General features: G+C 43.9%; 2 long non-coding RNA genes and 1 pseudogene across 3 annotated transcripts in view; all 3 read left to right on the top strand.

Annotated features, from left to right (window-relative positions):
• Positions 1–8,484: 8,484 nt before the first annotated feature.
• On the top strand, positions 8,485–19,436 carry LOC126994597 (cleavage stimulation factor subunit 1-like; annotated as a pseudogene).
• A 12,276-nt stretch (positions 19,437–31,712) lies between these two features.
• Positions 31,713–40,007, top strand: LOC126994596 (uncharacterized). Its single transcript, XR_007749333.1, has 4 exons — positions 31,713–32,075; positions 33,937–34,988; positions 36,085–36,194; positions 36,940–40,007. It is a non-coding gene; the product is annotated as an uncharacterized LOC126994596 (long non-coding RNA).
• Positions 40,008–52,068: 12,061 nt separating this feature from the next.
• LOC126994598 (uncharacterized) overlaps positions 52,069–52,500 on the top strand; it is a 2,705-nt gene continuing 2,273 nt past the window's right edge. Inside the window, exon 1 of one of the 2 annotated variants that reach the window (XR_007749335.1) lies at positions 52,069–52,289. This is a non-coding gene — a long non-coding RNA (uncharacterized LOC126994598). Of the gene's footprint in view, positions 52,290–52,354 lie in introns of those variants that run through there. The other variant, XR_007749334.1, reaches the window with a different exon arrangement.

Below are 52,500 nucleotides of genomic sequence, written 5' to 3'. Positions count from 1 at the left end.
GACTGACTCACTTCTTGTTCTTCTTCTTCTTCTTCTTTTTCTGCGCATTTTTATTTATTTTTTTTCTTGTTCATCTACTTGTTTTTCTCGTTGTTTTCCGTGTTTATTTTCTTTTTTTTCTTCTTTTTTTTCCTCTTTTTATGTTTTCATAAACCTTTTTTCCTCTCTCTCTCTCTCTCTCTCTCTCTCTCTCTCTCTCTCTCTCTCTCTCTCTCTCTCTCTCTCTCTCTCTCTCTCTCTCTCTCTCTCTCTCTCTCTCTCTCTCTCTCTCTCTCTCTCTCTCTCTCTCTTGTGCGTTACTGTATACCTGTGATTGTCTGATATGTAATTCTATGTAATTCTATGTAATTCTCTCTCTCTCTCTCTCTCTCTCTCTCTCTCTCTCTCTCTCTCTCTCTCTCTCTCTCTCTCTCTCTCTCTGTCTCTCTATCTCTTGTGCGTTACCTATACCTGTGATTGTCTGATATGTAATTCTATGTAATTCTATGTAATTCTCTCTCTCTCTCTCTCTCTCTCTCTCTCTCTCTCTCTCTCTCTCTCTCTCTCTCTCTCTCTCTCTCTCTCTCTCTCTCTCTCTCTCTCTCTCTCTCTCTCTCTCTCTCTCTCTCTCTCTCTCAAACCTCAAATTCTCACAGCAATGCATCGATGCAGCAAATAAAGCGAACAGAATGTTGGGCTTCATTAAAAGAAACTTTTTATTTAAGAATAAAGATGTAATACTCCCGCTCTACAACAGTTTAGTCAGACCCCACTTGGAATATGCGGTACAGTTTGGTCTCCCCACCATGCAAAGGATATTGCTAAATTAGAGGTGTTCAGCGTCAGGCAACGAAAATTATCCTTCCTTGCACCAAAATCCTACGAAGAAGGCTTTCTACCCTAACATGTTCTCTCTTGAGAAACGTCGCCTCCGAGGAAAACTGATCGAATGTTTTAAATACTTAATGGTTTCACGAATGTAGACAGATCAACATTGTTTATGATCGATGACACTTTGCACGAGGAACAATGGCGTAAAACTCAGATGTGAACAAGTAAATTCAGACTGCACCAAATTTTTCTTCACCAACGTTGTAGTGCGAGAATGGAATAAGCTCCCATCATCAGTGGTCAGTGTAACACGATTGACTCCTTCAAAATAAGCTCGACCGTCACTTCCTTCAACTTAATATCAACTAGAGTAGAAATGCAACGTTTTGGAGTCTTCTGATTAATGTAAAATCACTTAGGTTTAAGGACAGACCACCAAGTCTGGACCATGGGGTCTGTGTGGTCTGATTTTCTATGTAAATCTATGTAAATCTCTCTCTCTCTCTCTCTCTCTAGACATGGGGGAACTAATATATTTTGACTGTGGGATCTCTCTCTCTCTCTCTCTCTCTCTCTCTCTCTCTCTCTCTCTCTCTCTCTCTCTCTCTCTCTCTCTCTCTCTCTAGACATGGGGGAACTAATATATTTTGACTGTGGGATCTCTCTCTCTCTCTCTCTCTCTCTCTCTCTCTCTCTCTCTCTCTCTCTCTCTCTCTCTCTCTCTCTCTCTCTCTCTCTCTCTCTCTCTCTCTCTCTCTCTCTCTCTCTCTCTCTCTGTCTCTAAAAAAAATATTTTGACTCTGTGGGATATCTCTCTCTCTCTCTCTCTCTCTCTCTCTCTCTCTCTCTCTCTCTCTCTCTCTCTCTCTCTCTCTCTCTCTCTCTCTCTCTCTCTCTCTCTCTCTCTCTCTCTCTCTCTCTCTCTCTCTCTCTAGACATTGGGGAACTAATATATTTTAACTCTGTGGGATCTCTCTCTCTCTCTCTCTCTCTCTCTCTCTCTCTCTCTCTCTCTCTCTCTCTCTCTCTCTCTCTCTCTCTCTCTCTCTCTCTCTCTCTCTCTAGACATGGGGGAACTAATATATTTTGACTCTGGGATCTCTCTCTCTCTCTCTCTCTCTCTCTCTCTCTCTCTCTCTCTCTCTCTCTCTCTCTCTCTCTCTCTCTCTCTCTCTCTCTCTCTCTCTCTCTCTCTCTCTCTCTCTCTCTCTCTCTAAAAAATAAACACGTACCAGATCTATTAAAAATTGAGGAGGAAAACGTAGAGAGAGTAAGCCAGTATAAGTATCTGGGTTTTATGATCGATGACCAGTTAAAGGGCAGGTTTAATACAGATATGGTGCCAAGAAAATACAACCAAAGATTACACTTTGTACGTATTTTGAGCAATCTACGTGTGGATAAAGTGACAATTAGCCTATTTTATAAATCAACACTAGAATCAGTTTTAAACTTTTCAATCACTGCCTGGTATGGAAAGCTTACCTGTAACCTACACATGTATTAATAATTGTATAATCACACTCTGTCCTACCTGGGGGTTGGGATGGCATGTTCCTCCCTTCTCCCTTGTTGTTTACCTGCAACAATAAACTATCAATCAAGATAAAAACAAGCTAGGAAGGATTGTTAAAAAGGCAGGAAAACTAGGTGCATAGACCATATCACTAGATAATCTTTATCAGACAGGTACAATGAAACAAGTAGACGGGATTATGAAAGATATAACTCATCCGCTACATAATTACTATACATATCTAAGATCTGGTAGAAGGTTAGCTCTGCCCATGCAGCGTACTGACAGGTACAGAAAGTCATTTGTACCTAAAAGCATTGTTCTCTTAACCACCCATCATCACTATAACTTTTAGGTGTAAGTAGTCATAATAACTGTATATGATAGTTTGTGATAAAGGTAGAAATAACTTATTACTGCATGTATACAATTTTTATATGAATAGCCCAAGTAACGTTTTTAGTAATGTTTTTAATGTTTTTAAATGCTTTTTTTGCTTCATTGATTTTATTTATTTTTAATGTACAAATAACTACTAGGGAGCTCTTAAGCCAAAATGAATTTCATTTTGTATACAAAATTTAATGTATCACAATTTGACGAATAAAGTATCTATCTATCTATCTATCTATCTATCTATCTATTTGCACCTAGTGGTCATCAAGGTATCGTACTCGGCGCCTTGAACTGTATCAGCATTGCTCTAAATACCGATTCCGGCCCTCCAATGACAGGATTTATCTTTTTATTACCCTTACGATCCTAAAAAATAATTACTCATAGCTTCATGGCGCCAGGGAAGCATAAATCATTTTTTTGTTAAAGAAAGTGTCGTACGCTGGACATGACTACGTGTTTACAAATACTTATATGACCCTAATAAGCCATTAACACACCCGCCATTAGGTCACGGCAGGGATAAAAGTGCCTTAAAAGTGTCTAGATAAGTGTATTTACCTGAAATATGATGGGGGATGAGCCGTCATGACGGTGACGTTATGAGGGACAGCGAGGAGATGGATATGGAAATAAAAGTTGTCTGTTTTGTGTTTTATTCTCCCTGTTTCCTGCTCTGGGTTATTTAGATGTTTATTTATTATTGAAATATAAATAAACGTTATGTTAGGGGTATCTCCAATGCGCAGGGCGATGCCCACCTATTTCAAGACCAAAAATATTCAATAAGACATTAAATTCTAGCTATTTACGCATATTTACAAGCTAGTGGGCCTCACAGAAGGTTCAATAACTATCCCCATATATAATTACCCCCATACAGGCCTTACAATAGGTCTAAAAAAGTAATTATGGGGCTAAATAATGTAATTCCCTAGCTGGCATACGACCCCAAGGGCTAACTCTAAATGCGTTTACCTAATAATTAACACGTCTAGAGGCTTCTAATGACTATTTTTCGTCTCTAATTATTTTCTTTGTAATGTTTGAACGTTTATTAGGCGTTTGAAGACGTCTGAAAAAAGGGGTGAAAAATAGGCGTTTAGGTAACTGTCCCCAGACAACATGGCGGGGCACTGGGTCGAGGTAAGAAAAAAATGCTCTCGTATTTTTCTTATTTTCTCCTATTCTAAGGAATCTAGACGCCTACTGGGCCTACGTAAAGTTAGCTAGAAGATTAATTCACCCTTCCAAGTGGCTCAAGTGGAATGTAGTTGCGTCAAACACCGTCAAAATTGATATATAAAAAGGATCCATTTTGAGTTTGAAGTGGTCTGAGTAATGGCTCAAAAAAATGTTCTTGTATATTCCCTATTTTCTCCTATTCTAGGGCCTCTAGACGCCTACTGGGCCTTCGTAAAGTTAGCTAGAAGATTAATTCACCCTTCCAAGTGGCTCAAGTGGAATGTAGTTAAGTAGAAGACTTCCCTCTCCGGCATATGGCCACAGATGTTGTCCCGTCTCCTGGGGTCTGTTCCCTTCTATAATTCCTTCCCCTTCTGTCTCTCTCCGGCATATGACCACAGATGTTGTGTCCCGTCTCCAGGGGTCTGTTCCCTTCTCCTATAATTCCTTCCCCTTCTGTCTCTCTCCGGCATATGACCACAGATGTTGTGTCCCGTCTCCCGGGGTCTGTTCCCTTTTCCTATAGTTCCTTCCCCTTCTGTCTCTCTCCGGCATATGACCACAGATGTTGTGTCCCGTCTCCTGGGGTCTGTTCCCTTCTCTTATAATTCCTTCCCCTTCTGTCTGTCTCCGGCATATGACCACAGATGTTGTGTCCCGTCTCCTGGGGTCTGTTCCTTCTCCTATAATTCCTTCCCTTCTGTCTGTCTCCGGCATATGACCACAGATGTTGTGTCCCGTCTCCTGGGGTCTGTTCCCTTCTCTTATAATTCCTTCCCCTTCTGTCTGTCTCCGGCATATGACCACAGATGTTGTGTCCCGTCTCCTGGGGTCTGTTCCCTTCTCCTATAATTCCTTCCCCTTCTGTCTGTCTCCGGCATATGACCACAGATGTTGTGTCCCGTCTCCTGGGGTCTGTTTCCTTCTCTTATAATTCCTTCCCCTTCTGTCTGTCTCCGGCATATGACCACAGATGTTGTGTCCCGTCTCCTGGGGTCTGTTCCCTTCTCCTATAATTCCTTCCCCTTCTGTCTGTCTCCGGCATATGACCACAGATGTTGTGTCCCGTCTCCTGGGGTCTGTTCCCTTCTCCTATATTTCCTTCCCCTTCTGTCTGTCTCCGGCATATGACCACAGATGTTGTGTCCCGTCTCCTGGGGTCTGTTCCCTTCTCTTATAATTCCTTCCCCTTCTGTCTCTCTCCGGCATATGACCACAGATGTTGTGTCCCGTCTCCTGGGGTCTGTTTCCTTCTCATATAATTCCTTCCCCTTCTGTCTGTCTCCGGCATATGACCACAGATGTTGTGTCCCGTCTCCTGGGGTCTGTTCCCTTCTCTTATAATTCCTTCCCCTTCTGTCTTTCTCCGGCATATGACCACAGATGTTGTGTCCCGTCTCCTGGGGTCTGTTCCCTTCTATAATTCCTTCCCCTTCTGTCTCTCTCCAGCATATAACCACAGATGTTGTGTCCTGTCTCCTGGGGTCTGTTCCCTTCTCCTATGATTCCTTCCCCTCCTGTCCCTCTCCGGCATATGATCACAGATGTTGTGTCCCGTCTCCTGGGGTCTGTTCCCTTCTCTTATAATTCCTTCCCCTCCTGTCTCTCTCCGGCATATGACCACAGATGTTGTGTCCCATCTCCTGGGGTCTGTTCCCTTCTATAGTTCCTTCCCCTTCTGTCTCTCTCCGGCATATGACCACAGATGTTGTGTCCCGTCTCCTGGGGTCTGTTTCCTTCTCTTATAATTCCTTCCCCTTCTGTCTGTCTCCGGCATATGACCACAGATGTTGTGTCCTGTCTCCTGGGGTCTGTTCCCTTCTCCTATAATTCCTTCCCCTCCTGTCTCTCTCTGGCATGTGACCACAGATGTTGCGCCGACTAAACCAAACTTTCCAACTGTTCCCTTCTCCTATAATTCCTTCCCCTCCTGTCTCTCTCTGGCATGTGACCACAGATGTTGCGCCGACTAAACCAAACTTTCCAACTGTTCCCTTCTCCTATAATTCCTTCCCCTCCTGTCTCTCTCTGGCATGTGACCACAGATGTTGCGCCGACTAAACCAAACTTTCCAACTGTTCCCTTCTCCTATAATTCCTTCCCCTCCTGTCTCTCTCCGGCATATGACCACAGATGTTGCGCCGACTAAACAAAACTTTCCAACTGTTCCCTTCTCCTATAATTCCTTCCCCTTCTCTCTCTCTCCAGCATATGACCACAGATGTTGCGCCCACTAAACCAAACTTTCCAACTGTTCCCTTCTCCTATAATTCCTTCCCCTCCTGTCTCTCTCCGGCACATAGACTAGATAAATTCATGGACAGCGATGTTAGGTGGGGTTAGATACACGGGAGCTTAGGGTCAAAGGAGATGCTTTGTACAGGCCTACCGGCCTCTTGCAGACTCCTGCGTTCTTATGTTCTTATGTTCTTATGACCACAGATGTTGCACTGCCCACTAAACCAAACTTTCCAACTCTTTTCCCTCCTCCTCTTCCTTATCTCTCTTCCTCTTCCTCCTCCTCCTCCCTTCCTCTTCCTCTTCCTGTAGTATGTTGATTTGCCTGCATGAATCTTGCTATATGTATACTGTAAGACCTGCATGTAAGATTTGGTTTGGCATGTTGCTAAATAGTCTGATGTCCTTCCTCTGTACCACACCTTCTCCCTCACTATGTTGGGTGGACTCCTATCCTCCTCTCTCTCTCTATCTCTATCTCTCTCTCTCTCTCTCTCTCTCTCTCTCTCTCTCTCTCTCTCTCTCTCTCTCTCTCTCTCTCTCTCTCTCTCTCTCTCTCTCTCTCTCTCTCTCTCTCTCTCTCTTTTTTTATTTACTAAGCATGATTACATAAAGTGGTACGTGACAACTAAAAGTTACCAGTAAGGTTCCGAATAACTATCTGTAGTTGTGTTACAAGATAATGGACAGTACAGTGTTAAAGTTAGTGGTGTACATTAGACAATAGCCAGGTGTTCACTTCTTTTTTAAAAGTGTGGAGTGTAGTGGATGTGTGAATGTGAGTGTGTCTTGTCAGGCAGTTCCAGAGTCTAGTATATCGGGGCACGAATGAGCGGAGGAAAGTCTCCGTTCTGGCGAAGGGCACGGTGAGCTGGTGTTCCCTCGACAGAGCGACCCTGGTGGCGTGGGGGTGTGGTGTTGCCCACTTTTGCCGGAGAGTTGCGAGGTGCGGAGCAGCCTGCATGTGTACCTTGTAGATGGTACACAGGCCAGCCACGTCTCGCCTCTGCTGAAGAGGATGTAGTGGAGTGGGTTGCTGCTGGTTTGGGGCGGCCCTTTGAGAGATGAGCCGTTGGGCGCGGTTTTGTACCTTGTCGAGAAGACCCAGGTATGATGGAGGGCAGGATGACCATGTCAGGGGGGCGTATTCCATGAGGGAGCGAACCTGGGCAGCATAAAGGTTCGACACTCCCTTCGCATCAAGGAGGTGGGAGACGTCTGACACAGTTCGGCCGTCCTGCTGCCTTGGATGCAGTCTTCCTGACGTGGCTGGTGAAGGACAGGCTGTTGTTTGCCTCCACACCGAGGACAGTGATAGACTGTTGCAAGGGCAGCACCTTCCCTTGTAGGATTATGGGGGGAGTGGGGATGGCTGGGGGGCAGCGTCGCCTTGAGACCAGCATGACCTGTGTCTTGTCGTGTGCCAGGTCAACCTGCCAACGATGTCCCCACGATGAGACGGTCTGTAAAACCTGGTTGATAAGGGCGATGGGTGCACAGTGATCTGTACCGTCGCAAGGGAATGTGAGGGTACAGTCATCCGCGTAGGTGTTTGCTTCAGGTATGAGGTGGAGAAGATCATTGAAATACACATTCACAAAAAGTGGTCCAAGGACACTACCTGTGGGACGCCAGCATTTATAGGATACTCCCCGAGGTGTGACCATTCACCATTACACTGTCTGTCCTGTCCTAGGTTGTGAAGGAGATGGAGAGGCCACACACACACCCACGCTCTGGAGTTTGGAGATGAGTCCGGAGTGCCACACACACACACACACACACACACACACTCTCTCTCTCTCTCTCTCTCTCTCTCTCTCTCTCTCTCTCTCTCTCTCTCTCTCTCTCTCTCTCTCTCTCTCTCTCTCTCTCTCTCTCTCTCTCTCTCTCTCCTCTCTCTCTCTCTCTCTCTCTCTCTCTCTCTCTCTCTCTCTCTCTCTCTCTCTCTCTCTCTCTCTCTCTCTCTCTCTCTCTCTCTACCCTGGTGGTAGTGTGCCCCTTCCTCTGTACCATGACCCAACGAAAACACATATTTGACAAGGCTTTCCTAGGAGTTTTAGGCATTTCCAGGGGTAGTTTAATGACCCTGATGGTAGTGTGACCCTTCCTCTGTACCATGACCCTAAGAAAACATATATTTGATAAGGCTTTCATAGAAGTTGTGGGCATTTCCAGGGGTAGTTTAATGACCCTGATGGTAGTGTGACCCTTCCTCTGTACCGTGAACCTAAAAACATATATTTGACAAGGCTTTCATAGGAGTTGTGGGCATTTCCTGGGATAGTTGAATGACCCTGGTGGTAGTGTGACCCTTCCTCTGTACCTTGATGGTACAGAAGCACTCATTAGAACCAAATTGATCTCTTTTTTTAGCCTTTGCAAGTAGTTAATGTTAGAGTTGGAAGCATCTGACAATCCCATATCTTCTTACAGGCCAACCAGTGCAGAGGAGGAGGAGGAGGAGAAGAAGAAGGAAGAAGAAGAGGAGGATGTGAGTTCTATACATAAAGGCAGATCAATATATAGAAGCTTATGGAGTAGAGGAAATATGTCATTCTATGTTCTTACTTTACTGTTTTAAATCAACAACAAAATCACATGATAAAACCTAAAACAATAATAATAATAATGTAGAGTATTGAAAATACAGATAAAGCACTCAAACTAAAAGCAAACTAAACAGCAAACTAAATAAATTAGGTGGTTGGTCCGCTCAGTCTGGAGCAAGCTCTCAGCAATTGGTCAGTTGTAACCCTATGTTGGTCGTACTTTTTCTAACCTTGCACCTTGCATAGAACGATATTTCCATCGCTGATAGCATGACAGCTTGCCGTCCTGGACCAGCCACACCTGAATATGTACGTTCTTGGCTTCTTTGCACAGCAGGGATATAGAGAGGAATGTGTGCGTTGCCTGCACTAACAGACTAGCGGGTATGGTCACAGGTCCCACGCAGTTGCCATTCTTCAATTATCGTAAATTACCAGTGTTTCTCCGGGGCTTATAACAATTACACTTCAATACAATACAATACAATATTTTCTCTCATTTACCAATAAATAAAACAACGAGAATGATCAGCTACATTTTTATTAACAAGAGTGTCTTTTATTATATTGAAGTGTAGTTGTTGCAAGTCTCAGAGAAACACAGGTAATTTACGATAATTGAAAAAAATTAGCTCAAGCTGCGTAGGCTGTGACCCTATCGCAGGTGACACCTGCTAAGAATGAATAAAAAACATCCATACAAACTCCCGCTCATACCCGCGCACGCACCCAAGGGGGATGGAGTGGCTTGGGTCGAACGTGGGGCAGGCCGGAGTGACCAGGGCTGGAGTGATTTGTTTCCCACTTTGGCTTCCCACATCAGCTATTTCTAAAGGTCAAAGATTGGGTCAGTCGGGTTCTAATGAGTGTTTCTTTAGGTTCATGGTACAGAAGAAGGGTCAAACTGCCACCAGGGTCATAAAGCTACTGTGGGAAATTCCCAAAACTCCAACATAAGCCTTGTCAAATAGGTGAATTTGGACAACAAAATGTTTAGTAATACTGCCCAAGGGTCTTCAGGCCACTCCTGAGCCAGCTTGGAGACAGTTTGGGATACTTTTTGCTTGTCTGTGGCATTGTTACCACAGCTACCACTAACTACTTGCCTCACACTCACAAAACACACAAACTGGAGTTCAAATTCACCGCAGAGATGCAAAACAAACTCCCTGCTCCAAGAGAAACGAGGATGAACGGGAAGCTGATTATGCTTGGTTTTATTCTTTTCTTTTAGTCTTTTCACAAGTTTTTTGTCTTTAGTTTCTTCTGGTGCCAGTCACCAATACATTGGCAAATGTATTTCCTCAGTCTCTGTTTTCAGAATATATTTTTTTTAGTGCCAAAGGCAGTATTGATATTATTATATTTACATCCCCTGTTTGCCGCAGCCAGCTGTTCTACGATGGCCATCAGAACTTCGCACAGGAGCTGGCCGTCATTGTGGACTAAGAAGCCACGGCCGTCTCCCCTTCAGACCGGCTCATGAACATAATCACCATTGGACTGCAGCACGAACATGGTACAGTGGCTTGTGATTATCAAGTCTAGCACTGATGCATTAGGGAGCCAAATACTGCAAGATAACATAGCAGAGAGAGAGAGAGAGAGAGAGAGAGAATGTGTGTTTGAGTTTCTTCATGTAAAATAAATGTTTGAAAGGATACATTTTATTGAGGCTTATGCATATGTATGATATATCACTCTGAACTACTCCATTATGCAAGCACTTATACTAATTGAACATAGATTAGATTAGCTCTAATAAATAAGTCTGTGCACTATAATGGTATCTAAACATCATACTAGGTACAATACAGTCGAGGCCAATCCTTTGACATTGTAGGACTGACACCCTGAAACAGTGATCCAAAAAATACAAACTCAGTCTGCACATCTGTTATCTGCATCACCTGGCCTCTGAGCTTCCCTCTGCCCCCTGTCCATGGCATTGAGCAAGGGCCTGAAAGTGTATTAAGGCCACTGCCCATTTCCTTGAGCTGGTGAAAGACATTTTCTTACATATATTTTGTTCCTGAATTGTGTAGTTGATTGATTTTATATTTTCTTCCCTCTTTTTTTTTTTTTTTTTTTTTATCAGTTTTTTTTTCAGTGTTTTTCATTTCAGTTCAGGATTTCAGTTTGTGTGTATCACCAAGTATCTTACTGTACAAAGCTACTGGAAAGGTGCAAACAAACTGACAAAAACACCCTTATTACATCACCCCTTTTATACTCACATACTCACAGATACTCACAGATGACTTCTGGAAGAGGCCCCTTCAGGCCTGTGACTCCAGTTCCAAACTTACTATATCCTGGTCTGGGTGCCGGACGCGCTGGCCAGCTTCAATACTTGCTCTGTAATCGTATTTTATACTTTGTCCTTTCCATATTTTATCCAGTTTCTTTTCAAAACTTATAACAGACTCTGCATTCACCACTTCTTCCGGCAGACTATTCCAAGTATTTACCACTCTGTTACAGAAAGCATATTTCCTCTTGTCCAACCTTGACCTGCTCTTGTACAACTTTTTACTGTGTCCTCTTGTTCCTGCATCTACACTCATGGTAAATAAGTCCCCACATACTTCTCCATCATATATTCTGCTTAATATTTTGTAAGTTTCAATCATATCTCCTCGTACTCTTCTATATGCCAGTGTTGGTAAATCAAGTTTAATCAGTCTTTCCTCATATGTCATGTTCTTAAGTGTTGGGATTTGTTTGGTGGCTCTTCTCTGGACATTTTCAATAGTTTCGATGTCTTTCTTTTTAAAAGGGCACCATAGTACTTGATTTGCGTATTCAAGGTGAGGGCGTACCATTGCAGTAAACAAGGCCTTGAACTTTGACTCATCCAAAGTTATAAATGTTCTAATAATTCCCACAATCTTGTTTGCCTTGTTTACTTTTTCAGCCAGGTGTTCATCAAAACTCAAATTATTGTCAATTATTACTCCTAAATCCTTTTCATGTTTAACCTCCCGTAATTCTTCTTCCATTTTGTATATAAAACTCTCTTCCTGAGCACTTCCGATTCTCATGACACAACACTTTTGGGGGTGAAACCTTAACAACCATTTCTTAGACCAACTTTCCATTCTCAGTAAGTCTTCTTGCAATGCCTCACAGTCTTCCTTATTCTTAATTTCCTTAAACAATTTGGTGTCATCTGCGTACAAAAATACACTGCTGTTATGGATTTCTTCTACCAGGTCATTCACATATATCACGAACAAGAGTGGACCCAAAACTGATCCCTGAGGCACGCCACTTATAACTTCTTTCATTTCTGACCTCTCACCATTCACAATGACCCGTTGTTTCCTACCACAAAAATGATTTCATCCAGTCAAGTAGTTCTCCAGTAATATTATAACTCCTGAGTTTTTCAAGCAACTGTCTATGGGGGACTGTATCGAAGGCTTTCCTTAAATCACAATAAGCCACATCCACTGCACATCCTTTATCAACAGACTCGGTCCACATATCCAACACTTGAATCAGCTGTAGTACGGTAGACCTCCCTGGTAAGAAGCCATACTGTCTTTTGCTAAATAATTTATTACTCTCCATGTGTTTCATAATGTTTTCCCTCACGATGGTTTCCATAACCTTACTTAATACACTTGTAAGACTCACAGGTCTGTAATTGCTTGGATCACTCTTATCCCCTTTCTTAAATATTGCTGTAATATTAGCAGTTTTCCACTCCCAGGGAACTTGACGCATTTTCATGGAATTTGTGAAGATAATCCATAATGGTTCCACAAGCACGTCAGCAACCTCCAATATAACCCTAGGGTGTAGTCCATCTGGTCCGGGGGATTTATTTCTTTAACTTTTTCAATGTTTTTAGTACATCATTCCTTGATATCTCCATAGTTGACAACTGTGGGGTTTGTCTCACTTCCAATTCTGGCACTGCTCCTGGTGGTTCAATTGTAAATACTGATGAAAAAAATTCTCCCAACTCATTGGCTTTCTCCTTGTCACTTTCTGTCTTTTTATTTTGGTCACCTCCCTTATATAATTCTGTAATCCCAGATACTGTCTTTGTCTTGGAGTTAACATACTTCCAGAAAATTTTTGGATTGTGTTTTTACATTTTGTGCTATTGTTTGTTCCTTCAATTTAACTCCTTTCCTTGTTTCTTTCCTAACCTGATTATTTAAATGTCTGTACTCACTTAAAACTCTCTGATATTCCTCATTTCCACTGTTATTTCTTTCTGACAATTTCTTCAATCTTTCCCATAGCCTTTGCTTTTTCTTAATCTTCGCCCTAAGTTTTCTGTTCATGGGTAAATCACTGTTTACGTTTTTCCTTGTTTCCCTTTCTTTAAACACTCTGCATGGTATGCATTCTCTGATAACTTCTTGCATTTTAGTTGTAAATCTATTCCACATGTCATCTATACTTCCAGTATTCAAGTATACTTTCCAGTCTATACTTAGCTTCTCCTTCATTCTTAAGTAATTTCCCCTTTCATATAAGTACACATTCTTCTTTGTCTTCCTTATCTGTGGTTCTATATCACAATGAAAAATTATACTACTATGGTCACTTTTGCCGAGTGGGCTGGTTACCTCAATCTCCTCTACTCTCAGGTCATCATCAGTAAACACAAGGTCAAGCACATTCCCTTTGTTGTTTCCTCTACATCTTGTTATGTCTTATACATGTTGCACTAAGAAACAATCTCTTATTCTTTCTATAAAACTGTGACTATACTGATCTCCATTTGATACTGTGCAAGTTGTCCAGTTTATATTAGGCAAGTTAAAATCCCCTATAACTATTTTATGATTCGTTCGTTGGTCAGCAATTTCTTGTAACAGATCCAATAATCTATTGTCGTTCACACTGGTGCTGTTTGGACTCCTGTATACAGCCGTGAGCAATATGTCCTCTTTACCTTTTATATTAATTTTTATATATTCACAAAAATCACCACCCTTCTCAATACTGTAGCACACCCCATGCCTCACATATAACAGCAAACCTCTCCCACAGCTTTCTTCGGATATATTTTCCCCTGACACCTCATATCCCTCAATGTTGAACTCCACAATACTCCTTTCATATCCAGAGGTGGAGCGCCTGGAGTACACGCTGGGGCCCGGCCTCGACTTGGAATACGAAACGGAACCCCAGACCAGCGCCCCCGAGCCAGCCATGTATGAGACCGCCTATGTCACCTCCCACAAGGACAAGTGTCGTGCTGCAGCCTTCTCCATGGACGGGAGTTTAGTGGCCACGGGGAGTGTGGACGCCTCTATAAAGGTAGTGTGCTGAGTTTGAGTAGTCATTTCAAACACACCACTTCATATAGTGGGCCATATTACTAAACATTTCGTCGCCAAAGTTCACATATTTGACAAGGCTTTCATAGGAATTTTGGGCATTTCCAGAAGTAGTTTTATGACCCTTGTGGTTGTTTGACCCTCTTCTTTTGAACCTAAAGAAACACTCATTAGATCTCGATTGATCCCCTCTTTGACCTTTAGAAATAGTTGGTGTGAAAAGTGAAAGTGTCATAATAGCGACCAGTATATATATATATATAAAAAGTCAATCCCGTCAAAGCTAGTAGGTTCAGCTGAGGCATAAATTCAACCCCTAGTAAGACATGTAAGGTATGTCAACACTTTATCATCTCCGTCAGTCATTACTAATCCACTGCCTTTCCCAACAGTCTCCACCACTTGTCTCCCTCCTGCTCTGGTTGATGCTGTGACTTATCTCTTGGCCAGGGATGGAGTAGTTATTATTATGCCTAGGAAATGCCAAGTCCAGAGGAATTACAGCAAGTGTTAATGGAGCCGACTTTTTAGAAGGGGATCTGTCTCATAAGCAAAGGGGGTGGACTAAGTGAACTATAATAACACATACGAAACTGCTGCTCCTGAAGAAAGATGCCAAAATGAGACTATCAAATCCAGTTCTTGAGGTGTCTTGATGCTAACTTTTATTCTTTCTGTTGTTAATTGCTATGCCACTCTGTTTCTTTTTTATTGATATTTCTCTGTTTTCTTCAGGAGCAGCATTTTTGCATGGATTATTTTCACTTAGTCCATCTCTGCTACTTATAAAAAGATCCCCTTCTAAAGTCAGCCACAACAACACTATGTAGAAATTGCACTTACTCTAATTCCCCTGGACTGTGATCTCCCTAGGCATAGTTAGTAATAATAATGATAACAAACATAACAGTAACAGCTCTACCCTCTCCTTTCATTCTTTCAGATCTTGGATGTGACCCTGATGCAGTGGAGGTCCATCCAGATGCTGTGGTTGGTCACCCAGTCATCCGCACGCTGTATGACCACCTGGATGAGATCACTTGCCTTGAGTTCCACCCGAGGGAGCAGATCCTGATATCTGGCAGCTGGGACACCAATATCAAAATGTTTGACTTTAGTAAGACATCCGCCAAGAAGGCCTTCAAGACTCTTAATGGTAAGATTTTGTGTGTTATCAACAGATTTCTTTATAAAAACTACATGGGAAACATTTCAGCCTCTCATGGCCTCCTCCTCCTCCTCCTCCTCCTCCTCCTCCTCCTCCTCCTCCTCTTCATCATCATCATTATTAGGCACTTCAGTCCACTGCAGGATTTTTCTTCCATCTTTCCTATTTTTACATCCATTCATCCATTCAATAAACTTCCCATTCATCCATTCACCCATTCATATATCCATCCATGTACCTATTCATTCATCCTTCCACCTTTCCACATATCCATCCACCCATTCATTCATACATTTTTCCATTCTTCCTTGTTTTCATACATACATCCATTCAAAGAGACATCTATCCAATCAGTAAATTTTCCATTCACTCATTCATTCGTACATCCATCTAGTTTAACATCAACCATTCACCCATCCACCCATCCATCACAGTCCTCTCCACCACAGGACGCAGTACAGGTGACCAGCATGTCAATCCACCCCAGTGGAGAGACTTCTTGGCCGTCACCACCGAGGGGCCAGTGGTGAGGTTTTACGACATCAACACATGCCAGTGCTACGTGTGTCCCTACCCCCGGGAGCACCATGCTGGGCCCCTCACCAGCGTGCGCTACTCTGGACGCCTCCAAGGACGGGGACATCAAAATCTGGGATGGGGTGTCGGGCCGCTGTGTGCAAACCTTCACCAAGTGCCACGACGGGGCTGAGGTCTGCTCCGTGCTCTACTCTCGGAATGGCAAGGTGAGGGCTGTTGTGATGCGAGGTGCTGGGAAGGAGAGTGGTACTGTTGGTGTGTGCAAGAGTGTACACAAATGTTGAGGCATATGGCTGAGATCTTGTGGACAGATGGGATGTCCAGTGAGGAGGCGGCAAGATGTGGATTGGAGGAGTTGAGTGTTGTGCTGAGAGTAAGGAGATGGAAGCAATTTGGGCACATGAAAAGGAGGGAGGATGGTAAGGCACTGGGGTGAGTGTCAGGTCATGGCCCACCAGGCAGGCCAAGGAAGACATGGAGGCAGTGTGTTTAAGAACATTTGGCAGCATTAGGCACTGGAGAGGCTGAGGCAATGGATAGTAATAGTTGGAAGTGTATGTTGACCGTCTAACTTCATGAGAGATTATGGAAAAACCTGACATTAAACAGATGATGATGATGATACAGGACTGTGGAGGTAATATATCAGCCTCCTAGTGATTCAGCATTTGGTTTAGTTTGTTAAGTTGTGGACACCCTACTTTGAACTTATGGCTCAGTAGCCTCTTCTTGCTTGCCAAGTCGCATGCTGCAGAAGGGGAATGGAGGCTGAGGAAGGCAAAGACGGGAGTGGGAGACGAACTGGTGAGGGAGAAGACTTGCATTGCATAGAGGGGCTGCTGCCATGTTAAGAGTTTGGAGTAAGGTAGACTGATGATTTTGACAGTAACTGTTGACTCTGAGGCAAGTGCATTGTGAGTCTTTGATGTTCTTCCCTAACAATACTTATTATCCTTGGGGCTGGACTTCATAGTGATCAAGTTTACCGTTGTTTTAAAGTTTTCAGTGGTTCAGTTATGGTCACTAGTTTTCTTCCAGTGACTTCAAGGCTTTCATGAATGAATGATCAAGATACCTCATGTTTAAATCATTTCTTTTGGTGAGGGTCCTGCAAATTTCTCGTCTTTGTGGGAATGACATTTTGCAGATTAGTTTCTTTGTCAAGCCCTTGGTTTCACTGCCTATTTGTAGAAATGCCATGAATAATGAAAAATTAATAAGAAAAATACTGATAGTCATCCCTTTTTCCCAGTACATCCTGTCGTCGGGTCTGGACAGCATTGTCAAGTTGTGGGAGCTGTCAACAGGCCGATGCCTCATTGCCTACACTGATGCCAGCTCAGTGGGTGAGTGTGGACCACCAACCACCTGCTTATCTAGTCCAGGCCAACCTTCAGTAAACCCTCTGTTTGCCTCCACCAGATATTTTGCTCCTCGGGGGACCACAAACTTGGTGGTCCCCCAGTTAGCACCCCACCTGGAGCACAGTCCATGCCATAGTCAATCATTTTTTTGATGCAGCAACACCTTGTTCAACACAGTTTGCATACCACATAATAAAAGTCCAATTCTTCATCATCATCATTTCATCGACACCTGCTTCTAGGAGCTCCCACCAGGGGATGGCCACGGCAGAAGAGCTTCCAACTTTCTCTATCCAGACACTCCCTCCTTGCCTGCTCAAAGTTTCTCAAAGATCTTTCCCTCCTCTCCCTAACATACTCTTGCACCCTATCCCTCCATTTCACTGGAGGTCATCCTCTAGCATTCCCTCCCTCTATCTCACTCACATACACCCTTCTGGTCATCTTACTCTCCTCCATTCGCTCCATGTGGCCAAACCACTTAAAAGTCTGTCGCTTCACTTCTTCCACCACTCCACACTTCTTCCCTTCACTCCTGTGACACATTCCAAAAGACTTGTACACACTTTCATTACTCATTCCATCCATTCTACTCACACCACAAGCACTCCTCAAATGACTCATTTCCACTGCCTGCACTCTAGACCTCAGACTTTCATTCCAGGCCCACGTTTCACTTGCATATGTGAGGGTTGGTACTATTATTGTATTTCTCAAATCCCTCTTTACCTACATGCTCACACTTCTGCCATTCATGATTCGTCCCGAAGACCCTATCACCCTTCTTCCTTGCAATGCCCTTTCTCTTTTCTCTCCCTCTGTACCACCATGCTTACACATAACTGATCCAAGGTACTTAAACTCATTGATCTCCTCCATTTCTTCACCATTCAAAATTATTTTGCATTCTTTTTCACATTCAATTCCCACTCTATATGGGCATACAAAATCTACAACCTCACTTCTACTTCGCTCACAAACCATCACTTTACTTTTGTTGACATTTACTTTCAGCTTTCTCCTGTTACAGACACTATCAAAAACACTGACTAAATTTTGTAGGTCACTTTAATTGTCTGCAATGAGCACCGTGTCATCAGCAAACAGTATCAAATTCAGCACCCACTTCCTTCCCTCATCAAACATTCTTACTCCAACTTCTCCAACTCTGCCCTCTATTTCTCTAATAACATCATCCACATAAATATTGAATAACCATCTTAGGCTCAAGTTTAGGGGATTGACTTTCACATGCATTCTTTTCTAGAATGGTAAATGTATTGCCCAACTAAACATATAACTTTGTGGGATTGATTTTAAGATAAGATAAAGTTTTGCATGCAAGAAGCCATTTTTTCTTACCCCTTGTTCCTCAGGCCGGCAGGAGCACAGCGCACACGCCATGTTCAACCACACCGAAGACTTTGTCATGTTCCCGGACGAGGCCACCACCTCCCTCTGTGCCTGGGACGCTCGCAACGCCCAGAGGAAGAACCTGCTGTCCCTCGGTGAGTCATGGGTGTTTGAGGGTCAGGTAGGGAGCTGACGGGGACGGGTCTCACTTTCACCTGGGCACTCAGGGTTGATAAGCTTAACATCATCCTTCTTCCTATGTAAGTGTTCTGACCATGGGCCATTATACCTTTATTTAAGCTTTTGAGTGTGTAAGATTAGTTGTAGTATTGCATAAGTTGCCATAATGGTGGAGGAATGCTGTGCAGAGGCCTCTTCTTTTCAAAGTTAGGAAGCAGGCAAGGGTAATTTTAAAGAGCATGCTCATTGAATTGAATTTCAGGAAGTTGGATAACACTAAAATCAGTTTTAGTAGAATATCTCCAGTTAGTTCCCCGATGATGGAATATATCAGCAGCTAAGGTGTACAAGGTAGGGTTAGGTCTTGAGGGGTCTCATAGTCCATTGTCTCACTGTCTTACCCTCTCCCCAGGTCACAATGGCCCTGTGCGACACATGGTCCACTCACCCTGCTCGCCGGCCTTCATCACCTGCTCAGATGACTACCGGGCAAGGTTCTGGTACCGCAGGAATGTCCACTGAAACCCTTCAACAAGACTTTGCTGAGGGTCAAGGGAAGGGCCTTTTATCCAATTTTTGTTTTATAACAATACAGTTGGGTGTTTCAGTTTGTACGCACCTTGTAATTAGTACTCATGTCAAGAATAAAAGTACCTTGGAAAAGTAAGCGGAATTAAAAATAGGAATGTTTGTCAAAGTGAAGAATGATTATCAGTATGTATTTTGACAGCATTAGATACTCAATCTTTCTTATGCTTGTCTAGTGAAAAATAAGAAGAAGAAGAGAGAGAATGTTATGAGCTATGATTAAGTATCTGGAGGTGTGAGAACTTCAATTCTTTCTTTAATTCCTACTAGATATATTATTAAGTCCGTCTTAGAAAATTAAGTAAGAAGTCAAGATAAAAGATATGGGTAAGGATGAGAGAGCCATATCCTCCACAGGAATAAGTCAAAATATATTAGTTCCCCCATGTTTAAAGAGAGAGAGAGAGAGAGAGAGAGAGAGAGAGTGTGTGTGTGTGTGTGTGTGTGTGTGTGTGTGAGAGAGAGAGAGAGAGAGAGATTTACATAGAAAATCAGACCACACAGACCCCATGGTCCAGACTAGGTGGTCTGTCCTTAAACTTAAATGATTCTACATTAATCAGAAGGCTCCAAAACGAAGAGTAACATTGAATTGAATTGAAATATTTATTGTTGTAAAATACAACAAAGGGGAATGGCTGGGCTTGCAGACAAAGCCCTGACTATATAGGCTAGTTGCAAAAAATAAAAATCTCCATTGTACAAAAATAAAACTTGTTGAGGTTAGTTAACAGAAAAAGAAATTAGAATGTAAATACTTATAATATTCCTGAGGAGGTACACACACAATTACCACCATGCACATGAGTCGGGACACTATCACCTGTAAGCATAATTGCATCAGTAGAGTCAAAAAGCGCCTTCCATCTAATACCATTCACATTTGAGGTCTGATGGCTACCAAGTTCTTTACATCTAGCATTGAAATCACCCATGAGTACAGTCTTTTCTTCCAAAATACGGTCAGGGAGATGTTGGAACATGGAAAGCACCTGAGTGAATATATGAATTAGCAAAGAAAATTTGATCATTAGGGATGTGCAAAGTAACAACGGCATATTCAACACCTTGACGAGAACCCTTTTCCCCTCATACGTTTTACAAGGCCTACATAGGGGTCATGGGCCTTTCCTAGAGTTTTATTTTATTTTCTCTTACATAAACGTGAAAAAAACTTCTTAGGTGCATTTGACCTCATTTCTTGTCCTGTAGACATAACTGATATGAGAATCGTAGGCGTTTTTCAAGAATGCCGACCCAGAAATTATGAAAAAAGGCAAAATTGTGCCCGATCAGGTATTTTTGGCCAAAGTGAATTGATTTAGGCCAAACGCTTGACAAAAAGCCAAAATTGAGGTTTCATTTAGCCTCAAAAAGGTCAACTCGGTGGTTGGCTCTTTAGAGTATTCGTATATTTTGAATGTCCTTTAGCTTTACGGTTATGAGCTATATTATTGTATTTTTATAGTCATTAACTCATAGTTCGTCCGTGCGTAAGACCATTAATACGCTTGGGGGAGGCACTATGGTAAATTTGGCGGGGTCAGCGCGTCGGTTCTTTCCTGGAATATTCGTGTATTTAAAATGTCCTTCAGCTTTACGGCTATGAGCTATATTATTGTGTTTTTATAGTCATTAATTCATAGTTCGTCCCTGCGTAAGATCATTAATACACTTGGGGGAGGCACTATGGTAAATTTGGCGGGGTCAGCGCGTTGGTTCTTCTCTGAAATATTCGTGTATTTTAAATGTCCTTCAGCTTTACGGTTATGAGCTATATTATTGTATTTTTATAGTCATTAATTCATAGTTCGTCCTGCGTAAGACCATTAATACGCTTGGGGGAGGCACTATGGTAAATTTGGCGGGGTCAGCGCGTCGGTTCTTTCCTGGAATATTCGTGTATTTAAAATGTCCTTCAGCTTTACGGTTATGAGCTATATTATTGTATTTTTATAGTCATTAATTCATAGTTCGTCCGTCCGTAAGACCATTAATACACTTGGGGGAGGCACTATGGTAAATTTGGCGGGGTCAGCGCGTCGGTTCTTTCCTGGAATATTCGTGTATTTAAAATGTCCTTTAGCTTTACGGTTATGAGCTCTATTATTGTGTCTTTATAGTCATTAATTCATAGTTCGTCCCTGCGTAAGACCATTAATAAGCGTGTTTGAGATACAAATTTTGGCGGGGGTGCGAGTTGGCGCCATTCCCGGTTGGTTCTTCTCTGGAATATTCGTGTATTTCAAGTGTCCTTTAGCTTTACGGTTATGAGCTATATTATTGTATTTTTATAGTCATTAATTCATAGTTCGTCCCTGCGTAAGATCATTAATACGCTTGGGGGAGGCACTATGGTAAATTTGGCGGGGTCAGCGCGTCGGTTCTTTCCTGGAATATTCGTAAAATGTCCTTCAGCTTTACGGTTATTAGCTATATTATTGTGTTTTTATAGTCATTAATTCATAGCTCGTCCCTGCGTAAGATCATTAATACGCTTGGGGGAGGCACTATGGTAAATTTGGCGGGGTCAGACCGTCGGTTCTTTCCTGGAATATTCGTGTATTTAAAATGTTCTTTAGCTTTACGGTAATGAGCTCTATTATTGTGTTTTTATAGTCATTAATACTTAGTTCCTCCCTGCGTAAGACCATTAATAAGCGTGGTTGAGATACAAAGTTTGGCGGGGGTGCGAGTTGGCGCCATTCCCGGTTGGTTCTTCTCTGGAATATTCGTGTATTTCAATTGTCCTTTAGCTTTACGGTTATGAGCTATATTATTGTGTTTTTATAGTCATTAATTCATAGTTCGTCCCTGCGTAAGATCATTAATACACTTGGGGGAGGCACTATGGTAAATTTGGCGGGGTCAGCGCGTCGACGGTTCTTTCCTGGAATATTCGTGTATTTAAAATGTCCTTCAGCTTTACGGTAATGAGCTATATTATTGTATTTTTATAGTCATTAATTTATAGTTCGTCCCTGCGTAAGATCATTAATAAGCGTGTTTGAGATACTAAGCTTGGCGGGGAAGCGAGCCTTGGCGCCATTCCCGGGCCGACCTCCATTCCGAGCAGACGCACGGCAAGACGCTCCTTACGATGGCGCCAAATATTCACGATTATAACGCCGCAGCCCGGTTATTAGGCAATAGCACTACTTAATTAAGGTAAGATAATAGCTGGGGGGCAGAAAGGGGGCGAGGCGGTCACGTTATAAGGTTGAAGTGTGTGAGAGCGAGTGTGTGTTGCGAGGGTAAACTTAGATATTCCTGTGATAGTTTCTTTTTATTAATTTATTTCATATTTTCGAAGTCATTTATGGTTTGCAGTGTTTTTTTAATGCTTTATCGAGATTCTGGTTAACTTATTTATTTCCCTTATCACTTATTCCTTCAGTATTACCTTCATTATTACATTAATTATCCATATCTGTTACATTTTATCAGTAATTTATGGTTTTTAGTGTGATTTTATATTCCTGTAAGACAAACTAATTCTGACTGGCTTCGTTACTCATATTTCCCTTATTACTATACGGACCAAGCAAGTTTCAGGTAAGTTTTAATTTAATTTTATCCATATTATATTTCCACGCCGGTAAGTTTTGGTTTTATTAATAATTCGACGAGGTATGAAGACGCCCACCGCTTTCTCCCTCTTAGACACGTTAATTCACCTTCACAGCTCCCGGAAAGCCATAATTAATGTGTGAAAATATCAAAACTAGTCTCCAGGAAAGCCATAATTAAGTTTAAGCCTCTAAAAATGCTTGAAAATGGCTATAATATATCTGTGTGTAGCTTTCTTGAGTGATTTTGAGCGGGAAATGGGGGGCGTCCCTATTCTCTGCTCTGATTGGCTGTCCTGGGGGCCTTGCTGTGCGCTGATTGGCTGTGAGCTCCCCGCCTTTTTTTCCTGCTCTGTGATTGGTCGCGGCACCAGGTCAGCAGCTTCCCCCTCATTGCAACTTTGGCGCCAAAATCTTGCTCCCTCACACACACGCCTCTTAACCTTCAAGACTCGTAGAAAACCATAATTAAAGTGTGCAAAGACTAAAAGTAACCTCTTGGAAAGCCATAGTAAGAGTGTAAGGCTTAAACAGGCTTGGTCGCGGTGCAAAGGACGGCTTCCCTCATAAGAATCTTTGCCGCCAATTTCTCGCACCTTCACACACACGCCTCTTAACCTTCAAGACTCGTAGAAAACCATAATTAAAGTGTGCAAATACTAAAACTGACATCCCGGAAAGCCATAGTAACATTGTAAGGCTTAAAACAGGCTTGGAAATAACTATATATGCGTGTACGGACCCGACAGTTTCTCGCTCCTTCACACTCACGCCTCTAAACCTTCAAAGCTCCAAGGAAACCATAATTAAAGTGTGCAAATACTAATTCTAACCTCCCGGAAAGCCATAGTAACATTGTAAGGCTTAAAACAGGCTTGGAAATAACTATAATATATATTTGGCTTTGGCGGGAGAGGGCAGCGTCCCTATTCTGTGCCCTGATTGGCTGCCCGGAGCTTCCTGTGCGCTGATTGGCTGGGAGTCTTCGCGTCCACACAGTCATGGCCACCTGTCAACCCCACACCATGGCCCCGCTGGCTCCCACAATTTCTTGCCTCCACGAGCTTGCCAGGGACTTGTGGAGTGTAATTTGAGGTGAGACAGTGCTGTGAGTCATTATATTATTGCTGGGTCAATGATATAAGTGCGTAATAGGGCTGTGTGGCGTCCAGTGTTGAGGTGACCGCCGGGCAGTCTTGGCAGCGCCGTGATTAATATATATTTTGAGGTGAGAGACTTACACGTTGTTATTTGCATGCGTGACTAACTCTACAGCTGTGTTACTGTGCTCCTGTGTGCTGTGTTACGGCTACGTCTTGAGGTGATGGTCAGGGAGGCGTGTGACGGGTTGCAAGTGTTACGCAGTGCCAATGACTGTTTGGGTACCCTAGACTAGTGTTACGTTATTATATCGTTACCTGCAACACTATACAGCTTCGTCACGGTGATGTATGGTACTGTGTTACGTCTACGCATTAAGGTGACGGTCAGGGAGGCGTGTGACGGGTTGAAAGTGTTACGCATTGCCAGACAGTGTTTGGGTACCCTAGACGAGTGTTACGTTATCATTTCGTTACCTGCCACACTATATAGCTTCGTCACGGTGATGTATGGTACTGTGTTACGTCTACGCATTAAGGTGACGGTCAGGGAGGCGTGTGACGGGTTGAAGGTGTTACGCAGTGCCAGAAACAGTGATTTCATATCCTAGACTAGTGTTACGTTATCATTTCGTAACCTGCCACACTATATAGCTTCGTCACGGTGCTGTATGGTACTGTGTTACGTCTACGCATTGTGACGGGCGGGGAAGGCATGTGACGTGTGTTCAGGGACAGTGTTACGTATTGTGTTACCTGGCAAGCCATCTGCGTGATGGGACCGTGTCTGGGTCGCATTACAAGACATTTCCCCGCCCAAGAACACTCACAGATACTCACAGATACAGAAGATTCCCTGGAAGAGGCCTTAAGTGGCCTGTGGCTCCAGTTCAGCAGCCTGAACACTGTGTGGGCTGCGCGTGGTGACTTTGTGCTCTATATGAAAATTTTTGTTCTTGATTTTTCCAAAATTTATCGAGTTTTGCCTCAAAACTCTCTACTGAGTCAGCGTTCACTACCCACTCTGGCAAACTGTTCCAGGTATTAACCACCCGGTTGGGGAATGAAAACTTCCGAACATTCAGCCTAGCTCTTGGTTTAAAGATTTTCTTAGAGTTTCCCCGTGTGGTGCTATCTTCCCTTAAATCAAAAAGTCCCTCTGTACAATCTATATCATATTTCCTGGTTACAATTTTAAAAGTTTCAATTTGGTCTCCCCGGGATCTTCTATATGCCAGTGTGGGCAACTCAAGCTGTCTCAGTCTCTCTCCATATGGCAGCATAGGCGGATCTAGGGAGGTTTCCTGGGGGGGGCCAAAGAGGATAGGGGCGCTTTGAATTTTTGGTGAGAGAGATAGGCGAGCGAAGCGAGCCCAATCAGCTGGTTTTTGAGATTTTGAAGTATTTTATGTGCTTTTTAAAGCACCATGAGCAAGGCCTTTCAGAAAAAATCCTGTGTTTTAACAATAAGTGTTTTGCTATTTAGAAAGTTCATTTGATATTTTTTTCACAAGAAGATTGAAATAGGTAAAAAAAAAATACTTGCTAATCAAAAATATTTATAGAAGTAAACATCAATAATAGTTAATGAAAATTTAAAACATAAATAATTTTACTTGCAAGTTTTCATACTTTCAATGAGTAATTATTCCATGGATTTTACTAGTACCTGAATCCATTTGAAAATGTTATAGGATGAATGATTATGATAGTTAAACGTACAATCAATCGGTAAAATCAAAATATACTGTAGTAGTAACTAAGAATATAATGCAGGGCACCTGGCACCAAATCCCTACAGTTGGCAGCTTATATACAAATCATTCATGTACAGTTGCCCAAGGAAATTCTTCTAATCAAAGAAATATACCTTTCAATCTGGCTTTAATATACTCTTTCAAATCTGAATAAAATGATCTAATAATGGTCAGAAAAGAGATGACGAAGATTTTAGTGCTTGAAGGGGATAATAGTAGTATTCGTATTTTTTTTGTAAAATTTGCATTGAAAAATGGATAGGGTTTTGTTAAATTGTAGACTGACTAGAACTAACTTAAGGTTTCTCCTAATCAATACAACCGAACTGAGATTAAATTAAAAGCTATTCTGGACTTCTGAGCAAATGAATGTAATGAATCTCGTAACTCAACTCATAAGCAACCAGTGTTACCATGCAGTCTGCAATGAATTGGGGTCTCATGAAGACTCTACAAGGTAAATGATAATTTCCTTAAAGCAGACATGGAAAACCTACCTATTACAGCTTCTGTAGAAGGAAGACGATTGCGATGTGTTTGGAGCAGAACAAGGGCCTCCAATCTCTCTTCGGACATTGTGCTCCTGATAGCAGAGCACGTACGGTCAACCTTGCTGAACATCCTCTCTGCCTCACAAGTTGACACAGGGAGTGTGGCTAAGAGAGTTAGTAGAGTCAGCATATTGGGAAATACAGCTTCCATACCCTTACACTCATTGATTGTTGCCACTGCTGTTGTAGGTTTTTTCTCACATGATGACCAATGCCTCTGCCAAATCTTGAACTCGTCTCTTACAGAAGATTCTATTGGGTTATCTTTCATCGGTGGGCCATATTTGACAAATGCAGGTTGTACATCCTCCCATGACTTGTCACTCACAATACTAGGAATGAGAGAGCTCAGTCCAGCAGACAGTTCAGTGTGCTTACCGAACCTTTCACGAAAATCTCTGAGCACTGCATCAAGTGCTGGAATGTAGACATTAATTATGTAATATGATTTAGTGTCTACTGTGTCTTCACTGGATGCTCCTGTGCTTCGGTAAATGCATCTAGATGGAAGACGAGGTTTCTTCACTTCAACTCCCAATTTCTCTGCTGTGGCCTCAATATCTTTGAAAATCTCTGCAAACGATGTCTCACTGCTTTCACGCATAGATTGTAGCTCAGATTTTGTGGCATTCAGTAGTTTTAATGCTTGGGTGATATCACCTCCCTTTGCTTGCAGTGCGGCACATAATGGTTTCATAACTGATGATATAGCTTGGAGGCAAGCCAATGAGACTAATGTTTCTGTTCTTTCTAAGGAAGCTAGAAGACTGCTGGCTTTTGAACTGGCTTCTCTGTCTGCCCATGTCATCATCTCATGAAGTGCAGAAACTATAGTAGGTAGGCATTTCCAGAAGCGTGATACTGCAGTGTGTCTTTCAACAAATCGAGTGGTACACAGAGTTAAGAGATTGATGTTGTCACATTCACTTTCTTCTCCATGTTTCTTGAGCAAAGCAACACGTTTGGCACTGCTGTTAAAATGGTTAATCACAGCTGCCATTATGCCATGTGCATTTCTGATTGTGGTAACTGTTAAACACTTTGAGCAAGAGAGGTTGGTTGCATGGGAGACACAGTGAAAATAATCGGCGTACGGGGCTGATTCCTTCACAATCATAGCTGCACCAGATACCATGCTTGACAGTGCAGCTGCTCCATCATAACCTTGCCCAACACAGCGTTTGACATCCAAGGTTGCTTTGTTCATTTCAGAGAGTATTATTTTGCCAAGAGTGACTCCATCTAACTTCACTTCATTTCCATCAACTGGACTTGAAACATCTGTTGTCCTTTCAAAGGCGTCCACCACAGCAAAAGGATCCTCTTGCACTACATAATTTCCATCAGCATTACATTTTACATACCGTGCCACAACAACCATTTGCTCTCTTGTCTGACGATCTGTTGACTCATCCACCAGTATGCTCCAAAACTCAGCAGAGTTGACATCACGGATAATATCCTCCTTGAGAAGGCTGCACATTGTAGTGAGTAACTGATTTTGTGTTGTCTTGCTGATGTATGTTGGCAGCTTATGGATGTTACAGTTTCTGATGTGTTGTTCAAAAGCCTTATCTCCAGCATCTATCCTATACCTCAACAAGTGTCTAAAGTTTCCATCATTTTCTGGGTTTATCACATTACCATTCTGTAACATCACCCCCTAGTGAGCCTTTTTTTTAATGGAACATAATATTTTCCTATTGATCAATGCCAAGGAATATTATGTATTCCAATTTAAATTTTAATTATTTGGTCTCCTAGGGGCGCCACCATAGCTCCTAAGGGCGCCACCATAGCTCCTGGGGGGGGGCCATGGCCCCCATGGCCCCCCCCCAAATCCGCCAGTGTATGGCAGGTCTTTCAGGCAAGGCACCAGCTTCGTTGCTCTTCGCTGCACGTTCTCCACAGCCTCAACATCCTTCACCAGGTGTGGACTCCATACCTGGTTGGCATATTCTAAATGGGGTCTTACCAATGCAGTGTAGAGTGTCTTGAATACTGCAGGGCCAAGGTGAATAAAAGTTCTTATCAGCCCCACAATCTTATTCGCCTTGTTAATTTTTTCGGCCAGGTGGTCTGAGAACATGAGCTTGTTATCAATGACCACACCTATGTCCTTTTCTACCCTGGTCTTATTGATTTTACTGTACATATTATAAACTTTGTCCTCAATTTCTGATTGCCCAATCCTCATGTGTTTACTTTTGTCTGGGTGAAAATTCATGAGCCATTTTTCTGTCCATCCTTTGAGCTCATCTAGGTCCTCTTGCAGCTTGTCACAATCTTCCCTTTCCTTTATCTTTCTAAAAATCTTAGTGTCGTCTGCATACAGGAACACTTGGCTGTCATGTTTGACTGAATCCGGCAGGTCATTTATAAACATTACAAATAGCAAAGGACCCAGCACCGAGCCCTGTGGCACTCCACTTGTCACGTCCTTCCATGCTGATGCCTCGCCATTGACCAGGACCCTCTGCTTCCGACCAGTCAAAAAACTATGAATCCATCTGAGCACCTTGCCTTCCACTCTATAGCTGGAGACTTTCTTCATTAATCTCTTATGTGGGACTCTGTCAAAGGCCTTCATGAAATCCAGGTAAACCACATCCACAGCCAGCCCCTCGTCAAGAGCCTCAGTCCATGCATCAAGCACTTTGATAAGTTGCAGCACCGTCGATCTGCCCGAGATGAAGCCAAATTGCTTATTACTAAAGAGATTGTTCATTTTCATGTGTGCAATAATTTCCTCTCTCAAAAGTGACTCCATCATCTTGCAGAATATACTAGTAAGGCTGACCGGCCTATAGTTGCCTGGATCACATTTATTCCCCTTTTTAAAAATGGCTGTGATGTGAGCTACCCTCCAGTCTTCTGGTACCACACCATCCTGCAATGAACTGCTGTATAGTATCCTCAAAGGCTCCAGCAGTGTCTCCTTCAATTCCTTTATGATCCTAGGGTGTATCCCGTCAGGTCCAGGTGACTTGTTTCTTTTAAGGTTTTCTATTACCTTCCTTATTTTATCCTGTGTTATTTCCACATTATCAAATCTTGGGGCCTCTTTGATGTCAGCTACTGGTAAGTTTCCATCAGGTTCATTAATAAAACCCCCAGCAAACTGTTCAGATAATATATCTGCCTTTTCTGTATCACTTGTTGCTTTTTCAATTTTCTCCTCATCCTTATATAAGTCTCCAATCCGTGATTTGGTTCTTGTCTTGGACATCACATATTTCCAGAAGATTTTGGGGTTCTCTTTAATATTCTTCGCTATTTCTCTTTCTTTGAGTTTCACAGCATTTCTTGTTTGGTGTCTAACCTGATTGTTTATTCTTCTGTACTCCTTCTCAATATCCACTGCCATAGTTGTGTTGTTTTCCTGTCTTTTTTTCTTTAGCATTTCCCATAACTGTTGTTTTCTCTTTATTTTTGACCACAGCTTGTCACTCATTGGCAATGACTCGTTTGTTCTTTTCCTCATCTTTTCTATATCTCCAATATGTTTCTTAGGTACACACAATACCACAACAACCTGCAATTTGTTAATAAATATCTTCCATATGTAATCGACGGTTATTTCCTGTGACAAAACTCTTCCCAATCTATATTGAGACGATTTTTCATAAGTTGATAGTCTGCCTTCTCGTACATGTACACTTGTCTCTTACTTCTGTCCTCTAGTTCGTGTGTGGCTACAGCAAAAGTAATGCAAGCATGGTCACTTTTTCCAAGCGGTGTATCTAACACAATATCATCTACTATTGAGTCATCATTGCTGAATATCAAATCAAGTGTATTGCCTGTGTTGCCTCCTCTTATCCGTGTTACGTCCTCAACATGTTGGGTGAAAAAACAATCACGTACCTTTTCAACAAACAGTGTGCTAAATTCTGTTGCTCCAGTTTCTGTGGTGTAGTTGTTCCATTTGACTTGAGGAAGATTAAAGTCCCCTATTAATACTTTATATTGCACGCTGCTATCACTTACTTCCTTCATCAGCTGGAGCAAACTATTGTTATTGTCCATGTCACTGTTTGGACTTCTATAGACAGACATAATCAATAATTTTGCACCACAGCATACCATTTCAATGCCACAGTATTCATTATAATTGACCTTCAATTCAACTGTATTATATTTCATGCCCTTCTTGATATATATAATTAAGCCCCTCCCTATTTCATTGTGTAAATTTTGTTCAATGATATCATATCCTTCCAGAGAGTATTCGGCAGTAGTTCTGTCATACCTGTAGTGTTTTGGTTTAACTTCTTGGAGGGCTATTACCTGAGGTGTTCTCTCCATTTTCCTGTCTGCATTTTAATTCAAGCCTCTTATCTAAACTAAAAATATCTACGTTACTAAACATAATGAGAATATCCTTAATGTCTACTGAACTTAGAGTACTAATGTCCTTTGGTAGTTTATTTAGGCCGTGTTTGAGGAGGCTGAGTTCTCGGTCTCCGCTGGATTTTGGTGTCCCCTTACTTTCACAATCCTTCTGTGCCATGGTGGCCCAACCACTATATGTTTCCCTTTCCCTGCAGTGTACAGGTTTTTTGCCTCATTCCATAAGGCTGCCTCGTGATCTCTCTCTCTCTTAGTAAGGTCATGGGTAACCCTCACTGATTTATACAAAGGGCTGGCACGCAAGTTTTTGATGTTTTTGAATAAAGTTTTCTTAGCTTCAGTGTCTGTTTGTTTCACAAGAAGAGGCCGAGGTTTGGCACTAGATGTTCCCAATCTGAACACACATATTTGCCAAGGCTTTTGTAGGAGTTGTGGGCATTTCCAGGGATAGTTTTATGACCCTGGTGGTAGTCTGACCCTTCTTCTGTACCAGGAACCTATAGAACCTGATGGATCCCCTCTTTGTCCTTTAGAAATAGCTGATGTGATATGGCAAAGTGTCTTGTAATACCAGCCTATAACTCTTATTCTCCTTCTTCCACAGTTGCCCTGACACAACATGTAAGGGGCAGAAACAGAAGATTACAGCACCCAATACCTACCACGACATGCTACTGCACACAATACTAGCACAGCCATACCAAGAAAACAAGGTGGACATTTTAGAACTATTGTTATGTAAAGAAGCAATAAGACTGTGAAGTCAAGAAAGACCTGATCAGAAGAATGGGGAAGAAGAGAAGAAGAAAAGAAAACTGACCTCTTTTACAATACACAGGTTACTGGACCCCTCCCTTTTACACAGACTACTACTACTACTGCTACTACTACTACTACTACTACTACCATATTGCAGCTTTAATCAAGAAACTTGAAACATGCATAAACAGAAGGAAGGAAATTAAATATATGCAAGAATTTTGGAAGAATCGCTTAAAATCTGAGAAGAGACAGCAGCACTCAACCAGGCACAAGAAAATCAAGAAGTGGAGGCTCCGAACTGCACTGAACTGAACTGTAAACTTTATCAGAAGGGAGGATATTAAATATACTCAAGAATTTTAGAAGAATCGCTTAAAAATCAGAGAAGAGGCAGCACTCAAGCACAAGAAGACCATTTAGAGGGCAAAGGCAACCCTCCGAACAGAACTGGAAACAAACAGAAGGGAGGAAATTAAATATACTCAAGACTTTTAGAAGAATCGCTAAAAATTGGAGAAGAAAAGGCAGCACAACCAAGCACAAGAAGACCATTTAGAGGGGCAAAGGCAACCCTCCGAACAGAACTGGAAACAAACAGAAGGGAGGAAATTAAATATACTCAAGACTTTTGGAAGAATCGCTTAAAATTCAGCCAGGCACAAGAAGACCATTTAGAGGGGCCGCTGCAAAGGCACTCCCTCCGAACTACACTGCACTGAACTGACCTGGTTACGGCGCCTGTACAAGTGACCCGGGATGGAGTATTGGCGGCAGGGCAGCTCTACGAAAGGTGTGTATGTGATTTTACCTGCTGTATGGGTGTATGATAGAAAGCAAAGGTTTTCAGTACTATTATGTCAACTAGGTACTATTATTGTATGAACTGGGTACTATATTTACTATGTGCCATTACTGTTCTGTCAACTAGGTAGGTTTTCTTATATACTAACAAGGTTTTCACTTTTATCAACCAGGTATTTGATTAACTGTTACCAAGGTTTTCTTTACTAATATATTGCAAGGTTTTCATTTGTAATATATTTCCTCTTCCTTCCCTTCCTTCTCTTCCCTTGTTCCTCCTTCTCTTAGTATTTTCCTCTCCCTTCTTTTCTTCCATTCTCTACATTCCTCCTCTTTCTTTCTACCCTTATTTTGTTATTTTCTTCCTTCTCTTCCTTTCCCGTCCTTTTCTTCTCCTTTCCCTTCCTTTCCCTTCCTTTTCTCTTCCTTTCCCTTCTTTTTCTTCTCTTCCTTTCCCTTCCTTTTCTTCTCCTTTCCCTTCCTTTTCTTCTCTTCCTTTCCCTTCCTTTTCTTCCTTTCCCTTCCTTTTCTTCTCTTCCTTTCCCTTCCTTTTCTTCTCCTTTCCCTTCCTTCTCTTCCTTTCCCTTCCTTTTCTTCTCTTCCTTTCCCTTCCTTTTCTTCTCTTCCTTTCCCTTCCTTTTCTTCTCTTCCTTTCCCTTCCTTTTCTTCTCCTTTCCAGTCCTTTTCTCTTCCTTTCCTTTCCTTTTCTTCTCTTCCTTTCCCTTCCTTTTCTTCTCCTTTCCCTTCCTTTTCTTCCTTTCCCTTCCTTTTCTCTTCCTTTCCCTTCCTTTTCTTCTCTTCCTTTCCTTCCTTTTCTTCTCTTCCTTTCCTTCCTTTTCTTCTCTTCTTCCTTTCCTTCCTTCTTCTCTTCCTTTCCCTTCCTTTTCTTCTCTTCCTTTCCCTTCCTTTTCTTCTCTTCCTTTCCCTTCCTTTTCTTCTCTTCCTTTCCCTTCCTTTTCTTCTCTTCCTTTCCCTTCCTTTTCTTCTCTTCCTTTCCCTTCCTTTTCTTCTCCTTTCCCTTCCTTTCCCTTTCTTCTCTTCCCTCCCTCCTCCTCCTCCTCCTCCTCCTCCTCCTCCTTCTCCTCCTCCTCCCTTCAAACATATTCTCAGTCTTCTGTACCTATATATTTGCAAGGTTTTCATTTAATATTTCAGCCAGGTATTTTGTTCTTTGCAAATTTATCACCAAGATTTACTTATAAATTACAAGGTTTTCATTAATATATCAACTAGGTATGTTGCTGCTGCCTTAAACATGCTGTAGTATTGCCTCAGCAGAATATCAAGTCCAATGGAGTTATTTCTATGTCTATATACAAAAGATTATTATTATTATTATATCCCAGTAAGGAGGTATAAGTGATGGGATTAGTTTCCCTTACCTCAGCTGACACTCCTGGGTCAAGTGTCGTAGGGTGGGTGAAGCGACATGCCCCCCTGCGTATGCCATTATTGATTGGTTGATTGAGTGTGCTGGGATTCTTGTGTACTGTTTTGTGATGCCGGTGATAGTTTTTCAAGACCTCTGCATCTGGAACGGAGACTCATGAAAACCTGTAATCTCTTTGTTTTTTTGGAAATATTTAATTGTAATGGAAACCTGCTTTGTTTAACCCGCTGGTGGTAGCTGCGGGGAACATGTTTCTTAAAGGCCACTCCCTCTAAGCAAGAAAAATGAGAAAAATATCATCACTCATGCAAACCATTTCACAATATACATCAACTTATTTGTGATCAGTTTATGCATCATCTATTTTTGGGGGTTTATATCATGGCAAAAATTTCACCGTTCGCTGGTACCAGGTTAATGATATGTACCTTGGTGTGACCACTTCCTTCCCTCTCCTCAGCTGCTGTGGGAGTGCTGCCCTCCACAGCAAGCAAGGGGCTGCCCTGCCCAGACCACAGCAAGAGGAGGAAGAGCTCTGCATTACTAAGTTAAGTACCTCACTATGACATTCTGAGGGTTTGGCCTCATTTTTGCCTTCTATTTAAAACTTTTTACTTTCTAATGAACCTTAATCTTTTTCTCAGCCTGCCTCCTCCTCCTCCTCCTTCAACTTCCTTTACCTCCTTGTGTGAATCTGTCCGTCCCGAGATCCGGCGAGACCATCCCGACGTCGTAACACCCGTTTGGGAGTGGGGGGACTCATGAAGCTGGGGGCGGCAGCCCTAAGGTGGGGAGGGTTGCGCCGACACCTCCACTCCGTTTCGGCGGAATGTGGCTGGCTAGGGTGGCCTGAACCACTGTCTGGGTTGTTTGTCGTTCAGTCGGATTGAGGATCTGCCTCCCTTGAGGTGCACATGTCATAGTGGTGGCAGAAGAGTGAGTGAGTGAAGCTGATGTCATCCCGACGTCGTAACACCGTTGGGCGGGGCGGGGCTCTCATGTCAAGTCTCCCCGCGGTGCACATGTCACAGAGGTGCAAACAGCATGGCCTTCTTTCCTATCTTTTCCCCCTCCTCCTCCTCCACCCCCTCCCCCACACACACCTCCTGCTGTTATATCGTCACCCTCATAAAGTAATTGCCTAAGTCATTTTTCAGTGATTTCCATTTTTGTTAAGTTGTCTTAGATATTCAGGGTTTGAGTGTTCTAGAATTGCCTTTTTATTTCTGCCTAAATCTTAAGCCAAATGAGATGATGACGTTCTCTTCTTGAAAAATAGAAAATAACGACTTGGGCGGTTTCTTTACGAAGGTGGCGAGATTGTAATAGGTTTTGCACCCTCTATTTAGGGATGTGCACTAATTTTTGTCTCTTCTCTTCCCCTCCTCCTCCCCTGGCTGGCCGGGGAACGGAGGAGGAGCACTAGGACGAGGAGGTGAAGGGAGGCGGAGGGAGAGACGACTCGAGCACAGGGAGGCAAGAGACAAGAAGCAGAGACGCAGGAACAGAAAGGTGAGCTCTATCTCTTTATCCTGGATTTTTACCATTCATATTTAATTTACTTGTGACACTTTTAACCCGGCCACTGCGATTGGCATGGATTTGGCCTTCACTGGTAGCCTGGTAACATGCACTCCCAGGTCTCTCTCTGGCTCTGTGGTGGATAGTGGAGTGTTTCCCATGTGGTATTGGTGTGCTGGATATCCCTTCACTGGTAGCCTGGTAACATACACTCCCAGGTCTTTCTCTGGCTCTGTGGTGGATAGTGGAGTGTTTCCCATGTGGTATTGGTGTGCTGGATATCCCTTCACTGGTAGCCTGGTAACATACACTCCCAGGTCTTTCTCTGGCTCTGTGGTGGATAGTGGAGTGTTTCCCATGTGGTATTGGTGTGCTGGATATCCCTTCACTGGTAGCCTGGTAACATACACTCCCAGGTCTTTCTCTGGCTCTGTGGTGGATAGTGGAGTGTTTCCCATGTGGTATTGGTGTGCTGGATATCCCTTCACTGGTAGCCTGGTAACATACACTCCCAGGTCTTTCTCTGCCTCTGTGGTGGATAGTGGAGTGTTTCCCATGTGGTATTGGTGTGCTGGATATCCCTTCACTGGTAGCCTGGTAACATACACTCCCAGGTCTTTCTCTGGCTCTGTGGTGGATAGTGGAGTGTTTCCATGTGGTATTGGTGTGCTGGATATCCCTTCACTGGTAGCCTGGTAACATACACTCCCAGGTCTCTCTCTGGCTCTGTGGTGGATAGTGGAGTGTTTCCCATGTGGTATTGGTGTGCTGGATATCCCTTCACTGGTAGCCCGGTAACATACACTCCCAGGCTCTTCGCTGCTACTCGGTGAAGCCACAAATTTATCCCGTCGCTGCTACTGGTTTAATGATCCTGTGGTAGCTTGACCCTTCTTCTGTGCCATGAACCTAATAAAACACTCATTAGAGCATCGCTGATCTCTTTTTAACATTTGGAAATAGTTAATGAGAGAGGTGGGAGCATCTCTGAACACCAACTTCTGTCTCACTCATCCTGGATAATCACAAACTCATGTAGACTCAGAAAATGTAACCTTCATTAGACTAACAACAGAGTTTCTTCCAGGCAGCCAGATGGTCGATGCTGTGAAGAGGAGGAAGATGACTGCAGGAGGCGGTGTGTGTGTGTGTTGGGGAAGGAGACAACAGTACCATCCTCACACACAGCGGGTTAAGGTACCGACTGATTTCTTTCGTTGCAATCAAAACTTTTTCATATGGATTATTATGGGTAGAGGTCTCATAGTGCTGTTGGACATGAATTCATTTAGCGTGAAGTCTTCTGCAAGTGTAAACCTTTCTAATTACAGACATATTTTAACCTGGTAGCAGCGACGGGCCAAATTTGTGGCTTTACCGTGTAGCAGCGACGGGCCAAATTTGTGCCATGATTTAAACCCCCCAAAATAGATGATACATAATCTGATCACAAATACTTTGATATATATATTATGAAATGGTTTGTGTGAGGGGTGATTTTTTCTCATTTTTCTCGCTTATAGGGACCATTAAGAAACATGATCCCCGCTGCTACTGGGTTAAGATTAACATAACATTTTGGCGCCCAAGCTTGCATATATTTGACTAGGCTTTCATGGGACTCCTGTGCCTTTCCACAGGTAGCTTTAAGACCCTGGTGGCAGTTTGACCCTTTTCAGTTTGCAGAAAATGTAAACCTTTCTCTGATTAACAAATTTTGGGGCATACTTAAATAAACCATTTCAGCACTTAAGCTCACATATTTGACAAGGGATTTCTGTGTCTTTCCACGGGTAGTTTTATGACCCTCGTGGTAGAGGTAGACGACCCTTCTTTTGTACCATGAACGTAGAAAACACATTCACTGGAACTCAGTTGATCTCCTTTTTGGTGTTTTTGAAATAGTTGATGTGGAAGCGACTGACAGTACCATTTTTTCCAGGCCTGCAAGAGAGCCTAGTCAATGAAGAGGAAAAGAAGACAAGAATAAAGAATAAAGAAGACAAGAAGAAAGAAGAGAGGCAAAACAGGAGGAGGGGATTTTTTTTCTGTCTATACCTGAAGTGTGATGAATTTACTAAGGGTATATTTAAGCCTGATATAACGTACTTTAAGGTATATTTAATGGTACAAGTGTGTAGCCTACTTTTGCCTGGAGTTGGAGACGGTAAAATGCTCTCCGACTCCTTTATTGTGGTGCTGTGTGGTTTGTTTACTGTGGTGCGATGTGGGTCATTTACTGTGGTGCGGTGTGGCTCGTTAACTGAGGTGAGGTATGGTTCGTTTATTGTGGTGCGGTATGGTTCGTTTACTGTGGTGCGGTGTGGCTTGTTAATTAAGGTGAGGTGTGGTCCATTTATTGTGGTGCGGTGTGGTTCGTTAATTAAGGTGAGGTATGGTTCGTTTATTGTAGTGCGATGTGGTTCGTTTACTGTGGTGGGGTGTGGCTCGTTAATTAAGGTGAGGTGTGGTTCATTTATTGTGGTGCGATGTGGCGTTGCGGACTTTAATTTCCCTACCACTGCACCAGATAAGGGTAAGGGGGAGGGGGTGGAGTCAAATTTTTTTATATCCGACTTCACACCCGTGTTAGAGTGTAAGAGTATTGATGGAATATATTTAAGGTGCTGGGGGATACTGTGGTGCTCTCGTCGCGGCAACCCATTCTGCTTCTACATATTAACCCGTACTGCTAACGCATAGCAACTCGTGTTTTTTTCCGCTGTTGCAACGACCCATTCTGCTGCATGACGCATAGCAACTCGTGTTTTTTCCGCTGCCGCAACGACCTGTTCTGCTGCATGACGCATAGCAACCCGTGTTTTTTCCGCTGTTGCAACGACCCGTACTGCTAACGCATAATGACCTGTGCTGCTTCTGCTATTGTAACAACTCTTACTGCAATAACTTACTGCTGCTTCCATTTAAAAATGTATAAACGCATAAACCCGCTGTGTTGCCAACTTGTCAACAACCCAACTAATGAATTTTCTGATCAAAGATCAAAGAGAGGATTAGGCCTTCAGGGGACACCTCTTAAATAAAAACGCGCCTGGGACTTTTACCTCAGAGGTGGTGTGGAAAAAAAGTCCAGTCACGAAAATAAGTATCTTATACTCCATGAAAGTGTCTCAGTCTTATGAGAACACAAAGGCTGAGAGGGCTCAAACATTCTGTTGTTTCCCGCATATGCTCCCACGTTAACAGTAAGGGTACTAAATTCCGATCTCTATACAAAACAACCAAATATACATAATAACGACAGAAAGTTAAATAAAATGTTTGCCTGCATTACCCGTCAGCAGCGTAGACGTAACAAGGGTTGAAAAAATGACTTATTTATTACAGCCGCTGGCCAACGCCTTGACCCCAGAGGCTTTGTGTTTGTCTCCGCGTCCTCCGCACTACACTGCACAGAATCTGGCGAGCCTGGGTTGTGACAGCTATTTCCCAAAGCCTCCAAGGATACCAGTCAGGCTTATGAGTGTTTTTCGTGTTGTTGGGGAAGCTCGCAAATCTACACCTGGAAATACTACTACCAACACAACCCATATGAAAGCCTTTCCTAAAACATAAAACCTCTACCAGTGCCTTACCAGAAAGAACCAAAGCTTACCAAATACCCAAAAATCTCTACTATTTGTGGTTGACTCAAGGTATTGAATTTTCACTTATTTTTTTACACTGAATTTAGTGTCCCTTATATGTCTTGTTGGGTCTGTTATTTGTTCTATATATAAGGTATTGAATTTGCACTTATTTTTTATAATGACGTTAGTGTCCCTCATATGTCGTGTCATTGAGGGAGTGTTTGGGTCTATTATTTGTTCTATATATAAGGTATTGAATTTCCACTGATTTTTTATGTTACTGTCCCTCATATGTTGTGTCATTGAGGGAGTGTTTGGGTCTATCATTTTTGTTTTGATGCCCCTTTTATGGATCTAAATAATGACATCCACCTTTAAATAAATGTATGTGTCTGTGGTCATCCCAAAGCTGAAGGTTGGTATCTACTCCACTGTTTTTCATGTTTTCTCGGACAGTTCATATTATTAGCAAATGTTTTTACCCGTCCGCTGTGATTGGCACGAATTTCGCCTTCACTGGTAACCTGGTAACATGTACTCCCAGATCATTCTCTGCCTCTGTGGTGGATAGTGGAGTGTTTCCCATGTGGTATTGGTGTGCTGGATATCCCTTCACTGGTAGCCTGGTAACATATGTACTCCCAGATCATTCTTTGTCTCTGTGGTGGATAGTGGAGTGCTTCCCACGTGGTACTGGTGTGGTGGATATCCCCTCCCAAGGTGCAGGACTATATTTTTCTTCACTGAATTGTAGCAGCCACTTTTTGCTCCACTCCTGTAGCTTGGTGATGTCTTCTTGTAGGAAATCCACAGTGAAGGGTTTAAGCAAATGAGGTTTTACCCTCCCATGACCAGTGTACAGAAGGGACCCTGTAGTTGTTTGAAGGAATATTACCGGATTGATTAACTAGATGGTACATATTAGATTAGGGCAAAATGTGAGAATGGGGGCAGGAGACTGGCTTCAACTAGAGGGTATAATACAGAATGACCTTGTAGTTGTTTGAAGGAATATTACTGGACTTGGGAGAGAGGGTGGAGGGAGGAGGAAAAATATTGATAATAGACGATAATGGGAAAGTGATACAGTGATGATGGTGTTGATGGTGGTCAATGTAATAGTGATCCTTTATATGGTGATGAAGGGGAAGGTGATAGGTACTGGTGATGATGGTAATGGTGATGTTATAGTGATGGAGGGATACTTGAAATGAGGCAGTGCTGGTGATGCGTTATAATGATGGAGGGAGGGATGTGGCAGGTGGCTGGATGAGAGGGGAAGGGGAGGTGAGGGGAAGAGGAGGAAGCGTGGGGGGTGAATGGGTAAGAAGGGAGAAGGGAGGGGATGGGGGCAGGAGATGAATACATAGGAAGAACAGACACCAGAAGACCTATCAGTCTATGGCGAGGGTGTCTGTTTACTACCGCTACTAGTAATCTACGTGTGGTAGGACAGGACAGAAAAGATGAAGGGTGGAGAGGGGTTGAGGGGTGCGAGGGCTGGCTGGGCTCTTCCCATTGTGTGGCCCCTCTTGACAGACTGTGTGTGTGTGTGTGTGTGTGTGTGTGTGTGTGTGTGTGTGTGTGTGTGTGTGTGTGTGTGTGTGTGTTACTATTATCTATTAAATCATTGCATTTATTTTTTCAATCCATCTTATTCTTCCTTTTCTTTTCTTTCTCGTTCTTCTATTTATTTATTTATATTTGGGTCAAGCCTTTGGTCACCTCAATTACTCGATCGTTCATACGGAATTAAAAAGGATTTGATCGGACACACCTGGCCACGAGAGAGAGAGAGAGAGAGAGAGAGAGTAATCCCCTCTCCGTAGCACCTGTCGGGGTCAAGCCTTTGGTCACCTCATTTACTCGATCGTTCATACGGAATTAAAAAGGATTTGATCGGACACACCTGGCCACGAGAGAGAGAGAGATTGACAGCCTAGGAAAACACACACACACACACACACACACACACACACACCTCTCTCCTTCCTTCCTCCTCCCCTCTTCCTCCCTTTCCTCCTCCCTTTCCTCCTCCTCCTAACCCCCTCCTCTGAGTAAGCAATATATGACTTACGAATGATTATGGCATTGGGTAATCACCTCCTCCCCCTTCCCTCCTTCACCTCTCCCCTTCACTTTCCTTCCCCTTCTCACACGAACCGTTCACAGCCCCTCACTTCTCCCTATACACACACACACACACACACACACGCACAGTACACGTAAGACTGATAGATATAACACATCCTCACGTGGGTTCAAGGGTTAGATATGAGGCGTTTAAGGGATAAGTCACTCTATTAGCTTATGTCAATCTTCGGAAATAAAAAAAGAAACAAAAAAAAGGAGCCCCGGTCAGTGCTGCCCCCTGTGAGCAAACACGCCTGGTATGCCATTCATTCAGCAGGGGACGAGGTGAGAATTCAAAGCCCAAGTCGTGTTTTTTCGCCGTGCATTCAGGCTAATTTCGGGCTATTTCTGGGCGTCCGGGGCGTGGTACATTGCTTTTCCTGTAGCCACAAGGAACGTACAGGTATAGGACAGTACGTGGAGGTGTTTCCATAGCCACAGACAGTATATAAAGCGATTATTCAACGTCTATATTGCCTACTCTCAGCCGCCAAGAAGTCCCTCCCAACGTACTCCGTGAACTCCCGTACGTGTGCTTGGGCGGTGTGTGGGCGTTTTGGGTGTGATACATTAGATTTCTAGCACTAATGAGGAAGCTGTAGGTATAATATTGTACGTGGAGGTCTTCCCATCGCCATAGACAGCTCATAAAAGGGGTAAATCAGCGTATATACAGCCTCCCCTCCCGCCAGAAGCCCCGCCCAGCGAACCCTGTGAACTCCCGTGTGCATGGGCTGTGTGTGGGCGTTTTGGGTGTGATACATTAGATTTCTAGCACTAATGAGGAAGCTGTAGGTATAATATTGTACGTGGAGGTCTTCTCATGGCCATAAACAGCTCATAAAGGGTAAATCAGCGTATATACAGCCTCCCCTCCCCGCCCAGCGCACCCGTGAACTCCCGTGTGTGTGGGCGTTTGGGCGTGATACATTAGTTTTCCATCACTGTTAAGGAAGCTGCAGGTATAATATTGTACGTGGAGGTCTTCCCATCGCCATAAACAGCTCATAAAGGGTAAATCAGCGTATATACAGCCTAGCTCCCCTCCCCGCCCAGCGCACCCGTGAACTCCCGTGTGTGTGGGCGTTTGGGCGTGATACATTAGTTTTCCATCACTGTTAAGGAAGCTGCAGGTATAATATTGTACGTGGAGGTCTTCCCATCGCCATAGACAGCTCATAAAAGGATAAATCAGCGTAAATACAGCCTCCCCTCCCCGCCCACCGTCTCCCCGCAGCCAGTCCAATACACTTCCAGTCAGGCCTTCCCAGTACATCGTATCACCCGGCTTCTGGCTGAACACAATCACACCCACGTCAGTTACCGTACCCAAGCAAACACTGTGCATGAAGCCTAACTGTTGGTGTAGGTTATACGAGCGGAAAGGATTGATCTGAGCTCCTAAACGTCATTTTATTGTTGTGTCTGAAGGAGTTGTCGTATAGCTGGCATCGCCCTCCCTGGCCCGCTAGATTCAACTAAGGCCCGTTCTCCCTTTTTAGGGGGTAAATCCTTCATCATCAACTAAGGCCGCCTCTCTTTTCCTTCATTTCTTACGTTATAGGCGTGATACATTTGTTCTCCAGCAGTCGTAAGGAAGGTACAGGCATAGGACAGTAGGTGGAGGTCTTCCCATGGCCGTAGACAGCTTATAAAGTGATAAATAAACATTTATACAGCCAGATCGAATAGGCAGGGAGGGGGGTGGGGTCGCACTCTTCGGCAGGGACAATCTAAGTGTGTCATTAACAACTTAATCAAGGAAGATAGGCGTCAAGATATAGGAATGTGTGTAATTGGGGATTTCAATGATAGGAACATAGAGTGGGATACTTTATCCGGAGACCAAGAGGCACAGGATTTGTTAGATGTGATACAGGATAGTTTCCTTAAGCAGTTAATTAGAACACCAACGAGGGAAGAAAATATTTTGGATTTGTCGTTAACTAATAGAGAGGACATAATAAGCAACATTGAGGTTGGGGATTCATTAGGTAACAGTGATCATAAGGAAATTAGATTTAATATTAAATGGGAGGATAGAGTAAGCAGTAACAACACATTAATACCTGACTTCAGGAAGGCAGACTATGAGGGCTTAAGAAATCAGCTGCAGAAGCTTAGGGGAGTGTAGAGGCCAGTAGGAGCACAACAAACACTTTTCTCTGCAGTGCAGTTTATTTGCAGTGCAATTAAATTGAGTAACAGCAATAAGTAACAAGGGCTGCGCCAGTCGTCAGTAGCCAGTTGTCCGCGTTCCCTGATTCGCCGCCGCCGTCGTAGGCCTTCCCAACAGCGGGCACTCCGGACTCCGGCACACAGCCGACGGTGCCTCGCACAGAACCTCGCCCCGGGCGGTATGAAGGCCTTCTTTGCGGGGCCTCCTTCTGGTGTGCTTGCTGGCGGCCAACTGCCCCTCTCATAATCGGGAACAGCTTCTTCACCTCGCTTCATTCCTCAGGCCTTTCCGCTGCTAACACAGCGCGCATGACTCACATCACTTAAATGAGAAGAGACTATTAATTACACAAACGAGCAATTCTCTCTCTCTCTCTCTCTCTCTCTCTCTCTCTCTCTCTCTCTCTCTCTCTCTCTCTCTCACTCTCACTCTCGTTTTAATCACCCAACAAACCATTCTCACTTCCACACACATACACTCCCCTGATATATCAATCACATACTAAACACTGTCGCCGTCTTGCTATCCTGGTCGAACGTCTTAATGGTTGTTCTGCCTCCCTTCCTCGATAACCCTCCGTTGACCCACGTCGGCATCATCTTGAACAGGAACGCCATTATCAATTCATCGTCACTACTTTCAGAGGCGATAATATCTTGCTCTTGTCGTTGACGGCTCGAACTACGCTTCCGGAGATCCTTGACATGCCGCGGAATTTGATCCACCTCCGCAACTTGATCAGAAACAATACTGGTCACCGTGCCCTCCTTATATCGGTCGTCGCAGCGTCCTCTTGGCGGCTTCACCCATACATTATCTCCCATTTGGTAAGGATTGTGTTGTACCCTGACATTTCTTTCTATTTCAGCCTCTCCTCGCACTCTCATGGCGTAATTGTAGATTACATTTCCTGGAGCGGAAGACTGCGTACAATCATCAGAAGGCGTGATGTTGTATAGATACACTGCCTCTGCTATCGAACAGCCTTTCCTTGCCGCAATCACCTTCACAGTACGGTGGCAGCGTTCCACTATACCATTACCAGATGGGGCATAGGCTCCCCTATAGTGGACACGCACATTCCACCGCAAGGCGAACTGAGAAAACAACTTACTGCGAAAAGCTGTGTCGTTATCCGTCAGTAGCTCCTGCGGCGCCCCACGTTCAAAGAACACCGCTTCCAGGTGCTTAATGACGCAATCACTTGTCTGAAGCTGAAGCAGGCGCCAAATGGTGAAGCGTGATGGTCCACAGTCTATCAGTGAGAGATAAGACTGTCCTCTGCAGTGCGTGATGTCCATCCCGACTCTTTGCCAAATGCCAGTCACGGACAAGTCACCAGTATGCCACTTCGCAGGCGCCGGGTCGATAGATAGGCATTCCTGACAGGTGGTAGTAATTGAGCGCACCTGTCCCCTGGTTACTGCCGGGTTGACCCTCCTCGCGAAGTAAAGAGTCCGTCTCACACCAGGATGACCTCGAGAATGGTGAACGTCTGCTACTAACTGATCAATAGCAGGGTCTGCAGCAATGGCACAAACTGACGGTGACAGATCGACTGTTGATGATGCTTTCAGCCATCGCTGGGGCACACGTGTGAGGGAGTCTGCTTTGTTCTCCGCGGACGATATTCGCGTGATGGAAAGCGATAGACCGCACTCCTTGACCAGGGACACAATGATGCCAAGGCGTCTACGTATCAACATTTCGCTAGCCGCTTTCGTTTTCAGCCTTGCACGACCAGTGAGGGCATCCTCTACCCACCGACACACAGTGGTAGAGTCACTCATTAATTCCACAGTTTTCATCTGCCAAGCTAGTGCAAGGTTGAGTCCCTTGATGACTGAATCGAGTTCTGCCATATTTATATGATCCGTGCCTTCAGGGCGAAGCCAGCTAGCGTCTTCGATGATGCACCCGTCCACCTCAACCGCTGCGCCTAGAGCCAGGGAACTTGCATCCACCCACACTCTTGCAGTGTCTCCTTTAACATCCCACCTGCCTCGAGCTGGGTCGTCCTTCTTTACCCTAGTCAAGATCTCTGTTAGCAGCATCCGTGGTTCCTCACCAACAACGGCATCATCCCATCCTCGCGTTGAAAGATTAACCCTTCTCTTCACATAGGCAGATGCCACTCTCAACCATCCGCACACTGGAAAGTGACCAACCAATTTTCCACAGTAGGAAAACACACTTCTTCGAGTGAGCTGTTCAGGTAATTCGCTTATCCTGCCATCACGACCCCAAGCCAGTGAGTGATGCTCCCCCCAAACCTTCAAGCCCAACACTCTTGCTCCTTCAGCCACACGCTCGGGGGTTTTGGCAGCCAGTCCATATTGTTCAAGATGTTCTAAAACACGGTTGGCAGCAACGATGTCTTCGTTTACTATGATGTCGTCAATGTAGGCCGACGTTCCCCGCCTCACATCAGGATCTTGTGATAACACGCTGTTGAGCACTGCTTTCATCACTAATGGAGCAACATTCAGGCCGAATCCCAGACGAGTAAGGCAATACCTGCGGCCTTTATACATCACAGTCTGATATGGCCAGAGAGATTCGTGAATGTGTATTTGTAGGTAGGCCTTCTTTAGATCTACAATAGACACGTTTGTTCCTTTCCTTCGCCATTCCCGTATTTTGTCTGCACAGACATCCGCATCCGCTGTAAAGGTGTCTATGTAGGAATTCAGCTCCCTGAAATCGAGTACGGGCCTCACCTTCCCTTTGTTGTGTTGTATAACAACCATCAAAGGGATGAGTCCCTTTGCTGGACCGTGTTTTCTTTCGTCGAATGGCACCATCCATTTGTCTTCTATCCACTTATCGATTTCTTCTTCATACTGTGCTCTCACTCCGCGGGGGACTCCGTATGCCTCCATCTGTTTTTTCAGAAGGCCTGGCTCTTTACCGTTTGACCACTTCCATGCCGCTGTCCAGGAGCGACTTGCTGTGTCGTAAGATGCAGTGAAGTCTCGTTCCTCTATCACTTTACCAACCGCTGCGGCACACACATTTGTATTTGCTGTCCCAAACCGCACTTCACGTCCATTGATGAAAACACCACCGAGTGCAGTAATGCCGTTCATTCCTAGTATAAACGTGAATCCTAGTGGTTTGACACTAACAACAATCACTTCAACCTCGGCAACAGCACCGTTACCCAATTGGATTCTTACAACACCTGTGCCCTCACACTGCTGCTCCTTCCCACTAATATTCAGGATGGACACTGCCTCTTTCTTCCAATTCTTACAGCAGGAGACATGAGCCACGCATCGAGAGCAGCCAGTATCAACCAATACGCTGTGCTTGTCCCCGTTCAATGTCACTACTGTAGTTGGTAGCGCCTCTTTCACTAATCTTTCTGAGGAGAGACTGGCGCTGACGCCTCCACTCCACTCGCGTTTCCCGAGCACGCTGATGAAACATGGCCCCAAACACCACAACGATAGCACCGCACACGGCGTCTCTGAGAAAGTCCTCTGTTGGTGCCTGCTTCCCCACGACGAGCCAAGCAGTTCCTGGCAAAGTGGTTCACGCCGTCGCAGATGTAACATCGTTGATTGGAGGCGCTGATCTGTTTACCGTCTCCTTGGGCGGCAAGACATGCTTCCTGAATACCAGAAGTCCCATCATCTCGTATGACAGCCCTCGCTCGAGTTAGGAGCTGTCCAATGTCCAGTGCCTCCATTCGTGATCCAGCTCTAAGTAACTGCCGAACACTCTCTGGAAGGCCAGAAACAAATGCACAAGCCAGGCCCTTCTCAGACATCCCGCCAAACAGAGAAGACAGGCGCCGCAGCTCAGCTAGAAAGACGTCAGGACTTTCACCTGGTGTCAATTTTCGGCTGACGAACTGTTCATAGGCTGCATAGGGGTCCGCGGCAAATGCGGCCAGAAGTGCTTCCTTTATCTTCTCTTTCTTCTTCTTTTCCTCTTCTCCTAATTGAAGATAAACAGCAAATGCACCCCAGAAAGGCGAAGAGGGATCACACTGGCCACATCATCAATTTTCCGTAACTTGCAGACGAGTTCTAGTTTTCTATCCATTCCACCACAGACGCAGTGCCACTGCCGTCATACTGTGGTATCAATTTCAGGTCGAGGGAGTGCTCAGACATAATGCCTAGATAGCTTGTAGAGGCCAGTAGGAGCACAACAAACACTTTTCTCTGCAGTGCAGTTTATTTGCAGTGCAATTAAATTGAGTAACAGCAATAAGTAACAAGGGCTGCGCCAGTCGTCAGTAGCCAGTGGTCCGCTTCCCCTGATTCGCCGCCGCCGTCGTAGGCCTTCCCAACAGCGGGCACTCCGGACTCCGGCACACAGCCGACGGTGCCTCGCACAGAACCTCGCCCCGGGCGGTATGAAGGCCTTCTTTGCGGGGCCTCCTTCTGGTGTGCTGGCGGCCAACTGCCCCTCTCATAATCGGGAACAGCTTCTTCACCTCGCTTCATTCCTCAGGCCTTTCCGCTGCTGACACAGCGCGCATGACTCACATCACTTAAATGAGAAGAGGCTATTAATTACACAAACGAGCTCTCTCTCTCTCTCTCTCTCTCTCTCTCTCTCTCTCTCTCTCTCTCTCTCTCTCTCTCTCTCTCTCTCTCTCTCTCTCTCTCTCTCTCTCTCTCTCTCTCTCTCTCTCTCTCTCTCTCTCTCTCTCTCTCTCTCTCTCTCTCTCTCTCTCTCGTTTTAATCACCCAACAAACCATTCTCACTTCCACACACATACAGGGAGTGAGATCAGAAGTAGGTCAGGACCCAGAGCAGGAAGGGGCGGTAATCTCTGGTGAGGTCACTAGTCAGGTCAGTAGCTTGAAGGGTGAGTACAATAGTCTGGTCAGGGAGATTAAATTAGGACAGAAACAATTTATACCTCAGAGGAAGTCAGGTCAACAGGTAATTACCCGCGATGGATGACAGAAAGGCTAAAAACTGAAATAGGAAGGAAAAGAGGACTATATGTTTCATCCTGGGTGTGATCCACGGGGTGTCTGAGGGATGGACTCTTCGTGCTTTCAATGGGAAGAAGTGTTGGTAGGCTGTGGTGATGGTGGCGGTGTAGCGTTTCCACTTGTCATGGACATCTTCCACGGTGAGAACCTCAGTCCAGCGGTGGTGCGTGATCCACTGTCCGAAAGAACGGGTGGCTGAATCCGTTACCGGCCTGTAGGTCTTGGTGATGGGTGGAGCCTTGCTGGAAATGGTGGGTGCAGGTGTCCACAGGACTGAGAGGTGTGTGGTCCGTCCCATGAGGGGGAGGGGCTTAGGGGGAGGTAGAGGTACATCAGGTCGGTGAGGATTAGATCTAAGGTGTTTGGGCCGTGTGTGGGGAAATTAACCACCTGTGTGAGGTTTAGTTGTTCTTCTATGTCACTAGTTTTAAGCTGATTGAAGTCACCACAAACCATTACATTTGCTGACGGAAAAAATGTGCGCTGTTGGTCCGTGTTTTCTATGATGTGGTCGATTAGCGTGGAGGCGGAGGCAGCACAATGATGATACACAAGGCTGATGAGCATCGAGGCAACGTTGCGGGGGTGGGAGGGGGGGGACAGCCTCACCCAGAGGGTTTCGACACCCTCAGGGGGCTCCACCGGAAGGAGGGTGGTGTGCAGATGGGAGCGGCAGTAAAGCACTAACCCCCCGTACCTCGCTTGCCTGTCCTGAGGCGATGAAATAGTTGGTAGTCGGTGATGCTGCAAACTTCTGGAATTATCTGCCATGCTTCTGTTATCGCCACAACGTCGGCACTGGTGGTCAAGAAACTAAACTCTTCCGAAACCGCAGTGCGAGAAAAGACAAACGTGTGCCTCACAACATACCCAGCAGACCAAGGAATACAAACACTTCGAGGTGCCGCGCCAGTGGTATGTTGGTGGTATGTATGTGGTGGTCACGTTGGAGAGGAGCACGGTGGGTAGGTCATACCACTGGCGCGGCACCTCGAAGTGTTTGTATTCCTTGGTCTGCTGGGTATGTTGTGAGGCACACGTTTGTCTTTTCTCGCACTGCGGTTTCGGAAGAGTTTAGTTTCTTGATCATTTTCACTGGCGGGTAGGCAGAGGCACGTCGCAGGCGGTATAAGTCTGTTGCACTGTATCGTAGTGCTGGAGGGCACATTGCACTTAGCACCGATAACGAGAAGAGTAGTAAGATCATGTCCTTCCCGTGTGAGGTCGGAACACTACTACTACTACTACTACTACTACTACTACTACTAATCTATCCGTTACTTGCGTTGTGAGAGGTATGTTTTCTCGTATTCTCTTACAAAGCAATCCATTGGCCACGGCCCCTCCATTAATTGTGGCCGACAACCAACTTTATTTAGTTAATTTTGCAAATAGCGTTATAGAACTTAAAGCTAACCGAGCCTCTGGGTTGATACCATTACACGTGACCACTTCCATCGCAGGGCAATGACATAAGCGATATTTTCTTATATAAACTGAACCCTTTTGCCCTGGTAGGTACAGGTGCTGTTGGCCAGGTCGATGCTTCTGTGCTATTGATTGATTGATTGATAGTTTATTGTTGCAGGTAAACAACAAGGGAGAAGGGAGGAACATGCCATCCCAACCCCCAGGCAGGACAGAGTGTGATTATACAACTATTAATACATGTGTAGGTAGCACCATGAAATTAAAAAGATACAATGGTAGGAAGGAAAGCACAACAAGGGAGGGGGCAGTACCTCCCCCTGGACAATAAGAAAATAAAATGTGGGGACGGAGAACATTGCCCAAGCACTAGATGGGAATGAATACAGAGATAGAGTAAATACTAGTCCTTAAAGTAAAATACCGCAGAGATCACAGCCTTGTATAGCACGGCAGTAGTTCAGGCTGCCACACACGGCATCACCACCTTGGTGCAAACTGAGGGTGTTCCTTGAGGATAGCAGGGAGGACATCATGGTTCAGGAGCCAACAAATCGACTCTTTTCCTTTCCTTTTCTTTCCTTATTGTTCTCAGCAAGTCTTGCAGGTTGGTTTTCTGCTCGCCTTCTAGATGTTTAGAAATATCCTCATCCACCCAATTTCTTGAGAAGGCACTCGTATCCTCAGAAATCCTCTACGGGGAGTATTAATGGCGATACGATTTATTTTCCGTCGCTAACTCTAAGACGCTGCCATTCAGTATTTCCTAAACAATTCTTACCCTCTTGGCACTGGAAAGAAAGGTAATTTTACGAGCAATCTTTTGGTATCCTTAAGAAGGCTCTACGTGCGGCACAGACGGAGATATAAGCAGGTAAAGATTTCACCCCCCTCCTCGGCAACTCTACGGGGCTAAACTACCACATTTCCCCCACGAGGCCTTAACACGAAAAAGTAAAAAAATTGAAAAATCGTTATTCCTTCTTCCAGTTTGATGAGAGAGGTTGATGTACGTGAAGAAAAAAATACTAAAATTTCTGGTGCTATCAGAATTGCGATAGGCCTAAAACTGACGGAGTTATGAACGGTTTTGTGAGAGCCTTCGAAAACTTTCTAAGCCTCTAACTCTTGAATCAATGCGTGTTGCAATATGCCCGATTAGCAACTGATAGAAAAAATTCCGACGAACACGCTGGTGCTTTCAGAATTACGCTACCACTAATGGGTATAGAGATATATTGATTTGAAATTTCGCACTTTTTCGACATTTGTGGCAACGTCACTAGCTAGTTTATTATCAATCCTTTCTTCTTCGTCGAAATATAATAAAAGTCTTATATTTTGACAAGAAATGCAACGCTGGTCTGCTACATGCTATATTCTGAGAAATGGTCGTAACCCTCAATTTTATCCTCTCGTTTTTTCTCGTGTTCGTTGCACTCATCTGGTGTAGAATTTGACGCTGAACATTTTGATGCTTATTAGAATCCGATCGGCAGAGTATTAACGGGGCTATGAACGATTTTGTGTTTCCACCGTTATGAAACTCTCCGGTGTTTACGGCCAGAATTTCACCTCCTCTAAAACCATCTTTTTTCAAATATGCAAGTTTCGTTATTCTTGCCTGCAGCTTGATCAGAGAGGTTCATAGACGTGAAGAAAACAATATTAGAATTTCTGGTGCTATCAGAATTGCGCTAAGCCTAAAACTGACGGAGATATCCACGATTTAAAAAAACGTGCTGAAACTTTGAAGGCCTATAACTCTTTTAATACTGTAAAGTTTTGTATGCCCAATTGTCGCCTGGGAGAACCAGTTACGGGAAACACGCTGGTGCCTTCAGAATGACGCTACGACCAATAGTTATGGAGTTAGTATGATCTGTTTTTCGCGTTTTTTTTTAACTTTGATCCAACGTTCATCGTTTAATATCTATTTTTTCTCATTCGTCAATAGATAATGAAAGTTTTAGAATTTAACGATGAATACAACGCTGGTCTCGAATCTTCGCTACGACCTTTAGTTTTGGAGACAACACGTCATTTCTTTAACCACCTGTCACGCCTTCACTAGTGAAGATACGTTTATGGAAATAAGTATCACGAGTTGAACCGACATGAGCTATAATTTAACGTTTTTAAATTTAACTTTGAACGTGTTTGGTTCTTTTTTTTTATTTCTTGATATTTCTTGATGAGCAACTGATACAAGGTGTAGAGTTTACCGGAGAACACGATAGCGCTGTCAGAATCAAGATAGCTTTTTTCGTTATTGAGCTATACCGGTCCAAAGGTCGGTCTTAACGGTTTTCGCCTGCGCCTCTTGCTGTGTCCATGTTTTCCTCGTGTTTGTGGAGCTCCCCGGGTGTAGTATTTGACGCTGAACATTTTGGTCTTTACTAGAATCCGATCGGTTGAGTATTAACGGAGTAATCAACGATTTTGTGTTTAGGGGGGGGGGAGTGGTCGGGTGGTATCACCGGGGTGGTGATAGGGGTCTTGGGCCGGGGGGGGTGTCTCTGGGGTGGCCCGGGGGAGGGGGTGTAGGGGGCGGAGGGGGAGGGTGAACGATGTTTTTTATTTTTCGTTTAGTTTAAAAATGTTTCGTGCTGTGAATTCATATGTTGTGTATAGTTTTTATAATGTATCGTGTATTTTCTTTTTTATATTGGTGGCGTGTTTTACCATATTTGAAGGGGCGCTGTAGACTTTTCTTACGTTACTGAGCCTAAAAATAAATAATATGTTGTCTGACGTTCCTAAAATTGCTGAATAAGCTTTAATATTGTCGATAGAGGTTTGTTTTGATCAAACCCTTACGGAATGATATACTCTTTTAAGTTTTTCATTTCGACTTGGTGATCTAAAATGGCGGCAGTCCAGTCCTGCTTATATATCGTTCTCGCCATATAACACCTTCTCCACTGCCTTCTCCACCTCCTGCTCCACCTCAACATTCTCCACAGCCTTCCCCATGACCTGCACGGCCTACTAAACGAAGGTACCAGCTCGTTGTTGCCCAACACGCGTTAATATTAAGCCATTAGACGGAAGATATTGTGGGCCATGGTGCCAAGTTGTGATTTTCAAGGGTGGTTTAAGCGCCAAGTGTCTACGTGAGTGCCACAGAGGGTATGGCCGTAGTATTCAAGGGCCATGGACCACCGAAGGGCCATTAGAGGGAAGATACTGTGTGCCATGGTGCCAAGTGT

This window comes from Eriocheir sinensis, unplaced genomic scaffold (genome assembly GCF_024679095.1).
Source record: "Eriocheir sinensis breed Jianghai 21 unplaced genomic scaffold, ASM2467909v1 Scaffold828, whole genome shotgun sequence".
NCBI classification, from domain to species: Eukaryota; Metazoa; Arthropoda; class Malacostraca; order Decapoda; family Varunidae; genus Eriocheir; species Eriocheir sinensis.
This window is presented reverse-complemented; position numbering and strand designations above follow the sequence as displayed.